The sequence below is a fragment of the Balearica regulorum genome, chromosome 1 (genome assembly GCF_011004875.1).
Source record: "Balearica regulorum gibbericeps isolate bBalReg1 chromosome 1, bBalReg1.pri, whole genome shotgun sequence".
In the NCBI taxonomy this organism is placed as follows: Eukaryota; Metazoa; Chordata; class Aves; order Gruiformes; family Gruidae; genus Balearica; species Balearica regulorum.
Genome location: NC_046184.1, coordinates 208,442,559 through 208,514,647, shown reverse-complemented (window position 1 = coordinate 208,514,647; position 72,089 = coordinate 208,442,559). Strand labels below are relative to the sequence as shown.

The 72,089-nt window shown below is 40.0% G+C and overlaps 1 long non-coding RNA gene across 1 annotated transcript; it reads right to left on the bottom strand.

Moving 5' to 3' along the window:
* Positions 1–28,958: 28,958 nt before the first annotated feature.
* Positions 28,959–70,000, bottom strand: LOC142599933 (uncharacterized). The gene is made up of 4 exons (XR_012833433.1): positions 69,863–70,000; positions 67,443–67,632; positions 45,022–45,112; positions 28,959–29,038 (listed from the first exon to the last, which is right to left on the bottom strand). It is a non-coding gene; the product is annotated as an uncharacterized LOC142599933 (long non-coding RNA).
* Between the last annotated feature and the right edge of the window lie 2,089 nt (positions 70,001–72,089).

Sequence of the window (72,089 nt, the reverse complement as noted above, 5' to 3'; positions counted from 1 at the left end):
GCCATACAAATAAGTTGTCCATAAAGCCATAAGATCATTCTCTCCTAGAGTGCATGCTTGCTGTTATTATATCAACTCTCCAAATCTCCTAGTATTTGCATATGTAAATTGTAGCCATGATGCAATTTTCTGTTGATGGACATATTCCTGCTGTTAATATCCACAGAAGTCTTGGTGTGTATCTGTTGTTTTATCTATTGCCTCCAGTCTACCATAAGTCTCCAGCCATATTCATTAGATTCAATTAGTGACATTCTGCCCTGTGAGAATCTGTCAATATAAAATAGGCAAAGTAATGCTCAGAAAATTGTCAAAATAAACACTCTTTTAAATACCATCAGATGACTGAAACCACAGTAGTCTAAGATACATCAGTTCCCATGTATTTTACAGATCATTCTACAAAATTCAATAGAAATTTATAATAATAAATAAAAATATATAATTTAAATAAACAAAACTTATAAAATAAATAGAAAATATGGAAGAAATGTGGCAGGACCTAGCAGTGTCATTTAAACCATTCCTCTGCATTAAAACAGGTCTGCTGACACTTGAACCTGTGTTTGATGGGTTTCAGCATTCATTTCCTTTTGAAAATAGACTGTTAATATTTTTGTTTGCTTTTATTTATAGCTAGCATTTCTGGATGATTATCAGAATTTTCAACCTTCCCCTTCTTTAAGCCTTTCATTTTTTCCATTCTTCTAATTTCACCTTATCCCCACTCACTATTGCAGTTGTCTTGTTCGCCATAGGTTTCAGCCTCTAGTCAGTTTTAAAAAGTGTTTTATTGTTATTAATTACTTTTGGTCAAAATTCTATTAGGAATAGGCAGAATATTTCTGCCTGTTTCCTGATTTCTTTCAGACTCTTTCTGTAATTTATTAAGATCACCTTGAATTTTAGTCTTGTCCTCTGACATACAGTTCCTATAAGCTTGATGTCATCCATGGATATAATAAGCATAGTCTTGATTTGATCATGTAATTTATGTCATTAACAAATCAGAGTGAAGGGAACTATTCTTGCAGTTGGACAAGAAAAAACTGATAACTTTACCTGGTTATGTGCCACTCTACACTGTTCTTCAACAGTAATTTCATTTTTGACATGGCTCCCCAGTTTGCTTACAAGAATTCAGTGAAAGGCAATGACAAAATGTCTTGAAAACAAGATATATATTATTGCTGCTTCTTTGTCTACATGATCCCTTATTTTTCATAAAAGAAAATTAGATTGATTTGACAAGATATTTTCTCCTTGGCAAATTAATCTTTGCTGCCACTCTCTTCCTTGTTATCTTCCAAGTGCTTGCAAGTCACTTCTGATTGTTTTAGATTTTTTGCTAGGATTTGAAGTGAAGTTGACCTGTCTATAAATTTACACTTCCTTTTTTCCTCCCCTTATACAGTTACACATTAAGTTTGCTCCTTTCCAGTCCAGCAGTACCTTATATGTCCTCCACAAGCTCTCAAAGACAGCTGCTAATATTTCTGAGATGGCTTCAGCTCATACTGAGATCAGGATCAGAAGGCCCAGACAAACTGAAAACCAAAATGCTATGAAATATTATCTGTTTCTGTTCTAGGTTGAACTGTTATCCATTGATGCTACTAATGAGTTTGCCACTTGTCTATGTACCCTTTATAATGAACAGTGAAACAAAAGCTTTCTTTATTTCTTCAGTTCTCCCTACACCATTTAGTGATAGCTATTCCTTTGCACTGAATAAATGTCTAACACTTTCCTTTGGGCCTTCTACTGCTACTTACCCAGTCAAGGAATGATTTCTTGTTACCTCTAGTTTCTCTTGCCAGCTACAGTTCATTCTCTATTGCCCATTCTGAGTTTGCTCCTACCTGCTCTTGATGTGTGCTTAATGACCTATGCTTCCCTCTCCTTTATCCACACCCAATGTTTAGAATGAATAAAGACTTAATAATTTAGCCAAAGATCTTTAATATTTTTCTAACCTTTCTCTTCACTGAAATACTGTATGATTTCTCGGGAAACTTCTCCTGGATTTTTTTTTTTTTTTAATTTGCTTTTATCAGATCTTCCTTACCATTCCTGTATATTTATCAAAATCTCCTGGGTTTAGAAGTTATTAGTGACACATAGACAGAAAGACAGAGAGAAGGAGAACAAACTGTAGGACACCACACTGGAATTATCCCTGAGGGATCCCTCTGCTCGCACTAAAGCCCATTTGCAGGTAAGAATGCCGTCCTACCCTTCCTACCCAGCTGAGTCAAGTCTACACAGTTACAGGAATTCCTGCTGCTGCACTAACCACTTTGGAGCTGCAGCTCCCCAAAGCACTTGGCATCAACAAATGAAAACAGCTACAGCCTGCTGAAAACAGCATGTTCGGTTTTGCATTCAGTGTGTAAACTGTAAGCTGGTTTCAACCATATTTTGTTACCCTTTGAAATGTTTCCTCAATAGTAGGTTGCACCATCTGTTGCACTGTTTGCCTGCATGTTTTGCTTGTTAAACTGCTCCCCCAGAAGCACACAAAAGAAGAAAAACAGCAGTAATGCCTTTCAGGAAGATGTCTCTGTCCTCCGCCTACCTCCTCCCACCCCAGTGTTGCACTGCACACAACACATGTTCCTCTAGTCCTACCTCATGCTTACCTATTTTAGGACCTAAGCCAAAGTCCACTATAAAACCTCAAAGGCTTAAAATCTGTCCATGTCTTTCCTTGTGAAGCCTATAAGTGTGTTTTATGTGCTCATGACAGAACACTACACATGCCAAAGCAAAATGTTAAGATGAATCACCTCAAGGTTCACCTGGAAGCATGAGCTTTGCCACAGCTAATCCTGACCACTCATTTAAATATGGGAGAAAGTCCAATGTTGATCAGATGTCAATAAACTTCCTTTTCTCAGTAAACCTACAGACAGAACAATACACTAACTAGTATGTACTCTGTCTCCTGGCTAAATGCTGACATATTGTCATGACAGGAAGAATACTCTGTCTTGGTAGAGGTAATGAAGCAGGGCTTTTCTTTCCTTCCCATCAGTTGCCTTCATCCTTAGTACCTAAGCAGCAGGAAAACCTCATATCAGCTTTTCTTCTTTCCTTCTTTCCTAGTATGTTTATTAAACCTGAGTGAATAACATACTATGATTTTACTTGAACTATTCTCTGAAATGTGTTGACGAAGTCTTGCTCTATACTATATAATCCCAAATTACTCACTTCATGAATTGGATGAACGATGGAAGGGGAAACCCAGTGAATAATGCATTCAAATGTGACTGGAGAATGCTCTGAGTAAATTATGCAACCCAAAGATATTCAGCCAGCTCTGCTCTGAATAACATGACATAGTTTCCTTATGGCTTTAAGCCACCTCAGCAACAGGGACCGGTGAGGAACTGAAGTCATTGAATGGGAAATGCTTTTTCAGGATGTACATTCACCTTGACACAGCAAGGCCTCTATCCAACTCCTATCAAGAACCTTCATCCTGCAGGAATACAAGACCTGAATATTCTTTACAGAGAAATAAACTTTTTTTCTTGTGCCAGCTTCTGCCCAAGGGTCATACCTATCACACATGGCCATAGGATTGATGTGATACATCAATATGACTCTCTAATTTCTCCCTACAGTTGCTATCTTAGAAAAGTAATGTCACATCCTTGTTTTTTCTTGAATTCCCAGACAAGAGATTGCCAGACGGACAACCATAAATATTAACCTGCTGAGCAGTCCTGGATAATAAATCAATTTTAAAAACTCAGCAAGGTCACCACAGCTGCAGCTTCTAAAATATTTCTTATGAAACAGGATGGTATCCAACAGATGAAGGAGAGATGTCCATATATGAACTAGTCATTCCAGGCTTTCTTTATAAGCAACAGAGAAAATCAGGTATTTCTAAAGTGAAATTAGTCTCATTCTGAGTAGACATTTGAAACAAATCAGATGAATCATATTCTAAAATGCCTATTACTCTCCATTGCCTGTAAATGGAAGCTAAGATGACTTGTTTCTGATGCAGAGACTAAATATGTGGCCACCTAACCTGGAGTGAGATGAATCCCACCCACAAACCTGGCTGCACACAGAGACAGGTGCAGGCTCCATAGCAGACCTATGTCATATACTGTGGGAACCCATACCACACCAGCTGGTACTAATGTTCCCTGAGCTTCCCTGGGAAATCTGTCCCAATATTTCTGTGTCCAATATGGTGAACCAAATACCAAGTGAAGATTTGGCCTCTTGGAGTTTATTTCCTCCTCTACAAGCTTTTCCAGGTGGCTGAGACCTGATCAAATATTTATAGAACTAAATATTTTTCTTCTCTGTGGGAGGGAAACAGTAAAAGTTCAGATCCTAATTTGTTTTTGCAGAGGGCTGGAAATAACAACAAACTGGTCATTAAAACTAAGCCTCTTTTTCTTTTTTATTTTTTTTTCTTTCATTCTTTGCAGATGCAAATAAACTTTCCAAGGACAAATCTGAACCCATAATTTTCTTTCTTGTAAGAAGGTTAGCAGGTGAGTAAGATTGTTTCAGGAAATCTACACTGCCTCTTTGACCGGAAATACTTCTTGGATTATTATCCATAGAATTTGGTAGCTCCCAGGAGTCCCTATCACTGAGCAGGACCCCACATAGTAGCATCTGCACAAACACAGACAACAAAAAGGCCCTCTTTCCAAAATGTCGATGTTCTAAGGCAAGAGACAAAACCAGACAACTTCTCTTCAGAAAGTGAGGTTAAGTGAGATCCATTGTCTGTAAAAATACATTGTATTTACAGTTATTTTAATTAATGAAATTATATTAGGAGACATTCCCAGGCAAAAGAACTCATCTTACCTACAGAGCTAATACTTTTCTGGGCATTTTTTTGTTCTGTGTCAAATGAGTTCATAAAAATAATTTCTGGACAGGGTGGACAATTGTATGTGGCCACTCTGTTTTGGAGAAGTACAGCATACACGGTACAGATGTGGGCTGATCCACATCGGTATCAAAATGCAGTCCTAGGTATATTTTGTTTACTAGAAATGACATAGCATATTTGGTCTGGCTGGGATGGAGTTAATTTCTCCCACAGCAGCCCCACAGTGCTGTGCATCGGTAGCCAGCAAGGTGTTGGTAACACACCAGTGTTTTGGCTGCTGCTGAGCAGTGCTGGCACACACCAAGGCTGTCTCTCCAACATTCCCCCTCAGCAGCAGGCTGGGGGTGGGCAAGATCTTGGGAGGGCACAGAGCCAGGACAGCTGACCCCAACTGACCAAAGGGATATTCCATGCCATATGGCATCTGCTCAGCAATAAAAGCTAAGAGCAAGGAGGAGGAAGCGGGCGGATTTGTTATTTATGACATTTGTCTTCTGAATAACCACTACACCTACCGAAGGCCTGCTTCTTGGGAAGTGGCTGGACATCGCCTGATGATATGAAGTAGATAATAAATCTTTTTTTTTTTTCCTTTGCTTTCATGTGCGACCTTTGCTTTTGCTTTATTAAACTGCCTTTATCTTGACCCATGAGTTTTTTTCAATCTTATTTTCTCCACCCCTGTCCTGCTGAGGAGGGAAGTCATAGAGCGGTTTGGTGGGTACCTGGTGTCCAGCCAAGGTCAACCCACAACACATAGCTTTATGTCAGCTTTTCCTCAAGTCATTTGCTAACTAAAATACAGAATTTTTTAGACTTTCAAGAGGTGAAGAGTCTGTCCAGGAGAACATCCGCCATGGTTAGGGTAATTTCTTTCTATTTGCGTAAGTGACTGCTTGTATTACAGAGCAACTCACAAGAATCCATAGCTTTCAAACTCACAAAGAGATGAGCCACAGACATGTCGAAGACTGTTGTGCCAACTGCAGGCCCTCCTGTTGCCTGTCATTTCCTCAGTGATACTGCTTTCCTCAAAGTGCAGTACTACAGACCTCCATCACTCAGATATTGGTCAAAAAGTCCTGTGAGGAATATTTTTTCCTGACTCAGAAACTTGCAATTCACTTTTATCTAGAAGTTCGATATAGGGGAAAAAAAGTGATTTAATAATCTTTGGAATAATTTATTTTTCCTTCTTATCTGTTTTTTTCAGGACAGACTACCATACAACTTGACATAAATCTAAAAAGTCTGCTCCTACCAGCATATGAGGACAAAGGGCTATATTGTGACTATCTTCCCTAAGAGTCCCAATTTAGTCATCCTCACTGTCATATCATCTAGGTGAATGAGTGATTCAGTTCAGTGCCACCCACCACTGCCAGACACTTTCAAAAATTCAGCGAAAAGATGTTATCACAATATGTAAATTAGATTCATAGAATTCTTTAGGTTGCAAAAGACCTTTAAGATCATCAAGTTCAACTGTTAGCCTAGCACTGCCAAGTTCACCAATAAACCATGTCCCTAAGTGCCACATCTACACATCTTTTAAATACGTCCAGGGATGGTGACTCAACCACTGCCCTGGGCAGCCTGTTCCAATGCTTGACAAACCTTTTGGTGAAGAAATTTTTACCAGTATCCAATCTAAACCTCCCCTGGCACAGCCTGAGGCCATTTCCTCTTTTCCTATCACTTGTTATTTGGGAGAAGAGACCAACACCCCCCTGGCTACAACCTCCTTTCAGGTAGTTGTAGAGAGCGATAAGGTCTCCCCTGAGCCCCCTTTTCTCCAGGCTCAACACCCCCAGTTCCCTCAGCCACCCCTCATCAGACTTGTGCTCTGGACCCTTCACCAGCTTCGTTGCCCTTCTCTGGACACACTCCAGCACCTCAATGTCTTTCTTGTAGTGAGGGGCCCAAAACTGATCACAGTGCCAGAAGTGCGGCCTCACCAGGGCCGAGTACAGGGGGACGATCACTTCGCTGCTCCTGCTGGCCACACTATTTCTGATACCAGCCAGGGTGCTGTTGGCCTTCTTGGCCGTGTGGGCACATTGCTGGCTCGTATTCAGCCCACTGTTGACCAACACCCCCAGGTCCTTTTCTGCTGGGCAGCTTTCCAGCAACTTAGCAACTGACACCTCAGGAAACCAAGACACAGCATGGAGAATTTGAGCAATGAAAAACAACCCATGTGTTGGCAAATGCAGATCTTAGTGTCTCAGGGGATTTTCAGAGAAAAAAATACTTAAAATATTGAAGGAATATTATTCCAGTTCTTAAGATTTTTAAATCAGGAGTTTGAAAAAACCACACAGCTCAACAAGCATTGGCAGGTGCCATGTCTGATTTCTGTTTAGATTTCACACTGTGCTTTAACTGTCACATAATGAAATAATGTATCTGTTAAAAGCTCATTGATTTTATTTACCTTTCTGACAAGTGGGAATTCAGTGCTACTTACCACCCTGTAGGACAGTATTTGCATACAATCTTTTGTGGAATTTCATTTATTTTGATTTATGAGACTTCTGAAATCATTGCACTCATGTTGATAGCCACAAGAACAGATCAGTCACCATAATCAGTCCAAATTTATGCTAAAGAAGAAACAACATTAATTCGATCCAAGCAGTTTTATTTCAACTTGAATCATCCTTGTCAAGGCAACCCATACAGTCTTCACAAATGTCCCAAAGATCTTGGAGTTAGTAAAACCAGCAAACATGAGGAGATGGGAATTACAGTAGCCTGCATTTTATCTCCCTCTTTTTTTTTTTTTTTTTTTTTTGTACCCAATACAACCTGAGCATATAGAAAATTTAATTTAATTAAGGAGTGGAGCATTTGTGTTGCACTGTAATTGTCAGGGAGCAGCAGGATCCAACTGTTCCCTAAGGGATAAAGACTAGGAGCTGAGTGTGATATGCATCGTGGGGAAGATGCCTAGACACCTCAAGGGGTCCCAAGGGCCGGGTGGGCAGGGCCATTAGAGCCTAGCAGAGCCCTCAAGGCCCTGAAAATAATTAAGTACAGTAATGCTACTTTTGTTTATGAATAATCAGTCAAGTCAAATGTGTCAAGTATAGATTACACCAATGTGGAAAATTGCTATAGAAAGATTTTTTCTGACAGATGTCTGAGTAGCTAATACATTATTCCTCTTCAGTACTGATTATATATTATCTAGGAGACTGGATATTCCAAACCTGCCGAGATTTAAAGGCTAATGTTTTCTAACTGAGGAGAATGGAGTAAAGTTCATTTAGCGTGATGCCATTTCTAAAATTGAGTTTTGACTGTTAAGCCTACTTAGCCAAATTCTCAGGTTAAATATAAAAAAGATTACTTTTTTTTTTCATGCTCAGCCTTAAGCTGAGAAAATCAGAAAATTTAAAGTCTGAATTGGCACTATTTTCTTAAAATATTTCTGAAGAATTATCAGTGACACTTTTTCTCTGCAAGTTTTCTTCGTTTTCTGTAACCATTCTGACACCACGGGTGCCATTCAAGCACCTAATATACAGCCATACAGGGGAGAACAGACTAAAAACACATGGATTTGGGGTTTAAGATACAAGGCCGTTGCTATTCCTCAATGCACTTACACACCAACTTCAGCAGTGGGTGAAGGTCAGGGGATCTGACCTATAAAACCTGGGCAAACAGAACATTGCTGTGACCTCACACTAATATGTTCAACCAGAAGAAATCTTTCTGCAGAAAGTCACCCTCTGTGTAGCTGTGGGGAAGAGGATGGTGTTGTTAAGGCTTGTAGCATTAATATCATAGTCTTAAGGAGTACTTAATGGTATTTCTGAGCGGTTTCTTGTTAGGTAGCTAAAATGGTCATTTACCCAGAACTTTCATTTTTTAGTAGCATACAGATCTGTTTTGCTGGCTTAAAGCCTGTAGAAGTTGCTGAAGATTCTTGCCTTCATATGATCAGCTGCAGTGGGCCTTTGATTCAATGCTTTGCTGGTTCTCCATTGAATGAGGGATTACAGCACAGCTGTGATGCGCTGCTGAACAGAAACTGCCAAACACCTGAACACAACATTGTGCCACAAACTCATCCCTAACTGATGCATGAAACACAAACATTTGTGTTCACACTAACCTCTTTATGCGTAAACCTCTCCCAGCACATGTCACCAGTTTTGAAGGCTCACAGAGGTTTGGCATAGAAGGAGATTCTCCTTTGAAATACATGGAATGACAAATTAACTCTGTCTGAAGAACCCCTTGCCACACTGAAGATTGCTGAAGCCCCACCTCTTCAGGAACCATAGGCTGTTTCTTGTCCTTCACTTGATGTGCTGATAATTATATACCTGTCACCTTACCTACTTCTTTTAGCATGCAACTTGCACATTTTCTGCAACAACCTACCACTTAGTTCTCTTCCACTTTTTAAATAGTGCTGACTGGTAGTTTTTAATTAAGGCTTGACAGTTGAAATTTGCATTCCAAAAGCCAGCTGAAGGTGCTGGAATTGGATTGTCTATTATTTTATAATGCAGAGCATTCTGCTTGCACACAACCCTATCTAGCAAGCATACCCCTACCAGGACATTCCTAGTTTCTAGAGATGCTGTGTGCAAGGATTTAAGGCTACTTCTCTGAGACCATCATGAATTGGCATTTTATGCTTTAATGTTTAGTTAATGGAGTATAAATAAGCATGCTGAGCGATTTCTGTAGCTCTAAGAGGAACATTGTTCTTTCGTGATTTATTATTCATTCATATATGTCAGCTCACAAAATTGCTTAGAGCAGATGAACAAACTGCTAAGAGTACTCTTACCAGTTTCAAGATTTAGGGGAGAAGTGACCCAAAGAATGGGTCACTGCAACTTTTAAAGAGCTACAGTATATTCCTCAGTTTTCTGTAAGAGGCTCTGAGTCCTGCTAGATGTTCTTGGCTTGACATGCATTTAGCTAGACAAATTTTCCCTTCATATCCATTGATTTCAGTAGAGTTTATGCTTGACAGTGGTATAAGTCAAGTCATTTCTGATTAGGTTCTACAAGCTAGAGCTTTAAATCCACTCCAATTAATGTTGCTTTTGAAGAAATGAGGCACATGTTGTGCTTAAAGCTAGGCCTCCGGCTTTTTAAGGATTTTCCATAAAATTCCACTGATAATTAATCACTGCAGGTATCTACAGAACCAAACACTGTGTGTTGCCTTTCTGACCGGTAATAGCACAAAATTGCAAAAAGATGGAGCTTACAATGTCACCTCTCTGTAGCATGAATGACAAAGTTAAGAAGCACATTCCTGATGAAATTCCTGGACTGACAGATATTTTGAGAAAAAGTAAATAAGAAGTTCATGCAATGTATTTGTGAAATTTCATCTTTTCACCTTATTGCCTATGAATTAACCTTCTTTTTTATGCATTCTTTCCTGTGGGTGGTATATGACATCTGAAGCACAACAGTGACAGTAGAGCTGTGAGGTTAGAGCTGAGGTCACATATCTAAACCAAGAAGAAGCTACTGGCCATCTGTAAAAGAAATACCACAGACAGCCTAGAAAAAAATTGTATCATCCATATCATCAGCCTTATTTGAATTCTTTATATTCATTGTATCTTTTGGATCACAATCCACTAGAATTTCTGCAACACTACATAATGTTGTTTAAATTTGTTTCTTTTAAAAATTAAAGGAAAAGTAGTGCATTTTATGTCTGGTCATGGCAAGAAGATTTCACAGTACATCACAAAAGTGATGTAAATACAATTATGAAAAAAAAAAAAAAGAGGCATTAATTTTAATGTTGCACCAGGTGTCAGAGCAGGGATTCCCCTGAAGCCCATGGTGAAGACAATGGTGAAGTAAGTTGTTCCCCTGAAACCCTTGGAGGATCATGGTTGGAGCATGTACCCACACTGCAGCCTGTGGAGGACCTCATGATGGAGCAGGTAGATGTATCCTGAAGGAAGCAGCAGCCTGTGGAAAGCCCACACCAGAGCAGGCTCCTGGCAGGAGCTGTGGCCAGTAGAGAGGAGCCCACGCTGGAGCAGGTTTTCTGGCAGGACCTGTGACCCCGCGGGGGACCCACGATGGAGCAGTTCGTGAAGAACTGCAGGCTGTGGGAAGGACCCAAAGCTGGAGCAGGGGAAGAGTGGGAAGAGAAAGGAGCAACAGAGATGAAGTGTTATGGACTGACCTCAACCCCCATTCCCCTGCACTGCTTGGGGGAGCACATGGAAGACTCAGCAATGAAGTTAAGCCTGGGAAAAAGGAAGAGTAGGGGGGAGGTGGTTTTAGTTTTGTTTTTATTTCTTATTGTGCTAATCTGTTATTAATTGGCAAGAAATTAATTTCCCCTAGCCAAGTCTATTTTGCCCATGCTGGTAATTGGTGAGCAATCATCCTGTCTTTATCTCATCTCACAAGCTTTTCATCTTATTTTTTCCCCTGTCCAGCTGAGCAGGGGAAGTGAGAGAGCAGCTTGATGGGTACCTGGCCAAGGTCAACCCATCAGATAGTATCTATTTTACCTGTTCATGAATTCTCTTCTTTTGTGAAGAGAATGAGTAGATCAGGTAAGACCTTCTGGAAAGAAGGAGGCTGTTCCTCCCATTGGAGAACTCAAACATACCTGAGAAAAGTTAATTTTCCTACTGCAAGTTGTGGCAGGGAGGAACAGAGAAAGATGCATGCAGCAAGGAGTGGTGAACCAGATGTGAGAAAGAGAGAAGTGTCTGAGAGGAGAGAAAAGCAGATATATATGCTAGCCTCCATGGGGACAAAAAGAACACTTCCTGGAGATCAGAGGAGACTGTGCAATATTTACTGCAACTCATAAACTCACTGAATTGCTTAAAACCCAGCTTGGAAGGAAGTTGTGGGTAATGAAGTTGTTTATATCTCCTTTTTAAACTTATTCTTCCGATTTAATAATTTTGAGCTTTACCTGTGTGAAAGATTAAGTAAGTATTCTGTAATTGAAATACATTCTTATGTTTAAAAGCCTTTTTGGTCTTCACTGGGAAGCTCACTATAAAGGAAAAACAGTCCAGATGGAGCCATCCTAGAGACCTAGCTGACTTCCCATTACAAACCCATTGTCTCATGAGGACTTAGCACTTAGACCAGATGACCGAGTGGTAATAATGTGTCCAACTTTAGTCATAACTCATCCTATGACAAGTTTGACTTCACCTTGGAAACCTGGAAGTCAGATTTAAATCTCAGATGACCCCTGCTCTGGCTGGGTAGGACTGCCTTTCAATTGCACAAGGATGAAAAAAAGCAACAGAAAATTTTCTTCCCAAGCAGAAGTAAACTCTGAAATGGAAGAAGGGGATATAAACCCAAGTGTTTAATATGCATGCAGCACAGACGGTGCAGAAGGCTGCAGTGAGCCAAGATGAATTAGCCTCCCCTGGCTTGTAAAAGAAAAAGAAACGCCACCTTTCAAACAAATCCTTCTGTGCAACAGCACCAGCCCTTGCAGTGTGAATGCTGCCAAAAGTTTTCTCTTGGAGAAGCTGGGACCTCATCAGTCCTTAAGCAGCAGCACTCCGGATTAGCTGATTCACCATATGCCCGGGTAATGGCAGAATTACTGGCAGCAATAGGGTAAGCACAGCAAGATGGTCATATGCTTTCTGAGAGGGCATGGTGAGGTCTCACACCAATGACTCAACCGTTCAGCAAAATGAGAAGGAGCTAAATACCATACAGGGAAAGAGCCTGGTTTGACTTTAGAGGAGAAGACCAGACCAGGTCTTGCCTGGTCTTCTCCTCTAAGCTTTTGACAGTCAGACACTCATTTCTTCCAGCTGAAAGGTAAGACTTGACTGATAGCTGCAGCATCCCAGCTGGATAATCTTTGTAGTTCTTTTGAAATCAAGACCCAATACATTTAAAGAAGAGATTATGAGATTAGGATGTCTTCAATAAGCTGTCTTGGTTGGAGGAAGCAAGGGCCTTTAGAATGGTAAATCCTAACGAAGATATTTCTCATCAGTCTTTTCTACACTTTATTACGTGAGACTCATCTGGGTTCATCTGTGTTTGGGTTCATGTATGATACTCATCTGTGTTTGTGCATAGCCCCTGTTATTCTTCTACTCTCTCGCTTCGTGTTTAATACATCATTGCCCATCTTGGCCACTAAGTCTAGGTGTTGTAAAGAACAATATGGGAACCACATCTGATGGGAACAGCATCAAGATCCCTCTTTGCAAATAACCTGAACTGCCAGCTGAAACTGAGCTGCCAGTTGAAATTGTTGCCTTAGATTTAAGAGGATAAAAATTAGAGATGGAGAGGCTTCTCTGGAGATATTTCTTTTTAAATAATACATGTCTGTCTGTCTGGGTGGAGAGTGAAGTTTCTAGGCTCCTGGGGTGCACCCACCATTCGGACGCGCTGAGACAAACGGTACCTCACAGCTAGGACAGGAGTGAGCTCTGCTGAAGACCTGCCAAGAAGCTTTGGTAGAAGCAAAACCTCTGAAAAACTGCATTGCTGTTGAAAGCTGAAAGAAAGTGACTAAAGAATATTTTTGAGGACAGCTGAGCTGGTGAGATTACTCTTTTGATCCCACAGGGCCTCAAAACCCTGGAAACCAAGCAGTAAAGATCATAAGGAGCTGTGTGGGTAATAAAAATAGTAAAAATATTTGGGATGAGATTAGTGAAACCAGAGAGGCTTAAATGTATTTGCCTGGAAAGGAGGAGACTAAGTGAAGGGAGGATATTCAGATTATGAAGGTCATAGGGACTAAACAGTTTCTCCTCTCAACTACATAGCACAAAGACAGCACGACACAGGATTAAATGGCAGGATAGTCCATGTAGAAGAAACAGAGGGAATAAGTACTACATGCAGCCTGCAGCCTCCTGGAATTTACTGCCCCAGGAGATCATTAAGTCAAGCACTATGTTCAGATTTTCAAGCAGGTTGGATAAAATAGTCTTTAGTAATGATATTCACTGCCATACAAGCTGTTGTAATAAGATAGGCAACAAAAGCTTCTATTTCAAGCTGTAAACAAGTCGACACATGGTGGTCAGTAAAGGAATGTCCATCTACACCTACACCTTTTGTATTAATCCATAGTAGCTCAGATATTTTACTAGAGAATCTTACTTCATAGAGCTAGGTGTTCAACTTTTTCAGAAACATGATATGGATCTAGAAGGACCAATGGCTTAATGTGGCATGACAGTTTTTAGGAACCAGTGCATGATCTCTGTGGATGTAAGAAAAGCAGACAGTAGGAAGGCTTAGAGCTGAGAGACTTCTTCTATAAAACCTATAGTATAGTGCAGAAAAACAGAAGCAGGTTACAAGTGGGTGTAACTTCACTGAAGTCTATTGCCAGGTGCTGAGGATCTAACTTGTTATATTTCAAATACCATCGTGCATTTTTATTCCCAGTGTATTCTTTACCTGTCGAACATACATAATGGTGGGATACTTTATTTTGTAAATGTGACAATCAATGTCTTCTCCACGTTTTGTAGAGTATTAAAAGCAGGAGTTGGAGGCACCAGCATCACTGTCAGATTTCCCAACAAGTCAGTCAGCGATGGCAGGCACTCTCTATTGACATAGCTCAGCTTTTAGATTCATCCTCCACATGCAATATTGAAAATGTTTGTAGCATTTTCAGCAGGTGTGATATCACTACTCAGTCCCAGGTTATAATTAAAGCTCATTATTTATCTGCGAAAGGTGAAAGCAAAAATTAAAAATGATAGAAAAAAACCCCACCTATGCAAAACTCATCTTCTGAACTTCTAGTAAACTGGAAAACTTTTGGTAGACTCTCTTCACTAACAGGAGAATGCCTTTCCCATCAGAAAAGTTGCTTTTGGTTATTTTAGCAAGAGCCTAAGTGCTAACACAGTTAAAATGAGAGAATTAAGTTAATGGAAGAGCTTTGCTTCTCAAAGTTAGCTGATGAAAAATATTATAGTCTTTCTTGGAAAATACTATATAGATATTGGTCTAAGACAGAAATACAAATGCTGGGGTGCCTTGAAGAAGATTAATTGGAAAACCAGATATTTGAGTTTCATAGGAAAAAAATATGCTTCATGAAAGATACTTTTAAACTTTCCTAAAAACAAAAAAACCATTCACTTAGCTTTGCTATGGTTTATTTCTTTTTAAGGGAGCCACTGGCATATTTCTTTCAGACATCTTTTTATAGCTTTTTCTCCTTTCTCTCTGATTTGATTTTATTCTCAGGAAGGCAAATAAGAATTAGAAATCTGTTTTTAACAACTTGACAATTTTTTCTTTTTCTTTTGTTTTTCAATGTGAAATTAAGGAAAAATCAAAATTCTTTGTTACAATTCAAAGGATTAAAAAGTGAGTATGAAAATTTCAATCACTTTTGCAAAGCCTTTTTTTTTTGTGTGGGAGAAATATTTGTATGGGGATTTGCATGTCAGTTCTCCACAACACTTTCTGAGAAACATACCATCTTTCTCAGAAGCTGGAGTATCTGAAAATTAAGGATAATTCCAATCATTAGTTGTTTTGAGCAAGACACAATAAGCATACTCCCTAAATCACAATGTAGGAACTGCCAGCTCAGAATCAAAAGGAGATGTGAGCTACAATGCAGATGAGAACAATTTACCAATGTACTGATCTCACTAGAATTATTCTGAAGTAAAACAGCAATAAGGAATGAGTATTCTCTCTTTCTTCGAGTGAAGCTATTACCAGTAATGAGAGGTATAGCTTGGGGTCTTGTAGTCTAGTCTGACCATCTTGCAATTTAAGCAAACAACAGTTACAGCTGCTTTGATCAAGTTTCTTGAGAGGACCGAGTAATCAGCCAGAAGTAAAATCCGTTCACCCAGGGAAAACCACAGGCTCTTGTCCACTACTCCAGACCTAGGGAAGGAAGCATTTCACTCATAGAGGACTCTTCCTCTATTTTCTCATAGACTAAATCAAGAGAAACCTGCTTCGAATCCTCAGCAAAAGCTGAGATCTCCTTAAGTACATGAGCTGTGGATAGTAACCTTTGGATGATTCCCAGGACACACATCTTGCTTTCCTGCAGGATGGTCACAACTGCACCTCATTTAAACCTTTATATTCTCTGGCAGGAATTCCCAGGCAGGCATGGTAAAGGCTGCCAGGAGAATCTCAAATTCATTGCCAGTTTACACATTGACTTTATGAGTTCCCCAATGCTTTCTCATCACCCACAAACAAGTCAAAACTGAAATCAATTTAAGAAGTGAAAGCAAGGTGTAGTGCCCAGATCCATAACAGTATATTTCACTGTTAACTTTCAAAATGCTTCTACAGAGGGTCAGAATTATCAGCACCATTTTGCATATTGAGAAATTGAGGTATGAGGACATCAAGTAATTTGCCCAAAGTCATCTCATACAGAGAGCAATCTATCTCACATGTCCTGAGTCCTAGCCCAGTTCTAGTGAAATTAATACAGAAGGTCTCAGAGGTGGAGAAACATTCAGACGTGGAGTCCCAAGCTGTGAGTTAATAACAGGTGAGGGGGAAAGGAAGAAATAAAGGAAGGAAGGAAGGAAGGAAGGAAGGAAGGAAGGAAGGAAGGAAGGAAGGAAGGAAGGAAGGAAGGAAGGAAGGAAGGAAGGAAGGAAGGAAGGAAGGAAGGAAAGAAGGAAGGAAGGGAAAGAAAGAGAAAGAAAGAAAGAAAGAAAGAAAGAAAGAAAGAAAGAAAGAAAGAAAGAAAGAAAGAAAGAAAGAAAGAAAGAAAGAAAGAAAGAAAGAAAGAAAGAAAGAAAGAAAGAAAGAAAGAAAGAAAGAAAGAAAGAAAGAAAGAAAGAAAGAAAGAAAGAAAGAAAGAAAGAAAGAAAGAAAGAAAGAAAGAAAGAAAGAAAGAAAGAAAGAAAGAAAGAAAGACAGGCAAGACAGTAGCACTGAAGGAAACTTCCTAATATGCCAGGTACCTAATTTGTTAGCAACAAAAGGTCAAGATGCTTCCTCAGCCACTGAATTGAGACATTAGGCTCATCTCAGTATACTGATGCCATTGGCTACGAGCAACGTTTGACAGCAAATCAGCCAAGCTCCACTGATTTATAGCATAAACAAGGTTATACACCCATTCAGTGGTGATGTCCATTCACCTCCAGGCACACCCGCAAAATGGGTGTGTTGACAAGAGCAGCCAGCCATGGAGAGGCCATGGAAGGAGAGGAGGGAACTGCATCTGAATATTCAGATTTGATCCACTCTGCCAGTTAATCACCTGCAGTGACAAGCAAGAGTCCAAATCATTCAGAAAATGCCAGAAAGGATTAGTGGATACGGACACTGGCTTAGTCCAGTCATTGGCTTTACTAGTCTGGACCTTCTTCTCCACCATGGAGCAAATTATAGGACTGGTTTTCTGCCTCCCATCATTGCTTATGTATCCAGCTGGTGAATACTGTCTTCCCTTCCAAAACAGAAATAGAGAGACACCTGAGCAATGCTCAAACAGGCTGCTGCCCAGAACATCTGAGCCTTTCTCATGGTAAGCCCAAGGTAATAAACCCTTCTGGGTGATGGGACATACTCACAGCACCTTAAAACAACCCACTATTCTTCTTGCGCGGTTTTGCTGCAAATTCATTGCTGTGCTGTAAGGATGGGTCTCTGTGCTCTCAGGAGTCACTGAAGCATGGTACCATCACTTTTAAATGACAGTCAGTCGCCAAGGACAGCAGCTCCGGTGCTGGCACAATCTGCAGCGGAGCACTCTAGCACAGCATGCAGTGGGGGTTCTGGAACCGGGGAACCTTATGGAGAGCTGAGATGGCAGCCAGGAGCACCTGGGAGGGATCAGGAGCAATGGCGGCCAAGCCCCCCCCATGTATAAAAGAAGCCCTTATGGAGCGTGAGTGACCAGGAGCGCTGCCAACAGGGTGGGCAAACAGGGCATGGTGTACCAGCAAGGGCAAAGGAGTCCAGGAAGGCTAGACATTCTTCAGGAAGGAGATCTTAAAGGCGCAGGAGTAAGCTGTCCTCATGTGCCGAAAGACAGGCCAGCAGGGAAGAAGACTGACCTGGCTGAACAGAGAGCTTTGGCTGGAACTCAAAAAAAAAGGAGTGTTTATGACCTTTGGGAGAAGGGACAGGCAACTCAGGAGTACTACAAAGATGTCTTGAGGTTATGCAGGGAGAAAATTAGAAAGACCAAAGCCCAGCTGGAACTTACTTAATGTGGCTACTGCCGTAAAAGACAATAAAAAATGTTTCTATAAATACGTTAGCAACAAAAGGAGGGCTAAGGAGAATCTCCATCCTTTATTGGATGTGGGAGGAAAAATAGGGACAAAGGATGAGGAAAAGGCTGAGGTACTTAATGCCTTCTTTGCCTCAGTCCAGTCCTCAGTAAGACCAGCTGTTCTGAGGGTACCCAGCCCCCTGAGCTGGAAGACAGGGACGGGGAGCAGAATGAAGCCCCCATAATCCAAGGGGAAATGGTTAGTGACCTGCTCCACCACTGAGACACACACAAGTCTATGGGGCCAGGTGGGATCCACCCAAGGGTACTGAGGGAGCTGGTGGAGGTGCTCACCAAACCACTTTCCATCATTTATCAGCAGTCCTGACTAATCGGGGAGGTCCCGGTTGACTGGTGGTTAACAAATGCAACGCCCATCCACAAGAAGGGCTGGAAGGAGGATCCGGGGAACTACAGACTTGTCATTCTGACCTCAGTGCTGGGGAAGGTTATGGAGCAGATCATCTTGAGTGGCATCATGTGGCACGTACAGGACAACCAGGTTGGTCTCTTCTCCCAAGTAACAAGGGACAGTACAAGAGAAAATGGCCTCAAGTTGTACCAGGGGAGGTTTAGATTGGATATTAGGAAAAATTTCTTCACTGAAAGGGTTGTAAGTCACTGGAACAGGCTGCCCAGGGAAGTGGTTGAGTCATCATCCCTGGAGGTATTTAACAGATGTGTAGATGTGGCACTTAGGGACAGGGTTTACTGTGGACTTGGCAGTGCTAGGTTAATGGTTGGACTTGATGATCTTAAAGGTCTTTTCCAACCAAAATGATTCTATAATTCTATGATTGAGGACTAGGTAGCAGTTGTGCCAAAAATGATACTTCAGTCCTGATGGACACTAGGTTAAACATGAGTCAGGAGCATGACCTGGTAGCTGTGAAAGGTAGTAACACACTGGACTGTATTAATATTAGTGTTGTCAGTAGACTGAGGGAAGTAATGATTCTTCTTTTTTTCAGTACTCTCTACGCTGCATCCAGAATACTCCATCCATTTTTCAGCTCTCCAGTACAAGAAAGATGTTTCCAAACTGGAGGGAGTTCAGGGGAGGCCCCTAAGATGGTGGTGCTGGAGCACTTGTCCTGTGAGGACAAACTGGGGGAGCTGGGCTTGGTCAGCCTAGAGCTGAGAAGGCTTTGAGAGAACCTATCATTGGAAGAGGTTGCCCAGAGATGTTCCATCTTTGCAGGTTTTCAGGACCTGGCTGAACAAGGCCCTGAGCAGCCCACTACGTATTGAGAATAAGCTTGACCTAGAGACCTTCTAAAGTCTCTTCCAACCTGAATCAATTGTATGATTCTATTGAAAACAGTCACAAAATGATGGCCTAATGGGTGAGGCACTATGTGTATGATGACTGGGCTCAGCGGTCAGTTCTGCCATGCTTTCTTGTGTAACCACAGACAAGTTATCTAACAAAAGATCCTGAATGGCATTTGAGAATCTAACTCTTCTTGCCTTCCTCCCTTCAGGAGGAGTTAGGTGCCTATGTAAGAGTTAGAAACCTATGCACATTTGTGGAACTATTTGTTCCTTTCTCTAAAACTAACTTTGAAAGACAAAATACTCCAGAAGATCATTGTGATGATAAATTAATTGGTACTTTTATAACAGTGACAGAAAAAGTCAAAGGATTTTGATAATAACAGTAAAGTTCAATTAAGTGTTGCTATCCTGCAGGGTTCCTGAAGGATGAATAAATCATACATCCTATAATTAAAATGTAAAGAAAAGCCCCAGACCTTCCTTGTGTCTACATCACAGGTCACAGAGCATCAAGAAAATCAAAACACCCACTAGATTTTCCCTATTTTGAGTCAATCCCACCCACACCCAACCCTCTGTTTCAAGATACAGAAAAATTAGCAGTTTGTTGCTTGTTATCAGGAAGGCCTGATAATAATGACTCCAGGGCAAAAGAAAATAATCCCTGAATTACAGTTAAGACAGGCCAGCCAGCCCTTGAAAGCTGAGAAGATGACACATCAACCTCATGCTTGTTTGATAGGAAGAGAGAAAAACAGGTGATAAAGGGATGAAGCTGAGACCAGAAATGTGAAGTATACTCAGCATTTTGAACTTTAGGTTGAACCCAAGTTCCCAGTAGACACTGTTACAATTGTTGTATGTAGTTCTGAACCTTACTACCCTGGCTTAGCAATGTGTGCCTCTCATTTCACCACCAACAGCTAAGCCTTGGCACCTTGGGACAGAGCAGGCAGAAGAGAGTACTTAAGACATCATCTTCTCTGCAGACCCCAAAATGCCCCAAACCCTGCTGCTCTTCCCTGGCATCTCATGTGATTTCACAGTGAACATAAAAACTCTATGTGCTTTCTCGTTGCCAAGGGAACTTGATGTCTGAGTTATTTGTACCTAACACACTGGATTCTCCCTGAATATTTATAGACCTTAAAGAGGATCAATTTTTTTACACCGGAAATATGTTTCAGACAAGACAATTCTGGGCATGAGTCACATAGCTGATGTTCTACATCTATGTTTATTTATGTATTTGTTTTAAAACAAATCCTACAATTGCAGTCCCTTCAGTAAAAGGATTAACAGGTTTGGCAAAACGACAAGCCTTCACAGCAATTACAGAGAGGACTGGAGTTGCTAAAAGACCGAGAAAGTGTCCCAGTGTATCTTCTCCTTTTTAAATTAGGGCAAAGTTGCCCTAAATTAATCTTTAAAGTTCCTTGGCACAGATTAAGTTGTCCACCTCATTTATATGATTTTTCTAGCTGGATATTACTGGCATTGGTTCCTAAAGACAGGTCTCTGTATCTTTTATTTCTAGCTTTATCTGTTAGTAACACCTTTCCTACAGTGTTAGGTCCTTCCCTGACTCTTCACCAATGCTACTGTGATCCTTTCCATACATGGAAAAGCATTTACTAAGGAAGAGTCAGTAGCACATTCTCATTTTATGTCTTTTCTGCATTCCTTCAGATAAACCAAAGTTTGTTTTCAAATGCCTTGAGTTAAAAGCTTAAACATCCTCATCTCTTGTTAACAGCAAGCTGTAAGTGGTAGGTATTTCTGACTGAGACCAGATGTTTTTGAACACATCTGTGAAGAATCAGCATTTGTCTGAATTCTGCATGCACAACAATTTATTCCACAAAGCCATCTCAGCTGAATTTCCTAGAAGAGTAGCCTGTAAAACAGATGAACTCATATATCTTCTTAGGTGTGATGTCTTTTTTGGCAGGAGGAGCAGACTCTTCTCTAACAGCAAGGTAAGATACTGCTGGAACTCAAGGCTGGCTATTTTTCATTCCAATTCCAGTTACAGTAGTAAAAGCCTTCATTTTCTTAAGAGCCATGATAAAATAAAGGGGACCGTATTTTTATTTAGATCAATTTGTGCAATCTTAATTATGTTTAATTTTCTCATTTGATTTACTGCTTGTTCTTATATATTAACTTCAACATAAAAAATGCAAGACATAGGACAAAAAGAACAAAACATGGGAGCGTGTGGCTGAAATTTGATCAGGAAACTATATGTTAAAATGGGTTATCTTTCATACTACGTGGCAAAATGAAAAATATAAAGGCAGGACCATCAGCAGAGTTTTAGACAGCGAGTCATTCCGCAGACTGTATCACTTCATGTCTCTGTGCTTTATGATTGCAGAAGAAAGCTGGATATTAAGCAGCACAGGCAACTATGTCTAGAATTAAACTTCTTTCACACTTTCCATCATGAGACTGTTTCACTGTCTTCTAATTGCCAAATTTTAACACTACAGGCTTAAATCTCCATATTGAGGTTCTGCCACAGGTTAAATAATTTTGAATTTTTAACTAGAACGGTCAAGCTATATCCAAGTATATTTTCCCCATCCTTAAAAGAAAAAGAAAAGCATTTATCCTGTGACCACTTTGCTAAATTCTAGAACTTTTACTTAACGCATCAAGAACCTGAAATTTTGCAGGGAGGGGAGGGGAAAAGTCCCAATATCAGAGATACACCTTTTTCTTCTTCTACTTAAAATGAAAAGCAGGAAACAAACAAGCAAACTGCTCAAGAGCTTCTACCTCTGAAAAATTTCCAAATTGGATTTTATTTCACTTTGGCATTCTCCACAGATTGTGATTCCCCTGTTCCCACTGCTTCCAGCTTCTTCTTGCCATGAGATGTTCCACATGCTGGGCATGGCCCTCCTGCGGGAGCTCAGCAAGAGCTTTTCAAGCACTCATTTGTCTCCTCAGCAGCATGCCATTGTAACGTGATGTTTTCTAAGGGAAATTGAGGAACTGTGTATATATGTGTATATATATATTAAAAATGTTGGGACTGTGAATTCAAACACTTAAAAGTAAGGAGGTTGTAGAATTAGTGCTGCTTTTGCAAATCTTCATTCAACCACAATGTGTAACTGTATCATGGTAAGAAGGATTATTCAATCACGGTTTCCTGGGATATTATTTATCTCACTTCATGTTAACTGCCTAAAATATAGGTGTCAAGTTGAAACATATTGCTTTAATGGACAGCAAGAGACTGGCACCACCATGGGCAACTCATCCCTTACCATAACAAATGTCTAAGATATTTGAGTAAATAGGGAATTTAGACACTTCTGAAGAGCATTGAGTCTACCTAAGTCAGGGATCCTTCTCTTCTGCTGTAAAGATAGGAAATAATGGGAATCTACTCCCATTCTGCCAAGTCCTTTTCTATAACAGCCGGATGGTTAGAAGAGAAACAAGAGGTCCAGTAATTTCAGCTCCATTCAACCTGATGGGACTGAACTCATATTGCTCAATAGATCATAGTGTCTTCTAATGTCAAGGGATACCCAGATTAAAGTGTTCCTGGTCATCCTGTAGAATTTGGCCTACCTGCCAGGCCCCAGTGAACTCAGTAAATCAGCAAACAGCAAAACTTTTGGATGCTTATAGAAGGGATATAAACCCTCGGCTTTCTCCCCAGGGCACTTTTGCATTTCAGTGGGCAACTGAAGTTAGACATTTCAGAATAAGTAGGGAGAATCTTTATAAATGTAGTTGCTTATAGGATTAACTAAAGTGAGGTAGATTGCTTTTTGAGACCTCAGGTCAGTTCAGGGCCTAACCCTGCTATACATGGGGAGCATTTAGGCATACTGTAAGCTACCTGCAGTCATTACTGGTTATGCATACTGACTTCCTGATAGGTACCTCAGGGAATTTCATCTTTTTCTACATCTCTGTTCTTAAACTCTTCTTCCTGTATTTCTCATAGAGATATGATAAGTGGAAATGCTTTCTGAAAGATTTTTTAGAATTTCATTGCAATCTCCTCCTACTGTTGAGGGAGCAATGCCTCAAGCTTTGCTGGAATATGCAGAAAATGCTAATCCAGATGCAAATGTTCGCATACCTCAATAGAAATTCATCCCAAAGTTCCAGCACCAAACACATGCAAACTTTAGTGAATCTGATTTCAAATGTGGTTTATATTGAAACCTTGATCCTAGCATGCAGCACTGAAATAGCTAGTGAAAGAGTGCAGACTCTGGAGAGTCTGAGATGTCTGTACCAGCCAGCTGGTAGAGGATGGAAAATAAAGTATATTGAACCTGACCTTGACAGGCAAGTTAAAGTACTCTGCTATTTTTCTAATGACCTCTGAACATCCCAAATCCCTTTTCTGGAGTCTGTGTCTTGTAGTGCTCTTTACAGCTACACTAAGAATCTTTTCCCTGGGATAAATAAAATGGAGCAGACAAAAGGAGCATTTCAAAAGCTGTTTTTTAATGTGTGCAGGATGAAATGATCAGGTCAAATCTTAGCTATGTCTATGAATTTTAAGATGTTAATATACAATTCTTACTGCAATCCTCTCTACTTCTCACACCAAGTTGTAGAAAGACTGTTTTGTGTCTTCTCCCTCTATTGCATGGAAGCAAAGCATATGTTCATCAGTTTAAATATATGGATTTCACAAGTTATAGATATGCATTTCTGGCAGTTCTGAAAAGAGGCTTCCCATTTCTCTACATTTTGTTTGTTTCTTCTTCTTTTCTGCTCTGAAGACAAAAATAAAATAAACTTTTTCTTTGGGAAGGAGAATTTTTAAAAAGTGTCTGTTACTACGTAAACAAATCCCAATGTTGTGTAACCATTCCATGGAAACTAAACAAAGTCATTTATATCCTCGCTGTGTTAAATGCAAATAAACTCACATTTTAGCAGTGTTGCCTGCCTTTCACACAAACATTCTTGCACAGTAGGATAAGATGATGTCTGAGTCTATATCCATATTAATAAACTAAGTAGGACTCATGCATAAACTCAAGCCTTTGCACATGATTATCCACAGATAATCTAGGTCCAAAGATAAATTGTTAGCACAGTCCTTTGTGTGGTTTTGGCCAGTATCAAATAAGCGCTTTCCCAAATAATGGCCTAACTCTTTCCGACGCACCTTCCTATCAGCCAGTCTAGCAGTACAACAGGTAGAATATCTACTTTAAATCTCAGCAGCTTTTCTGTCTAATGAGCCTGGCAATTAGGAGGTAATGTAGAAATCCCATTTTTAGTCCCAAGTGTACCACGTTGTCAGTGAATGTCAAAAAGCCATTGGAAGGATGCCGTGAAGGGTGCCTGATTACTTGCTGAAGGAGGTGAAGATGTCATTTACTATGATAAGAAATGGACAGTAAGCCAATATCTTGCCCTGGGACTCACTGTGGCTTTGGGACTTTATACCCTACACACTGGGGTTAATTTCATTCAATCAGCAGACCTGACTTCATGACTTCACCCTCCAGAGCATTTGGGGTGCTGTGTACCCAAGCATATCATGGGCTGGCACTCCGGCAGGGACACTGGAGCAGGCAGCCCTGTCCTTTGGAGGGCTGAAGCCACCTTTGTGGCTAGGAGCCACGGCTTTCAAAGCTTGGACGTAGGCTGGAAACTGCTTTTTCAGTGTGGCAGGGTCTTTGGACCAGGTTTTTCTCAGCAGTAAAGAACTACCAGGCTTAAGTATTTAAATTTGTCATTTTGAAGTAAAAGTATGCACCTTACTGCTATGAGGCTTAATTTACCTGGAACTTTGATTGCTTTGAGGGGAAAATTCAACAAAGGAAAATTGTATTCCAAGCATATGAAACACTGAGGGACTAATGTATTAACAGGGAGCTTTAGTTCTCTATAGCTTTGGCAACGTGACATATAAAGAGCTGAGGCTGAAAAGGAGCTGAGAAATATTCTTAAGGGGAAATGTTTTTCACAGACCCCTGTCTCTCTTGGCACAAAAACAATATGTTCTAATTACTGAAAGTATGTAAGAACAGTCACACTTTAATGCTAGGACTGAAAGAGGCTAAAGAAACTCCAGCGGAAAGTGCACTGGGTTTCTCCCAGGCACTGCAGAGCAAAATGTTCCATTTTTTTTCCAGATTTAATTCATGACATTGCTTTTGGTTTTCACTCTGAATCTGTGAAAAACCCAATCTCTGCTCAGCTCTGACAGTCAAAAATATCCCATACAGCAAACACTCCAGGAGAATGTATTCGTCTCGCTGATGGATGTATTCATCTGTTTTTCATGCATCTTGATGTATTTATTTTCCCTTCTATTTTTCCTAGTTGTATTCTCCCTCAAACTAGCTTTAGAATTTCAATTGTAGAAATCATATAAGATTTTAACGATGCTTGATGAGGTGCTGAGAATTGCCACGGGGCACAAGCGAAGGGGCACTGTCCTTTTAGAATGAACATGCTGATCAGAAGTGCTTCAGTAGTAACTTTTTCAGAACTAGTTGGGGCTTTTTAAAGTATTCCACCTGTTAAATGCTTTTTATTGAAATGAAAATAAGTACCTTTAACAAATAAGCCCATAAAAATGTAAAGGAGGGGAAATATTGAGGTTGCGTATATTCACCACATTTAGCCATTTTATTCACATGCCAGTCGGCAGACTTTTCACTTGAACTCCCCACTGGAAAGGTGACATTGAGAATTGCTGAATGAACTCAGAATTTTTCCTGTGTAGCCCAATTACAGAACACCTGTGCTAAATCACTGTGTGCTGATTCACTGCGATCATTCATAAAGCTCAAGAGCCCTCAAAATGTCTCTTTCCTCATCTGTAGTGAGGTGGTGATGGTGGGCAAGTGGCTTCAGTATGAAACATGAAAGGTTGCTCGTTCAGATCCTCCTGAAAAGGGCTTTTATTTTATTTAGTTTTCATAGCAGCATTTGCCAAGAGCACCTGGGCTACTCTACTTGTCTCTCATATATAATTTATTTTTGCGTCAATTTTTAACACCCTTGAAAGGGGACAAGAGCTGCTACTGGCATAATTGTACGTCATAGTTCCAAGTCAGTCTGAATGTTGATGGTGCTCCCACACCAGAACAAATTCACCTTTTTCCAGTGCTGCTTCCTAGAGAAACTTCCTCTGGATTTGCACTCATACTATGGAGCTCTGAGTCACCATGTACAGGGGCTAATGTCTTTTTTCAGCCAGCTGATCTGTAAAGGCCTGTTTGCAAACTGAGAATGTGAATTCTGGTGAATCACTTATGCCTCACAACACACCTGTACCACATCCATCCTAGAACAAAGAGACTTTTATATACCTCATGATGGAAAGAACATGGCCTCACACTTCTGACTGACAGAGCAGTGTTTTTCAACCCATTTTTTCCCACTTTGTAAAACCCTCAGAATTTTCCAATATAGCAAATTTGTGCTGTCTGACAGTTTCTTCAACTTTTTTTCATAGCTCTCTTGGAATTAGTCCACACTTTCTGCAAATCAGAAACTGAAAAACATCATTTCATTGTACTCCAAAATATTTTTTCTTCACTCCAGAAGGAATCTTAATTTTCCTGCAGGAAATATCCCCAGTGAAACTGGATTCAGCTTTGAAGAGTGCCATGGTCCATGCTGTCCTAGTCATTCATAGAGATTAAAAAGTAAAATAGGGTGATGAGAGAGCCTCCAGTTGAAGGTTCTCACAATGAGGAAAGAACAATGTCACAACCTGATGGACTGGTGTATTTACAGCATGAAATCAAGGATTATTATATGCTTGGAGGAGACTGTGGAAGTGCTTGAGAACACAAGGCTTCCTCAAATAATATCAGAAGACGCTACAGGGCACAGAGCCGACACACAACACAGTTTCAGCCATGTGAATATCAACCTCTGAGGAACACCACCTATCATTGGTCTCCACTTGGACATCAAGCCATTGACCACAACTCTTTGAGCATGACCATCCAGCCAATTCATGATCCACCGAGTGGTCCATCCGCCAAATCCATGTCTCCCCAATTAGAGACAAGGATGTTGTGTAGGACAGTGTCAAATGCTTTGCACGAGTCCAGGTAGATGACATCAGTTGCTCTTCCCTTATCCACCAATGCTGTAACTCCAAGACCACCACATTTATTTATTTATGTTTGGTCTCAGATCTGACACTTTGTCAGAAATAAAGACATCTAGGATTAGAAATCCTGGTCCCACTGAAAGCTATGTTGAAATTCCTGGTAAATTCTGCAATTCAATGTCAGGCCATCCCACTGCATTAAAGGAATTATTTTTTACTGCTCTACTTCTATTGTTATACTGCACCCATCACTGTGGAATCTCAAATCCCTGACCTGAGTATGGATAAATTAATTCTGAAGCTGTTTTTGAGAGCAGTGAACTGAAAACAAAAGGCCCGAGAGTTTTTGGAGGCAGACAGCAGAAACAGAATTTCTTTCTTGTGCCTTCAGGGAAAGAAGAATTTGAAATTCCATGGCATGCTGTGAAAATGCAATATTTAGGGTAAGATATGTATTACTTGAATTTAGCCATCAAAAAATCAGTGATGTAACTCAAGTTAGTAACTGGTGATCAGACTACTGTCAATGGAAAGTGACAGACATGTTTATAGGAAATTTCAACAGATAAGCATGGAAAATTTGTGGGATTAATAACTATGTGGAGATACCTCTCTCTCCTTTGAATATAGCAATAAGGTATACAAAGTAGCTTAGACCAGACACATTTTAGAAAGCTAAAGGGAGATGAACGTGATTTTGAACATAGTCCCATATATTTTGTTTTCAATACATCTTCAAACAAAGCAATCCTGGTCAATAATTGAATGGGTGACCACTGTGGATCACAGGAGTTGGAGCAAACAGAATTATTATTAAAAACACTCTTCATGAATCATCACTGAAACACCATACTGAGTTGTTAGATGCTAGGTACTCTGTTTAAGATGACACATAAAACACAGCCATTGATCTGTTACACACAATAGAAATCCCATGTCCTCTTCACAACAGGAGCAGCAAAGTTGGCCCCAGTGGCTTGATTTTCTTCCAGCTGTATAATTGCATACTACCTGCCACCTTTTCCTGCACTGGAGAAGACACTGCTTGCATAACGTTGCTGTGCTTCGCTTGCAGACTGCTACGCCTCAAGGTTAGGCTTCTTCACTGCATATGTCCTGCAGTAAAATCTGTGATCCAAGAGAAGACAGAAAATTACAGACTCAACAAGAGATGTTTCTTTTTTTATATTCTACTAGAGTAAGAAGTATTGAACGGTTCCTTTGGGAAACCATCTCCCAAATACACTGGTCTCTGGGGTCTATATCACTGAAGGCTTGACTAATCACATTTGTAAGATCTTTATTTCCTTCCCAAGCTCCTCCAGAAGCAGAGCTGTTGTTGGATACATTCCCATCACAGGCCCCAGTGACATCTGCATCAATTAGTAGTGCTTTCACAAGTATTAACTCCAGCATGAACTTTGAAATTTTTGAAATCTGGTGTGCCTACAGGGAAATAAAAGACCAGCCTTCTCTAACAAAATGTCTGTTCATCTCCTCCATCAAAATCCTGTTGCCTCTTGACTGTCTCAGACAGGAAGGGGAGTATCTGGAAAGTGAGAGGAATATCATGAAGACTGTCAAGAAAACCTTTGTACTTGAATTTCTTTTTTCTCCCTCCTTGAGCTGGTTAATGGTGAGGAGTGGATTTTGCAAGGTTTGTTCCAGGATCTATGGCTGAAAGGAGTTCTCCCAGAAATGTCACTGAGTCATTAATGCTTGCAATTCCCCCTTGTCTAAAATGATATAAAATTAATATAGGCTTTAGCAATTTCCAAAATGTGTTCATCCAATATTTAAGCTTTCAAAGTGATTATAAGGTTGGACAGGGTTGTTCTTTGGCTTCTGGCTCTAGAAACCTGAAATACCGCTGTATAATTTGAGAAAGAAAATCAGTTGTTCTGATACATAAACCCCAGGCACATGTCTGTCTTTGAATAATATATCAAGGATCTCAGAATAAAATCTCTTAATAATTTAACCATCAACCCAGAATCTTTCATTGTGGATATCTTCCAAAAAGAGATGAGGGCAAGATGGATGTTCAGATACACCTTTGTACCCGCTGATGTTAAAGCTACCTAAACGGATGTAAACTGTGTCTAGCGAGACTCCAGCACTGGACTGGTGGCAGTTTATCACAGAGGAGTTTGGGAGGAAAAAACGACACAGATTAGTAAGCAAATCACTGATCTGGGAATTTGAAAATTTGGACTATATTCCCAAATGTGGGCTGTCACTGGCCTATTGTCCAACCTTCACCAATTCCTACTTTCCTTCTTTCTCCTTACACAATTTCTCTATTTAGGTGGCAGAACAGAATCGAAGAGAACACTTCCGTGCCTATGGGCACAGACAGCTCCCTCAGGTGATTCTACTTTGTCTAACGTAAAATGAACGTGCAGTCTTGGAGAAAGGGCCCAGGCAGTTGCACTGATTGCTGGAGTACAGGATCCTTCTTCAGATCCATCTCCTGCTCTGTGCCCATGAGTTTTATATTGCTGGCTACGTGGTCATTCAGCTTCAACAGAGGAGTGAAGAAAAAAGGTTATCTCCTATTCCAGCCCCCTGCTAGATCCACTTCATGCACAGTTAGCTCACTGCAAGGTTATTACATGGCTGTGTGCAGCAGCAAGCTACCAGCCACTCAGCAGTTACAGAAGACAGATCTTCAGCTATCTATTACCAAATACATGAGTTAGGCTCCTAAGCCAAGGAGCAATTTCAGGCTTTGCAACTCAACTACATATAGCAACATGTAAAACGTTTTATGTTTCACTTTAAAAAACAAACAACAAAAAAACCCCAAAACCCAATTTCTTTGGGGTATTTCCTATTGGATCATGGAGTGAAAGTACCCAGCATGCTGGCTTTGGTGTTCCCCTTCCACTGTCCTTCATCACCATAAGTCTGTTGAAAGGACAGGCGGTAAACAAATCAGGCGTATGGCACTATCCCACCAACAACTATAGCAGCACCATTAAGATAGCAGTGAACTGGATCATGATGTAACAAGAAGCAAGAGAGAAACTTCTTATGACAGCTTACTGCCAAAGCAAACAAATCTTATGATCACCCTTTAAGTCACACAGGTAACTGTGAGCACAGCTTTTGGAAACATCAGCACCGAGAAGCCAGAGAGGGCAGGGGAATAAGCTGACCCACATACCTTCATAAACGGGAAGAATTTCTGTCTATAAAGAAGCCCATTGTCCTGCTGTATGCAAATCATTGTCTGTTGCCAAATATATATTTATATTTCTATAATTTATTTATATAAATATATTTATATCTATATTCTTATCTCTCTGAATTTCATTTTTTTAAAAACTCAGAAACTCATTCAATCCTGAAGTGAAATGTTTCATTTGAGATTCAAGCTTCTTTTGGAATGAAAGTAGAAGTCAAAGTGATTTAGCATTCCCTGAATGGCTTTTGCTGCTTTTTACCTCTGAAGCTGCTAAAACTGAGACAATTGAGAAAAATATTTTACCCTTGTCAAAGTTTCATAATTTTTTCCTGAAAAGTGGATTCAATTAGTAGATACTGGATAGTTTTATTAGGATTGCACACAGCTATCAATGTTTATCCACAGATACCTTAGAAAAATTGATTCTCATTGCTCCGCTGTATATCTGGTATTGTGGCTAATGTGGACGCAGCAAAAAATTACTTGAGAACTTTCCCTCAGCAGGTACAGAGACCCTTCTGTATGTTCAGATATTGTTAACTTGTTTCTCATAAGATGTATAACAGCAATTCAACCATCTCCAGAATAAGCCTTCTTTCTTTAGGGACCGCTCTATCTTCTCAGCTTGACACGATCTCAGTTTTATCCAACAAGAACAAGGCTAAAGAGGCAACTGCTCCTTAAACCCACTCTGTCCTGTTCCAGCACAGAGACCACTGACTGTTTAGGTCCCAGTGCTGTTTCCCACCATTATCTAGGTTGCTCTAACCCAGCTCAGCAAGGTCTGACAGGACCACTGCAACGTCTGGTAGCAAAACAGAAAACAATAAGTAATTTCTAGGTGGGATTGCTCCCAAAAGATGTAAAGAGTTACAGGAGTCTTTCTAACAGTAGTCAGTAGCATCATCGGTTTTCCCCCATATGAAATAGCTGTTTTCTTCTCTTTAATAACCTGGCTTGCTTGTTTTCTCCTATTTATCAAAATCAGTGGTTACAGGTAGGTTCTGGAAAGGGAATAACGGAACGGTTTTTGAAATAAAGGTAGAACCCCCTAAGTCCCTCAAGAAATGGCTCCACTGTAACAAATTTTCCAGCACTGGAACTGTAGAGAGATGCTGCCTTCATTTGTACTTGAATAAATCTATCCAAAAGTAAAATGAAAAGAGCAAATAATGGTTGATGCAGAACAAATGCCTTAGACAAACTGTCTCCCACAACTTCACATGTAAGTACCTTTGGAGACCAGAGGGATTAATCTGCAGATGGTAAATTATCTGACGTGTATGCAAGCTGACAAGAGTTTTCAACCTTCAATTATTGTACTAAATAATTCTCTATATAATGCAAGATTTCTGTCCCTGAACTTTGTTTTATATTATTATTTGTTAGAAGGCTACTGTCAGCTTCAGGGCTAAAGTACTTCTGAGACTGAAAAGTGCCATTTACAGCTACTGTTGAAATAGAGAAGATAAAATTAGAATCTGAGATGACTTCACTTGTTCAGGTGAAGTCACAAATTGGCCCTAGAGGCAGATACTCTGGAATAAAATCGACCAACAGAAAATGTTACTGAGCTGCTCTTCGATCATAATTTTGCCGCAGTCAGTACTGTAAACACCAAGCACACAGATGGCAAAGCATCAGTGTCAGCTGTGAACGCTGCCTGTAAGCTATTGGAAACACTCATTTTCTAATTCCTCCTTCCACCCTGGTGTAAAGCTGGCACAGGCCTGCAGAAGGGGAACCAAATTCACAACGAAAAGCCTAGGGAGCTTTAGTCTCTAACCACAGAGCGGGAGAGGGCTTGCTGCATCCTAAAATCCGGGTCGAGATGGAATTATTTCTGGTTTTCACTGGTAAAGAGGCTAGGTCTCTTGGGAAAGGCAGATTGGACAAACACTTTGTAAGACACAGCCGCAGTGAACCATCAGACAGTGAGTTCCCAGGGGCACTGGATGCAGATATGTACGGGAGCCTCAGAGGGGAAAAGACAGCCTTGGGAGACTACTGCTGCTAAGAGCTGCTGTAAATATGAACCACGACCTTATGCCTTTTATGAGGCCCTTCTGTTGTCCAGATAGCTGGTGAGATGCCTTGGTGTTGTGTATGTTCTGCCCCTTAGGAAGCAGGAGAAATGCTCCCTAGCTCTTTTCAATTTAAAGTCACTTTGACCTCAAAATGGTCAAAGCACCCTTCAAAAGCCAAGCTCATCACTCATGTCAGCAATGTTCTTTCCTTTCATCCTACATGGAAAAAAGAGCATGGACTGTGTGTCCTGAAGCTTTAAAAAAATAAGCAATGATGGCATCACAGCAGCCCTTGCTTGGTTAACTAAAAGACTTCATAGCACAACATGCAACCAGTAACAGGTCTTAATCTTACTCAGCATAGAAAGTGTGAATAATGTCAGCCAAACATTTCTGAATCCAATCAAAATTAGCCTGGAGACAGCAGTCTGTTATCCACTTGCCAGTAAATCTACTCTTTGAACGGGAAATAAATTGCTGTGGTAATGGTACCATATTTTTTGCCATTTTTTCTTAAATCTTTCCCTTCCACAAAGGAATAGTTTGACTGTTAGAGATAAAACAAGTTTGCAGCAGGTGTTGCAAAATATATAGTGTGAGCTGACAGCCAAAGCTGCCTCTGCAGACAGATAAATGCACCTTAACACAAGCAGCAATGCTAAAGTTCACTTAAGGACCCAACAAAATAACTGACCAGAGACAGAGAGCAAATTTTGAAAGGTAGAATCCTGTGAACTGTCCTTTCACACCATCGCACAAGCTGCTCAGAGGAAAATAAACAGATCGTCAGGATACTTCCTATACAGTTTTCTTCGCTTGGCAATATGTAGGAATGGCATCGGAGGGATGACAGCTATAACCAAGCTTATGTCCCATTATTTGGCTGCCATTGACTGGCTTGAACTAATCAGCCATTGAAATATAAAAATGTGTTTGGCCTCTGCACAAAAATAATTAAAAATGTTGGTATATGCTCAGGTGAGAGCTCTGCTATGGCATGTTGAAGTAAAAAAGGACAAGATTAATTCTGATGCAACCCTACCCGGTCTTCACTGCTGTCACCTCTTGTCGCTCTTGTCTAGCAACTTCTTATCCAGCATCTCTCCAAAGGGTCTGTGTTTAAGGTATGTGGCTTCCTTTTAAAGCCAGCATTTTTCTTCACTGAGGTGTTTTCAGGCATGAAAGAAAGGAGATGGAGCAAAGGGAGTTCCTTGCCAGTACTAAACAGGATCTATTAACTTTGGCTCGGGGTTTTTTTTTGTTTTGTTTTGTTTTGGTTTTGTTTTAGTGAGATTATTCTTCTCAACAATGCAGCCATAAATGAAACAGCTATACAAATAGGACAACACATTGCACTTCTGAGACCAAAATGAGCAGCAGAAGGGGAGTTATCTCAGCCTGGAGAAGCTTTGTTGCTGGGGGGCGGGGAACCACACGTTTCAGTCTCTAGATGTTATGTGAGGATTTTTTTGCAAAATGTTCTTCCACATGCTCCAGCTCCACTCATCCTTTACTGCAGTGTGCTAGCAACAAAGCTTACTGCTTTCAGCGAGAGTGAAGCTTATGCTGATGCAAACTTTTCAGATCCACTCATTAATCTAGCATCTGGAAGCCTGTTAATCAGAGCTACAAGATTACTTTAACACTCCCAGTGGCTTACACTCCTCGCAAGACTTTCCATTTCGTGAAACGATTAGTTACTGACTGTGTTACACAGGGAAAGAAGCTGAAATTTGTTACTGATTGCACTCTCAGCAGTCATCCAGTTATAAAGCAATGCACCTGGAAATCACTTCTCTGAAGTGCAACGCGATGAAGGTGCTAAGTTGCCTATTACAAATGCTCCCTTCAGTCCCAGCTTGCGCTTAATTTTTAAGGTTATTGAACAGGCCATTTGAGACAAACAATGTTAGCACTAATTTTAAAAATCTTTAGTCTTCATCTTGAATGCCAGCATGCTCATTTGAGCCTGAGAAAGTACTGAGATCGCTCATAATCTCCTGAGGATGGACAAAACCCCATGCATTTATGTTCATTTTTCCAAAGCTGCATTTGGTATCAGCCTTTGTTATCATTTAACTACAAGGCTAATCAAACCCAAAAAGACAGACTAAAGGCTGTTTCTGGATGTTACTCTAGTATGATATATAAGACTGTTGAAAGAAACAATGAAAAAATGTAGGCTGATTTTTCTGGAGCCAAACTGAAATTAGGATTTGTGGGCTAATCTAAACAAGACAGAGAGGTTGAGTGCTGCAGAAGGGAAATTTCCCCTGAAGACATTTCTCTGATGCACTTGGGCTTTGTTAAATAAAGAGATTTTTTTTTCTTTTGACTTAGTAGACATTCACTCATGTCGTGATCCAATGATTTCAGGGGTACCTTCAGACACCTTGCTGCCTTAGGACACAAATGGTCTCAGAAACTGCCAGCATTTCTTCACCTTTACATCTGATTACAGACATGTATTTTAGGCAATGGAGAAAGCATGGTCCTAAATCTAACAAATTAATACCACAAGAATTGGTTATTCTGAGAAAACTCCAGCACTGCCAAGGAAAAAAAAAAAAAAAACCAAAAAACACAACACAAAAAAACCAAACTCAAAAGTGTAATCATGAAACATATTCTTGTAAATCTTCCCTAATCCAAAAGAAAAAAATATCTTCGGCCCAACCCACAGCCGTTCCTAAAGCAATGTAAGTATCTCCTGAGACAAATGGTTATGTGTGTACAGTTGCCCCAAAGCTATTGTCTCCAGCTTTTCAGCAGTTCAGGCACTTTAAGCAAGGCACATTATTCCAAAAACAGCTTTGAACAAGTTCTGGACACATACCTCTGTGTCATCACTCTGCACTTTCCTTCTCTGACTGCTTGTGCCCGGTCCTGAGAGAAAATCCTTTGCCATACAGCATTGCAGCTTGAGAAACGTTTTGGAGGGTAAGGCAAGACTCAGGGACAATTATGGCATCTTTAAGAAGCAGAAAATTTTATAATTTTTTTAATAAAAATGAGAGAATTTTAAATGCAAAAAATGGATTTTTATTAGATGAGCAAATCCTGCCTTTACTCTAGCACTCTTCTTTTTGAGGAGAAAAACTCCCAAACCTCTTCCTCATCAGAAATCTCAAAAATTACTTGTCTTTTTGTGAATTTTCTATCAAAACTTCAGGATTTTCTCTGTGGTTTGTCAGCTTTTGGGGAATGCACCACAATAATTTTTAAAAAGTGCTTTGTATTACAGATAAAGGCATAGTGCTATATTTTTGTCAAAGTCACTCCTAGTGTGTACAGAGTAGGTATCCCAGCCAAAATGGAGAAGGGAAGGTGCATCAAGGAGCCATCTACACAGAAAGAAAAAAAAAAAATCAGAGGGAAAACACACACACAAAAATTTCTCATTCCTGTATGTTAATATTAAGCCATTTATATTTGACTTTGACCTGATGAACAAATATTATTTATTTATTTATTTTTCTGTTTTAGAAAATCAAATATGGCCATTTTCCCCGTTAAGAAGGATCATCTGTAAATCACCAGTACTCAATCTTCTAGGGCACATTTCAGTTCCTTTCCATTAACAGTACTAAATATGAGTTGGAGGATTTTTTAAGTACTATGTTGTTACTAAAGGCCTCATAGTTATTGACAGAAAAACTATAGTCTTCTTACCCATCCTGAGACATTTATAATACAGTCATGAACATGTGAGCCAGTCACCTCAAACTAACTCCTGTTATAGTCACCGAGAAGTAGTAGATGTCAGACGGATCTGACTGGTTTTAGGACAAAATGAATCACATCCTATAATTTGTAGTTACTCTGCACTGAATGCAAAGGAAGCCAAGACAACTAGCTTAGATGTATATGTCCACATCTGGTCAAATGAACCCTTATAAAATTGTCCAATGAGATCAGCAGACAGAAATTACTCCCAAATATATACTGAGATTAATGAAGAATGGTAATATTTCTACTGTTGTGTAAGAAGCATATAAGGGGAGCATTAGATTATAAATATGGTCAAAAATTACAGGAAGGGTACTGGTTTTTATTAAAATCTAGAGGACAATAATCCATTTTGCAGTCACCAGTCTCTCCCTCCATTTGCTTCATATACATTTGCTACCCAAACCCACTTAATGTAATCCCAGGTACAGTCTTTCCTGCGTCTTTCATCTCCCTGTGGTGTTGTTCTTCCTTTGTTAATATCTGTTACGGACGAATGGTGGTTAGAGAGGTCTTCATAGCTAACCAGAAACATATACAGAGACTGGAGTGGGCCCTGGGAAAGTTGTCTTGCGCATAATTAACAACAGAGCAGGGCTGCCATCCTCCCTGTCTGACAGTTTAGATTGAGGAATTTAGCTCTTTGTCTGAATGCATGCCAAAGACACGGGATTTGCCAAGCCCCATACAGGATACAGGGAAAAATACACAGAAGGGAAATTTTCCTACCACTTCAGATATCTTCTTGATAGGCAGTTCAACTGAGAGTTGGTACTTCATTTGGATGAAGCACACACGTACCTTTGGGTGGCAAAATCAGCTCATCTAAAAAGTGCTGAGTCACAGAGAAGAAACATGACTTTCCTATAGCTCCACACACTTCCTCTAGTTATTTACTCAGTGCAGATTATGGAGTAAGGTACTGGATGCGATCCTCCATGAGAGCATCTGGATGCTGAAACCCAGGTAGTCCCAGGTCATGTAGTTTTATGTCCTGTAATTTCTTGTTTACAACCTCATCATGCACTGCCTCTACAGAAGTGTAATTAAAAGTAATTTATTCTACAGGTATGCCACACAGAGCAAAAACATGAGGCTAATGCTATGCCCTGCATCAGCTTTTCCCACAGAGTTTTGGTGGAAGAACACCACCTGGCCTAGGTCTATTGCAGTAGGTGAGTCTTATTTTTTGAAAGCGTATTTGGCACAATTTTTATATACATTCTAAGCCATGTTCTTGAGTGTACTGAGCCATTAATGTCTTTGTCTTTTGGTTTTAGTACTTTATAGTCATAGCAGATGTTTAGAAAATTGTGTTCATAGGATTGGATCCATTGCATCTGCTTCTTCTGATACATGCTGCTTTTCTAGCTCATTGCACTCTCTTTAAATTAAAAGAAAAGCCAAGAAATCTGATCTCATGCTTGACATTAATCAGAAAAAAATTACATGTAGTTATAGGAACTTGTTCATAAACCAGAATAAGAATCAAAATTAAACAGTTGCCCAGGTTCTCTAAATGATTATTGTTCATCTCTGTCAGTTGACTAAAACTACCTTCTAAATACGGAGAAAACATATTACCAAATGGTGGTTGGGATTAATGTCCTGACACAACAATTATCACAGGAGGCAGAGTAGCCAAGTCAGCAGCAGCAGCAGTGCACTGCTGGCTGCCTTCAGCCTCTTCTATGGCTTTGAACGCTGGGCCTCATTTTAGCTAGCTGTAGAAAGGAGAGCAGTACAACTCTTCTTAATCCTGCTGTTAAAACACTTTGATATCACTTGGCAATAATGATTTATAAAAGAACTAGCTGTCATTACTGCTTTGTATCCTGCAATAACATTCTGGACGTGTCCATTTCCCAGCTCTCCATTTACCATTTCAGGAAATATTTGCCTTGAAGATCTTGGTATCTTGACTTGTATTATTTGCTCTGGTCAAATTATATATAGTATAGCCACTTCTTGTGCAGCTAAAAGCATACCTATAGTCAGTCACAATTCTCTGATCATGTGGGAACCACATATTGGAGAAACTTTGACTTCTCCCTGTACAGGATTTAGCCAGGGTTCAGCTGGGCCAGGACACATCACTTGGTAAGCTATTTCCAAGCTACTCGCCTTGGATCTTTAATCCATGCCCTTTTGGTTTCAATTTATCCCATGTAATGTGGGACATCTAAGATGCTGACATTCTGACTTGCCATTTGAAGGTATCCATCTCTCCCCATTGGCTATGCTCCAAGGCACTTTTTACTTTTCTTTGTGTTTTATCTATATATTGGAAAAGAAGATCACTGGGAGGGTATAGTCATTGATCTGTAGGTAAAACCAAACACGATGGGGTTTAGACTGGAAATATCAAGCACCCCAGTCCAAGTTAGTATATACAACAGATGCCTGTCAAGAAATATTAATGGATGATTTTTTGGTTCCAGAGATTCCAGGTTGTTTCAGATTCATTTCATCTAGATTCTAAAAGTTAGGTACCTATTATAAAACATTTATGTGTACTTTTTCTATATCACTGGAGAATCAGAGGCCACTTTTTGGAACAGTTCATTCTACCATCTCAGAAACCTTACTTAAAATGAGATGAATAGTTCTCTGGAGCTCAATTTATCTTTTTTTTCTCTCTCTTGTCTACAAAGGAAGCCTAACAAAGATGCTCAGTTGCCCACACATATGTATTTTATCCCATTTCAGAAACCCCAGAGTATCTAAGATATCCATAAGGGGCTGGCAGATATGGCACAGGATCTACAGGTCTTCTTCCAGCACAGGAGAGACAAGGTGGAATATCTTCAACCATCTCAAATGACAGAAGACACTTTGTATGTGGACAGCTCAGAGAACCCTACATGATTAGCTTGGACTAGACTTCTACCTTTACACAGCTAAATTTGAGTGAGGTTATTCCTGGCTCCAGTTTGGGTGTCTTGGGCTGGACTTGGGTGCTCACACAGTCATCACAGTATCATTTGAGATGCTCCAGAGTGTCCTGCCTGGACACCAACTACCACCCCAGGACAGACATCTTACGTCCTGCATCGTATCTACCAACCAACGTATCCAATTATACTAGACACCTATGTGTTGGCAACTAACTCAAGTCAATGTCTATATTGTCTCAGTTCAAGAGATACAGTCCTCTGTAATTCAGGCCTAACAAATTTGGCTCTGTTTCAAAAAGTAGCCAGGCATAAAAACTAGACATCTACTCTGCTTACAACCAGACAACATTTCCTGTAGTATTCCCTCTTTTCAACACTGGGAGTAACTGTGTAGCTTACAATTTCTGCCAAAACCTATAAGGAGCTATGTTTTTACATTTTCTTGCTGAAATTCAAAATGGTTTTGTGATGCATTATGCTTCCCAATATGTGATTCATCATGGAATATAAGGACACAAGTATATTCAGATCAAAATGTCAGGAAGTGGTCCCAAGTACCTCAGCAAAGAGAACCTCCATTACGCTTAATGTATATAGGAATGTAAGTAGAGAGACACAAACACAGACATCCCAACAATGATTAGGAAGAGAAAAGGAGTGCTGGTTACAAGAGCCATGGTGTGGCTTAGGACACAGAAAAGAAGACCCAAGCAAGGAACAAAGAGCAAAATGTTGAATGACAGACAAAACTTAAAAGTATAACTAACTGGGTGATAGAAAGTATCAATGTAAACATCCCCTGTAGCAAAGAAGGTGTGTGCGCTTCTAGGATGTCGTGGTTTAACCCGACAGGCAACTAACCACACAGCTGTTCACTCACTCTCCCCTACCTCCAGTGAGATAGGGAAGACAATCAAGAAGAAAAAGGTAAAACTCATGGGTTGAGATAAAGACAGTTTAATAGGACAGAAAATGAAAGTGAAAATGAAAATGAAAATGAAAATGAAAATAATAATAGAATATACAAAACAAATTATGCACAGTACAATTGCTCACCACCCAGAGCCAATGCTCAGCTAGCTCCTGAGCCAAACTGCCTTCCTGCCAAACCCCCCAGTTATATACAGAGCATGACATCGTATGGTATGGAATATCCCTTTGGCCACTTTGGGTCAGCTTTCCTGGCTGTGTCCCCTTCCCAACTTCTTGGATACTCCCCACCTTCTCATTGGTAGGGCAGTATGAGAAGCTGAGAAGTCCTTGGCTGCTTGGGAACAACTAAAACATCAGTGTGCTATCAAAGTTGTTCCCATACTAAATCCAAAACACAGCATTATACCAGCTATTAGGTGGAAAATTAACTCTGTCCCAGCTGAAACCTGGACACAGGGAGAGGAAGAACCGTACACTGTAAATTATGTAAAAGGCAGGAAGAATTGTTGACATCAATCTGGCATGTTACTGTTGAGTCCGGTTGAGACTTAAGCGAATAACAGGCTTGGATTATGCACTTTTCTTTTGATCAGCATTTTGGAAATACCACTGGAACACATATATAGTTATTGGAAGTTAAATGCAAAAAAAGCGTTAGTTTGGAAAGTGCTGTTTAAAATGTCATGCACGTGCTTACTATTGATAATCACATAAAGTTCATAGCTAAAAGTACAAGGTCATAGCTAAGAGTACACTTTTTCTCAATGCCTGGCATTCAGATGTTGTAGTCTGTGAGCACTGGAATTATACGGAAGAAATTAAGAAAGTTTATCCCCAGAAATAATTCATATATCTGTCTCTGAAAGGTTAGTCCATAGATTGAATTAAGGTTATTCAAAACTGTGAGGTTTATTAAGAAAGACAGAAATCCAAAAAAAAAGGAAAATATTCCAAATAACTTCCCATTTGGAAGCCCATCAAGCTTAACATTGCTTCCCTCAACAAAATATCCCAATATTTTTTTTCTGATGCCTAGTCACAAGTTACATAGACCTGATTCAACGTGTGATCAGTGCCCTAGTCCCATGAACTCAAATTTTTGCAATAACTTCAAGATCATGGTTGCAAATGTCTTGGTTCTCAGAGATCCTAAAATCTAAGGACAGATCTTTCAAAGTCACTTAGGAGCTTCTATATCCAACCATACCACTGTGCTAATATCTATGGAATGCTACTGGACTTGGACAGGAAAATAATTTCTTATGCTGTCAATGCTTTTAAGATTTCACCATTTGGGGGTTTTTCCCCCTCTGCTTCCAACTGGTACGTCAACAAATTTTTTCCCAATGGTAAAGGGGGAATAGAGAGAAGACAAAGAAAATGCTACGAAGCCTGATGATCAGCTGCTACTTACCCTACTGCTACTGCTCTTGAATGCTATGTCCTCTGAATCTGCCCTGAGGTTGCTGTATCCTGAGCTGATTTATGAACAGCGAATCTACTTTACTCAGTCCATTGCACACTCTCAGACCCTTCAGATCCCTTGCAAAAGCCAAGCCCCATTTCAAAATTGGAGGCAATATAGCAGGTGTGAGAACTGACTACCTATTTCCCAGATGGAAATTTAGTAGAGAAGGACACTTGACAAATTAGTACATTAGCTTTTTGCCTTTGGTAATAAGAGGAGTTTGTGACTATCATGAGATAAAGATGAAGAGTGGTCTTTTTAAGTGAGAATTATTTATTAGAGAAAAGAGCAATGAACTATGGCACTATGGCACAAAGAGACAGTCTCCACTATGGTTGACTTCCAACTTTGTTTTTCTCATTTACCAGGGTCCAAAGGTCTTTTTTTTTTTTTTTTTTTTTTTTTTCTTTTCTCTGCAGCATTAGAGACATCTGGTGGCTGAAAAGTGCAAAAGAAGGACGTATCCTGACAGGCCCTACTCCTCCCTGAAATCCATGGAAAAGATGGGCCAGTCACCCAATCCAATAGGGCTCAGGGAAAGGAAACCACTTAGAAACCAATATGGAGCTGGGAAAAGAGAATAGATGTGGGTGAATGATGGCACAAGATACCTGTGCTCATGGGAATGAGACAGAGTACTGAGGAATATTGGTATCTTACCATGGAGTATAAAGCAACTCAAACGAACCCTGTGAATGTAAGCCTAAATCTCACTCAGTTCCTGTCCTGAATCTTATGCAAAACAAACAGCCCTTGGAATTGCCAACATAGAACATGACTGGAAATATAACTCAGGTCATCAGCTGTTACATGGAAATCAAAGAGGTTTTGGAAAAAGCCAAGCAGATAATCTCCTGCCTACTGCTGAGAAAATCACCCTGTTGCAAACTGAAAAGACCATAACAGGCTGGAATTCAGCACTTGGCTGGACAAAATAGGACAGTTTTTTCTGTGCTGCAATTCTGCTGAAATCAGGGAGTTATACAGCAGATCAATTTGGCCCAGTGTATTTCAATAATAACACAAAGGTTCCTGCTCAAAAATATAATCAACATATAGTTCAAATCTGGACTTTTATTATCTGTAGTTAAAAATTTCTCTTAAAAATGGGCTTCCATTCCAGTGCACAGTCCTAAGGGAAATCAGAGTGCACAGAGATATGGTGCACACCTACATTTTATCCCTAAAAGAGGCACATTGAGATATACACAGTGCTCGTCAGCCATAGTGTAGGTGAAATCTACAGACTCCCCAGGTGGTTTTGCTATTTAAAGCACTAGTACATATGGAGAATGTATAAAAAATGAGATAGTTCATAAATACAAGCACATACTTCTGTACATTTTCCTTTAGGCAGTTATACCCAGTCCATTTGGGATGAGACAGAATATCTGTTCTCTTGTGTTGTGTATGATGTGCTGCACAAATGTGTATATATGGATCGTGACAGAAGGTGGATGTGTTTTGTTGGCTTGCAATGTTTTGTTGCTCAGTGTCGACTAGGTGCTCATTTTCCTGGCTGCTTCACTCTGGGCCATGTGCATCCTTTTGCGGAGAAAAGATGAGGGGACTTTCCCAAAGAGTATCTGAGGATGCTGAGCCAGGAGAAGCCTCTGGGATTCTGAGGCATCAAAGACAGAGAGGAGAGGAGAGGAGAGGAGAGGAGAGGAGAGGAGAGGAGAGGAGAGGAGAGGAGAGGAGAGGAGAGGAGAGGAGAGGAGAGGAGAGGAGAGGAGAGGAGAGGAGAGGAGAGGAGAGGAGAGGAGAGGAGAGGAGAGGAGAGGAGAGGAGAGGAGAGGAGAGGAGAGGAGAGGAGAGGAGAGGAGAGGAGAGGAGAGGAGAGGATCCAGCCATAAGGGGGCCTGCAGTACCCACAGAAGCTGGGAAACCACTGAAAAGCTTGGGGAGGAAATAGCCCTGCCAAGCCTCAGAGGAGATGGAAAGCAAGAGATTTTTCATAGGTCATCCTTACAGTTTGTTCCAAAATAAACCCTACCATTGCAGATTCAAAGCCCTCCATATGTCCTTGGTATGCTCTACTGAAGGATACAGTGAGGGTGGATGTACTTTCAGAGTATTGTACACAAGAGGACCCGGTTCTGCCCATTGTACTACAAAGCTGAGTGAGGCCATGGTGGAATGAACATGATGCAGCCCGCTTCCCCCAGCATAAACAGCCAGTTGTGCAAGGGAGGAAGTCTGAGACCCCATCTCTTTCAGTGTCTCTGATTAAGCTTTAGGCATGCACATTATCTATGCCTTCCAGAGAACAGATGATAAAATTGCCCTTGGCAGTTTTCCCTTCTTCATGCACGCCAGGGCAAGCCAAGCCTGTAAGCCCATGTATAAACTGCAGAATGATTTGATACATTGAATCTACAGATTAATAATGAGTTCTAAGTTTCTGAATTAATGAGAAATATAATGGTCTCTTTCCTTGCCCAGGTGCTTTGTTTATTATCTTTACAACCAAGGATTTTGTTTCATCTACCCAAATTATCCTCTAATTGTCTCAGTCTGGTTACATATAAGTATTTGGTCCAGGTCATCAAATGCATCATATCAGATCTCTATTCACTCTACAGACCAGCCTTCCAGTGCAAACATGCAGTGGCCCTCATTCGGAAAGTGTTAAGAGATCACTTGGCTCTGGCATCACCATGGATGTTTCAATCTGCTTCTTCCTTTTTTTTTTTTTTTTTTTTCCTAAATGCCTCTGTGTTCCTGTCAATACTATAACTGCCTCTTCATAATAACCATTATGTTCTGTCATGTCAGTTATCCAGAGCACCTGTTAAGCTGACCCATCATACAGTAACTCTGAGCCACTTACATCCTATTCTTTTGGCTGGTGACCAAGATGCTCCAATTGATTTTTTTATTTTTTTTTTTTCACTAATTCCGAGCAAGATCAATGCACAACTGAAATTCAGTGCCATGCAGCTCTCTTCATTGCTGTAATCAGATAGCTGGCTGCATCATGCAGCAGACGCAAGGGCAGCAAACAAAGCGTAGATGGAATAGGAGATAAGGTACATATCATGCTGCAAAATGTTTCCATCAGCCAAATGGCTTTGAGTTTACTACACATCGCTGCCTCCTCCAAACCAATGCTCTCACTTCCCATAAGGATTGTATCTCTGTTCATGTACCAAGCAGTTTAATTTCTGTGCTGGTCTGTAACCATGTAAGGGCTCATCTCAGTTATCTATATCTGGGGACACAATTTGACTATATATAAGTAGAAACTTGCAGAGATATGTGATACAACATAACAAGGTACCTTACCCTTTATCTTGATCTCTTGATAATAGCTCCCTGTTTTTCATCTCTCCAGTGGCTTCACTTTATCTGTTGTGCTTTGAATCTACCCAAGGTACTGCAAGAGACAGAAATTACACCTTTCTACCTGGTTTAGCTAAGTGACAAAATCGTGAGGAGATGATGATGACTCTGGTTATTCCTATATTAAAAAAATAAACAGGATGAGCACACAGCTTCAAGTATGGGTGCATGACCATCCATGCCAGCTAACTGCCAGCAAGCTCCCTGGCACATTCGTGGCCAGTGTCCACACTCCCAGACCACCCCTGGGATCCGTGAGGGATAGCACAGACCAACCCGATGACAGTTCCCACTCACTTGAATGTATGGAAAAATTCATCCCCTAGGAGAAAGAGTTAAGTCATATGGCTGTGAGTTGCTCTGTGCTGCTGAACCAGTCCTGGCTTATTTTATCTATTAAGCTCAGTGCAGATGACCAGTATCAGTCCTACTCAGCAAACAATCCCCCACTAGTCTGCCAGACCTCTTGAATAGAGAATAATGATAAGGTGGGGGGTTTTCAGCTTGAAGGCCCAAGAAGCCTTTCTGATTCATAACTTTGTTTTCCTCTTGCATTTATTCATTCAACTTTCCAAATAATGGGAGCAGCCATATAAATAGATTGATCAGTTTTGAAGATATTGGCGTGCCGCCAGTGTCTTTGGGCTATTTTCAAAATTCACCCCTGCAGGTATAGGGCTTGAAGAGAGACTGCACTATATTTGATGTCGCATTTTTGCAAGAAAGGAGGAGTTGGTATATACAAACTGTATTATATAGCTTTTAATTGCTCTGTTTTTCTTCTTAAATAAGAAGGTATGAATCATAAAATCACTCATGCCCCCCTAATGAATGTCCGGTTCCTGGAAAATAATTCATCTGAAGTCCATTGGCTACCACATGGCTCCTAGTTTCCCCCTCGGCAAAATTAGTTATAAGATCAAAGCTTATTTCAAGCAACCAATAAGTCAAGCAGGATTGTATAAAACAATTTATACCATCTCCTCTGGCACAGCAACAGCATTTTTGGCAAGCTTTCAGTACTCCAGGTATCTGCCTAAACAATCTATGCTGTACTATTTGTCACAACATTGCCCACCCTCTGTAACTGCGCTGCTCCAATTTATGTATCAGTAAAACCCTGTTGGGAATTTCCACATTTGCTTTGCTGAAATTTTCCATGTAGATTATAACACAACCGTTCTTATAAGCCTATCTGCTGGTGTTACTAGGAAAATAAATCAGATCAGGTCTATCTCAGAAATAAATCAAGTACACCAGCTGACACTTACAAACCTCGCTGCTTTCATTAAATGTCAGCAGGCTTTTCATTGCTTTTGCTTACTTTTATTTCATTTTAAATTTTCTCATAAACGCTCTATACTTAATGTCTTCCAAATCCATTACTCTTCCAGTTCTTTGATACATAGTATATCTCCTCTGCAAAATCATACATGGAACCCTCGGGTAATGCATTTTTCAGCCTATATCATAATATTCTAATTACTGTCTAATGGATCTTCCTAGAAAAAAGAAAACATAAAAAAGTGTAATTAAGCAAGCCATCCTAAGGCCATACCAATCCTAGAGGTTAACACAAAAAATATTCCCATATATAGTGGCCTCTTTAAATTATCACCCAATGAGAATTAAAATGTAGCTTTTCAGAGAACCTAAGGTCATTAATCCTTGGTTACATGTCAGTTCCCATCATGAAAAAAGAATATAAATAATCATTCCATGGTTTATATTAGATTGCATATTGCATCAATATAACCAAGATTCCTCTCTTCAAATGAAATGATAAATATGCTCATAAAGTTTCCTCTTTAGCACACCTCAGCCTACAACGCTTGCACACATCTCACAGAAACGATTTCCTGACAGATTATTTGGAGTGAAAAATATTAGCTCCAAGCTGTATTAAAGTGTACCATTAATAGCTGCAGAGCTTTTTCAGTAATCTAATGATTCCAGCATTTTAAAATTCAATTTTCTGAAACCCTATGTTTGCACATTTGGATCGCTCACTTACATAATTTATTATTTTAAAATTATGTTTATACACATCAAGTTGTCCATTCATCAAGAGAAAAATGACATATGAGGCACTGGGTGCTGGAGTGCAGATTTTTTTAAAAATAAGTGTGTTTCTCTTGTATATGGAAAGTAGTATTAAGAGTACTAAATCATCTTGTCTCTAGGAACACATATGAACTGTAAACGAATGAGGTAGGCAATTTTGCTTAATTAGAATCAATAGTATCATCCTTTAATTAAACAATATTGATTGCATTATGCAGAGGGCAGCCTTGCAGAGGATATGTTTTAATGTGATTTCTGTTTAACTTGCAAAAATATGTCAAGGGTCAAATTGAACTTGTACATGGAATATCCCATTCAAGGAGAGCAATCACTCTGAATTCATCTAGGTCCTTACCATAAGGTGTACATGAGTGGAAATCCAATGTTAAATCTTTGTAAAGAAAACAGAAGGCTTTACATGAGAAAGATGTGATCTGTTTTATATTTCTCCTCCAGAAGAACTTCCCAGAAGTACAGCATCCTATTTTTTTCCTGTTTCCAGTGTCAGGAAGATCAATAGAGGAGTGCATGGATCAGGAACCTCATTGCTTTTGCAACATCTCCCATGCACATACAACACATGATTTCATGTCAGTTCAAGGGATGGTATGAAAGGAAAACAAAGTGGTCTCATGTGTCATCTTTTTTTTTTAAGACCTGAGTGCAGTAGCTTCCAGCTATTATTGATATAAGAAAGAGACGCGGTCCCTGAAGTTCCCATTTTCCTCTACACAGTCAAAGTGAAAGCAATCTCAGAATTGCGGAGTGCTGCACACTGAAAATGTATTATGCCACCAATTAAATGCTGAAACACACACCATTTCATGTCAATAACAGTGACAAGAGGAATGCTCTTTAAACAACAGCCTATGCAACTCCCAGACGTTCATTTACAGTAACCAGCTAAGCCATACATCATCGGCAAAGTAGAATAAAAATATGTGAAAAGCTTGCTGTATGCCTATCTGTGAAGTCCCTGCAGACTGAAATTTAGCTGAGCTGTCCAAGGGGGAAAAAAGACTGTATAAGTATATATAAGTATGTTCCAGGAAATATTCAAACACCAAGGAAAATTTCATGTTTGAACATACGTGGTCACTAATCAGTAACTGCAGGTCTTTGCAGCAGCTGCTTGTTTGCACACTGTAATTCTTATCATTATTAGTCACTACTAGAATTTCAAGGCTGTAAAATTCTACTCAAGATCAAATCAACATTATTTAAAAAAACCCCACCACGACAAAGATATACAAAGAGGCAGCCCTGGTTCCCAAAGGTCTTCTGGAAAAGAACTGGAGGAGGGAGGGAAAAACTGATGCAGAAAGATGAAAAGACTCCCAGTCTCACAGTGGATCACAGATGAAAAGTCTCGGAGTCTTCAAAGTCCCAGTTTAGTGCTCTCAGACCTGCTCCCCTCCTTTTTTTTTCTGGCAGCAGGGACTAATACCTCAGATTTTACTCTGAAAGCACGGGTAGTTACGCGACCAGTTAAATGTGAACATGTACTAGCTTCTCTCATTATAAAGTCCATGTCCTATAACGGACACACATACATGCACAGACCTCCCCTCTTGGAGCACAATAAGAGTGGGGATCATGGACACGCAGAGCACAGAGACACATAGACCGTTGCGTCTATGGAGCACGTATGGAGGATCTCCATGTGTCGTGGTTTTGCCCCAGCCAGCAGCTCAGCCCACTCAGCCAGTCGCTCATTCCCTCCCAGTGGGATGGGGGAGAGAATCGGAAGAGTGAAAGTGAGAAAACTCGTGGGGTGAGATAAAGACAGTTTAATAGGTAAAGCAAAAGCTATGTGAGCAAGCAAAGCAAACCAAGGAATTCATTCCCCACTTCCCACGGGCAGGCAGGTGTTCAGCCATCTCCAGGAAAGCAGGGCTCCATCACGTGTAATGGTTACTTGGGAAGACAAACATGATCACTCCGAACATTATCCCTTTCCTTCTTCTTCCCCCAGCTTTATATGCTGAGCATGACGTCATATGGTATGGCATATCCCTTTGGTCAGTTGGGGTCAGCTGTCCCAGCTGTGTCCCCTCCCAACTCCTTGTGCACCCCCAGCCTACTCACTGGCGGGGTGGGGTGAGAAGCAGAAAAGGCCTTGGCTCTGTCTAAGCACTGCTCAACAGTAACTAAAACAACCCTGTGTCATCAGCACTGTTTTCAGCACAAATCCAAAACATAGTCCTATACCAGCTGCTATGAAGAAAATTAACTCTATCCCAGCCAAAACCAGCACAGTCAGCATGCACAACATTACGTAGGACAGCGTGTCTGTGCAAGCCCCCACCGCCTTTCCCAGTCCATCAGCAGAAATGATAACACACGTACTCTCTGCATGGCTGGAACGTGGCTATGTATTCACAGACTGTAAGAATGGACACCTGCTGATGGAAAACATAAAAGTCAGTAGTTACTTCTGTCAATAAATGGGACAACAGTGCAACAACCTCTCCATCAACAAAACAAAAAGATGCTATGGGCATGATCATCATTCCATCAGGACAGCAGCAAGGGCAGCACTGAACAAAGATACCTCCATTCATTTCAATGTATTATATTGATTGGGACTAACATTTGGGTCAATTTTTCCTCCAGTCTTTTAAATGAAATTATATATTTATTTGATTGATCACATTCTAAGTAGTCTCCATTTCAAAGCTTTCCTTTCTGGGTTATTTTCCCCCAGCTATCATTAATACAATGCCAAGGCTAATGAAGCACTCAATAGAATATAAATACTAATGAGGTGTGCTGGACTCGCTAGTTAGCAGACCTGTAGGGGGAAAAGAATTGAACAGGTGAGTGAAACCATGTAAATGCATAGCTGTTATGCATAGGACAGTCTGGAGGATATTTAGGGTTGGTTTTTATTAACCCCTAAGTCCTTCATATTCCTTGTTCTTTAGCTTCAGTCTGTCCACATGAGCATTTAGGTTATGTGCTGGTTTTGGCTGGGATAGAGTTAATTTTCTTCATAGCAGCTGGTATAGGACTATGTTTTGGATTTGTGCTGAAAACAGTGTTGATGACACAGGGTTGTTTTAGTTACTGCTGAGCGGTGCTTACACAGAGCCAAGGCCTTTTCTGCTCCTCACCCCACCCCGCCAGTGAGTAGGCTGAGGGTGCACAAGGAGTTGGGAGGGGACACAGCTGGGACAGCTGACCCCAATGACCAAAAGGATATGCCATACCATATGACGTCATGCTCAGCATATAAGGGACTGGGGGAAGAGGAAGGAGAGGGGGAGACTCATTCGGAGTGATGGCGTTTGTCTTCCCAAGTAACCATTACATGTGATGGAGCCCTGCTTTCCTGGAGATGGCTGAACACCTGCCTGCCCATGGGAAGTGGGGAATGAATTCCTGGTTTTGCTTTGCTTGCTCACATGGCTTTTGCTTTACCTATTAAACTGTCTTTATCTCACCCCACGAGTTTTCTCACTTTCACTCTTCCGATTCTCTCCCCCATCCTGCCGGGGGTGGGGAATGAGCGACTGGCTGCATGGGCTGAGCTGCCAGCTGGGGTTAAACCACAGTAAGTTTATAGGAGTTGAGAAGATTTCTAAGTAGAAAAGCTGTTGATGAGTTAGTTGCACAGGAAAATAGATGTTTCTCTTTTCATGTAGATAAGTCTTTACCACAATGACATGAGCTATTTAAGCAGAATTCTCTCTTACTGCAGAAAAGTAAGTGTATAGAGAGCTAGCTGACACAATTATGCCCATTAGAGACCAATATTTTCATGCCTCTTCCTGTCAGACAGGCAAAGCCTTGCAGACAACGTCTGATATTTTTGGGAAGCCATCCCTCATGTACTCCTGCCTAATATCTGCTTGCTTTTCTTCAGCGAGGAATGATGCTGTGGCTCTGCAAAACCCAAACACGAAGAAGTGCCCTGGCAGGGGTTCAAAATGGCTTCTAGTTCCCTGTGTGGCAGTGGTCAGGAAAAAAATCAATCCCTGCATGCACCTCTCACTGGTTACAAAAAGAAAAACTAACTACCAAAAGCAATCTGAAAAAGTCCGATTAGGCACATACCGTAGCACGTTATCTCTGTAATGACTGTGGTTTAAGTTAACCTATTTCCCTTGGGCTCTTACCTTGCTAGTGTTCTACAAATGACTAGTAATCTCCTCTCAGCAGGAGAGGTGTTAACTAACAGCTGAGTAGCAGCACCTTGTGAAGACAGTAGGATAATCGTGATTGACTGCCGATATCGTAGATGTACCAATTTCCCAATGCATCTATTAACCTAGTAATGAGGAACATATCTCAGTGATTAGACTAAAGTATGACATATTAGTTTTTCTTTTCTTTGACACAGATTTAGGCCAGGGTCCAAGAGAATTATGTCTCTGTACCACAGTTTCTCAACTGTTATTTTAATAACCCTGCCTTTTTTCTCACTAGTTATCAGGCTGGATTAGCATACTAGGTGTACCTGTACAAAATCTGACATAAGGAGGTTGAAGTTTCAACCTAGAACTGAAGATAGTACTGTAAAATTGGACTTCTAAATGGCCATGGAGAACATGCAAATAAATCTATGGGTTGGATGATAATGTGGGGCTCCCCTCTACCCCTTTTCTGTGTTGGTCCTGTTCTACTCATGGGAAAGAGATTAGAGAGATGTGCAGCCTTCTCATGAATGGTTTCCCAGCAGAGGAAACTCTCAAGCAAAGCATGAATAAGGGATTCTCAATGCTTTCAGCCAGCACTGATGTAATGACCCTATCATATAACACAAATCAGTGAATTAATCCCCCTCTTTGCCTGTTAAAAACATTTGTTCTCTCTTAGGTTCTTTGGCAAGAACCATGAACTAGTCCCCCCAAAAAAATCCTACCCCCCCAAAAAAAAAAAAAAAGGCCCACAAAGGTTGTCAGTCTCAGTCACCGTACCATCTCCTTTTATTAATAAAGCCTTGACATGGAAGAGTTTTCTGGCCAGGCATTTTTCACACCCCAATAGGCTCAAATAAAAAATTATTGCCAGCACAATGATTTAAATGTAAGATGTAACACTACAGCACTTGCTTAGCTTGATTTTTTAATGTCAGCTCCAATGTGTCTGACACATGCAAGACATAAATGAATATCCATATTTCTTTGAAATTAAAGGTTCCATGACAGCTCACGGTATGGAGCATACGGCACTCCCGATGGGTCGTTACTGTGGACTGGCATTATTTTCACCTCCTTCGTTCTTCCCCAGCCAGCTTTACTAGTGGGAGCCAAAAGACTCTCCCTGCTAACCTCAAGGGCAATTGTCTCAAAATATTTGATATAAACCAGTCTATGCTATATTTGCTAATTGGATTTGTCAATTTCCCTTGCCAAAATTTTCTCAAGTAACAGAACCATTGGCAATGAACATGGAGATCTATGTATTTGGGTAGAGGGAATGTTTTTTACTGTTCATGAGCTAAGGGTTATAAATGAGAAATGATTCCTTGTTTCATAGACTTGGTCCATATAGCTGCCTCGGCCCACATAGTGTCAAAATTGGCACCTTTCTCCTTTTTAAAATAACTTTTTCTGATGTATTTCTGCTCAGCTTCTTTCTCCGCCTCCTGATCTCTTTGTTCAGTATTTCCTCACAACACAGAGTCATCACACCATTCATCTGCATCAATCTGTCTGCCGCTCACAGACTTTGCTGGGTCTGCCTCATCAAGTGCAGTCACTAAATCCATATCTTTTTTCAAGTCAGTAATTGCCTTCAGCTTCATGCTGTTGTTTTTGCTTGTGCTGATGTCTATTAGATTTTGGTCTACTGTTTCAGAAGTCTGTACCGGGTTTCCTGAGTCACGTAAACTCCAGTTCTGCCAGTGATTTACTGGCCCACCTTGTCTGAAGCTGTTGAAATTATGTTTATGCACATACAATTTGCTGTTCATCATGAGAAAGGTGACATATCTAGCACCTGTAGCCATGTGCCCAGATTTCAAGCACAGGATTTATCTCCTCCAGCTTCAGGATGTGATTCAGTTTGAGATAAAACTAGCACTAACTTAATATGCCTGCATGTAGGTGTCTACATGTGAGGCAGTGTCCGAACTCCTATTATAGCAGCATAGACTAACTCAATTCATTTATTCTCACATAAGCCTCTAGTGCTATCTGAGATGCCCTTAAGCTTTCTCCCTGGCTTCCAGCCACAGGCCTTGAGTCCCTTGTCAATATGGGAAGTAGAGTCTAGAGCAATTCAATTTGTCCTAAGCCTGGCTAAAGCCAGTGGGTCAGCTGAATTGCTTTTCAAGCTCCAGTGTAGTGATTAAATTTTCATTGACTAAAGCAGGAGCGTAGGCACTTAACTCACATGTAGACACCTACATGCAGGCCTATGAATTTAAATGTCTTAATCTGGAGCTGACTTCCACCCTACAGGCTCTGTTCAGTTGCCCAAACATATGGTGAAATTTGCAACGCTTTGGAGTGTCCAAATCATCCACAAAAGGCTGACAGATATGACACGAGCTACAGGAGCACTACTCAGAGCCACATGGAATACCCTGGGGCATCTCAGATGGCACTAGAAACCTACGTCTAGGCTACTGAATGACTACATGTCTGCAATATAGATGTCTAAACAGAGCTTGTTGGCTTAAGCTCTGCATCTGATAAGGAAGGTGGGATGAGTTTTGAATTGTGCCTAGGAAAATTCAGTGTGAAGAAGGCATATTCAGAAAAATTAAAAGAAGCTTTGGCCAGAAACCCTTGTATATATTTGTCGTCTAAAAATTAGCTACCAAGCTTAAACTAATTACCTAGGCTCACTACAGTTAATATAAATATAGGTTCCTACAGATGACAATTTATACCACAGTAAGAGAGATATCTAAATTAGAGAGGACAAATTGTCCTCTAGAGAGGTCTACCACTCTCTACAGACTATGGAAGGAACCCAAGTAAGTATCTTAGATACCTAATATTTCACAGGCTAATGCTGAACAAGATTACATTCTCCCTTTCCCCTTATGATTTGATATTAATTGCCTAATTCCCTAAGTGTTAAATATATGAAAATGCTTTTCAGTAGGTGCAAATTTTAAGTGTTTGCATAAAGAATGATTTTCTATCAATTGCTTGTATAACATCCATCATTGTAAGCTAGGTGGCCAACATCATGACTTCCACTTATAAATCCACTCTGAGTATCTATATCTGCAACCATTATTGCTGTTTTTGCAAACATTAGGGCTACTCAGTCATGGAATTCTTTATCATACGCTAAAGATTTCCCTCTACAGAAGCACTGAGCTGTGAGGATTTGTGTTCACCTAACTGGCCAAAAAGCCACAGACCTATACACAGAACATAGCAGATAGGGTAGCATCCTGATAAAGACAAATCTTTTCAGAAGAGTGATGGGTCTTCCTCTTCTGTTGTAAATCACAGCCAAAGCTGCCCACCTTTCTCTAAACAGAAAAGGGAAAGATGAAGGACCTGACAGGCTAGTAAAGCCAGCATGAGTCACCTGCTGTCCGATAAGATATCCTGAATGTGTTACCAATCCTGACCATAAATCTACCATCTGCATAAAGATAACAAAGAACAACATCCACTTGAGTGCAAGCTCCCAAGAAATGAAGTAGAATTCAGTCTCTTTGTGTGTGATGACAATTGCCTTCATCTTTTATTTTTTCCTTATTATTTTTTCAATTATATTATATGCGTGTGTCAGCATATGCATAAACAATGCCTTAAATAATTTTCTTAAAGTAAACAGCACAGAATTAATAGATTTTTCAGGTTAAAAATGGTGTTATTCAAAAGCAGTTAATGTGTATGATTTATCCATCACCTCTGTGTGAAGTCTTTGAAAAGGTTCTTTTGTTCTAAAGTTAGGGGGTGGAATAAGAACAACCACAATAATGCGCAGCAGTGAGATTTAAGGAGGAGACATTCAAATGGCATTCATCTAGTCACACTCTACTAAGATGAACAAAGGGACTTCATCACTTGTATTTTCTGAATTGTGTTGTAAATGGGCTAAGCCTAGAACAAATGCTCAGGCCCAGATCATTTTTACCTAACATTAAATACCAAATAAGTTTAGATGTCTAAAGCAGGATTTTTTATACCTTAAATAGGTGTCTAGTCCAAGCTAATCCTGTACATACTCTTTGCACAAATTGGGGAGAATGAGAGATTTCTAAAGGGCAATTCACCTTGCCCTAAACTGAATGTTTAGGATTAGAAAAGCAGAATAGATTTCTGGTTTTTGCCTCTCTTTGTCACTTCCACAAGGACTACACAACTACTTTTAACTTGATGTCTAATGTTCGGATAAGTAAAGTTGAGAGAGAGAGAAGCTGCACTCAGATTAAGGACAGTTCCATCTCGTGGGAATCTTTTTCCTTCCCCAGAGATATTCGTACATGTAGCTAAGATCATAAATGAAAAACATCTAACTCCTCCTTAAATTTTTTCAAGGCAAAACTAACTTTAACTCATTCAAATAGTGTCAAACTCATAATTTGATTTGATTACCCACACTATTAGTTTGAAAGTTTAATCACTTGAATTCATTGATTCATTCTTGGTTGTGACCTCAATTTGGTCATCGCTTTGTGCCACTTTTGATTAGCTTAGTGAAATTGCAATACATTTGGCTTAGCAACATGTGTAATTGTATATTTGCTTATTCATACTGATTTACAAATTTTTAAAAAATATTCACAATAGGCTTATCCATGTAAAATACTATACGGGTAACAAATGCTGAGGGAATGCATTCCTTTGAGAAATTTGCAAACCACTTTGTCCTGTACCTCAATGAATGAATGATTTTGTTCAAAAATTTAGCATTTTATGGATTACAGATGATATGTGCCAAAAACCAGCAGTGGATTATGGTCATTTCCACATCCAAATCTTCAGGGAGATAATCCACTGAGAAAAGGATCAAGAGAAATAGTGAAAAAGAAAACAAAAAACCCCACCACCACTACAAAAAATTCTGCAAGGCAAAAAAGACTGAACGGATTACAAAAACAATTCTCATCAATTTGGAAATGAACCTTAGGAATAAAATGATTTTTAAAACCTTTTCAAAAAGAAAGTTGTCATTCTCATTTGTTTCATGTTAATGGTATATTACAGAACCAATTGCAACTCTAACACACATTGGAGGTGGGGTTACCAGTATCCATCACACTGAAGTGTCATGAGAGACTATGCCATACTGGCCACAGGTAACTGCAGGGAAAGAAATCCCTTTAATCCTTATCTCCTACCAATGCTCGTGAAGAATAAGCTCCATTTATGGGACATCATCAAATTTCTTTGGAAACAAGGGTGCTTTTCAGCATGCTAAGGCAGAGAAAAGAAAACAGGTACAGCAAAAAGCAACTTTGCTGAGGCTCACTGAGCCAGGAAAAGCAGCAGCAAAGAAATAAGTTGACTGTCACTCTCTGATACACAAAGTTTCATTTCACCTCTGGAAAGCTGGAGTGGCATTGCTGTAGTCATAAACGTCTAAAGAAATGATAGAGAAAATGAGGTGGTGCTTTTGATTCAGCCAATGCTCCTGGATAGAACAAGTAAGTTTTGTGGGGCGCAGTACAGAGAATACTCATTATTCCTGTTCCAAATAAATAGGAGTGTAGTAGTGAGGATTTAGGTCAGAGGATGTTTGAGACAGTGCCTCTTTGGGGCAGATCAGACATGTGGTTCTCCACCTTTCCAGATTTTCCTTCTATTTCTTTCTTATTTTTTTTCTTTTTCTCTTTTTCTTTTTCTTTTTCTTTTTCTTTTTCTTTTTCTTTTTCTTTTTCTTTTTCTTTTTCTTTTTCTTTTTCTTTTTCTTTTTCTTTTTCTTTTTCTTTTTCTTTTTCTTTTTTCCTTTTTTTCCCCTTGGCACTAGTGCCTACTGCTGTTCTATCCAGTGAAGATGGAATTAACTTTTTTATATTTTGCTTGAGTCCTTGTCCAGCTAAAAAGTGTGATGGGCGGTACAACCAGCATCCCTCACAGGTTTCTTCCTTCTCTCTTTTGCCTGTTGGTGATCAGGTGCTCAAACTATTCCCTCAGCTATGACTTTCCCTGCCCTGCCATCAAACATGTCTGTTCCCTGGCAGTCTTTGTTCTCTCTCTTTTTCACTAACCCATAGGAAAAACCAGTGACGCCCTAAAACTGGGAGATCTATGATTGCTGCGCACATGCGATTTTTCTTAGCTCTGGCAGGTTACTCCATTACTGCACCTGAAATCAGTGATATCTAGGCCTGAGAGTTTATACTTTTCAATTCTTTGGTCTTAAAAGGAAGATTTTTTGTTACTGCCTAATGCACATTTATTTGGGGAACAAGCAAGAGCAAGAATCACTGGGACTCTGCTAATGGCATATCACGTTCTGTTATTGTGCTGCACTTGCTTCTTCTGCCTCATGTTAAGAACATTCAATTCCAGCTCCTGAGGATATTGGTTCCATACCAATGAAGCTAAAAATATTTTCAAAATGCCCAGGGGGTGAATATTTTTATGTCCTTCCTCTTAGATGAAGCTGTTTTAGGATGATGCTGACTCACACACAATATCTCTTGCATACTAATCAACGGAGCTATAATTCAGGTCATTTGATTTCAAAGCATGTTCTCTAATGCGTTAACCTTTCACTGTTAACCTGCAGTATCCTCCTTCAAGCGGCACAAAGGGATTGAACCAAGAAACGGGAGGATGGGGGAAGACAAACCTAAATTGAAACTAAAGGATGAGGCTTAGGTATTTGCATGACAATACATTTAGGTGCAGGAATTGAACTCTGATATCCTGAGTCACAGTCCACTAATTTAATCACAAGGTTATCCTTCCCTTCTGGTCCTTTTGTGCCAACAACGAAAGTTTGATGACAGTGAAAGTCCCTCCAAGACTTTGAATATTTACACCACAGGCAACCCAATTAAGCCTTTGTCCTACTTATACACGTTTCACAGAGCAATATAAAGAAGAGAAACACCAACATTTCACTTGGATAACTAATAACATTGGTCGAAAAAAACATGTTCAAAACCTGCAGCACAAAAAACCCAGTTTGAAACTAATTCATCAACTGAAAGCCATCTATGTGAAATATGTGGGGAATCACTTCAGACATATATCTATATTCCCAACTGTATTCACAGATCATTTGCACTCAAAAAATGGGGAAAACAGTTTAATGACTTCTGTGTTACAACTAGACTGCTCTGCTCTACTTACATGTGTTTATGGTCACTGCCTTTAAAGCTTTTAAATGTAAATGCAAAGGCTCTCAGTGTTCAAAATAATGATTTGGATGGTGATTCTTGTTTATTTTTGCATGGGTCAAATACATTAATTGCAAAATCAGATCAGAGTGAAAACCCTTTAATTCCCAAAGCAGGAAAAATTACAACTTGGTGTAGAGAAGTTGACATCATGTAAAATTTGTGACATTTTCTTCTCAGCTTTGTTAAGCAAAGAGGCTGAGCTTATACTAAAGAGTTTCTATCAAGACCATTTTTACTTTGATGGAATGAATAGTCCCTTTTTTTAAAAAAAAAAAAAAAAGTTAAATTCAGTGTATTAAGTTAGTGGTATTCAACACAGAGGGCTCAGAAAATTATTCTCTGTGTCAAACATCCAACGAATGAGTCTATCTCAGTTTTATCATGTCTTGCTGAGCAGATGGGGCCACTGAGCCAATTTTTTACATATGATTTTAGTTTAGTATTTTCTGTGGAATGCATTTAGGGCATATCAAGAGATGACTCAAATCTTAACAGTGTATAAATCTGTTTCCTTTCTAATTTTTTTTTTAGTAACTGATACTTCCTAGGGTTTGTGTTAGCCAGCTTTCCCTAAATGGAAACACCTAAGTTTTAGGGAGAGTCCTGTCTAGTGTTAAAAAAATATGTGTTAAAAGAGATAGCTGCTCACTATCAATTGCTTGGTTAGGAAAAAAAATTACTGAAACACCTTTAAGAATTCATATTTGTAGCATGAAATTAATTGAGATGATCCTAACCAAAGACAGCAGTGACAGAAAAAAATTATTTCTGGTTCCATTTCCAGCTCAGAGCCCAGTTCAACCCAGCGTAGAACAGAATTGCCACCTTCATTTTTTTCCTATGGCTTAAATAGGGATGCTAAAATTACTATGCTCCTAACTTAGATACTTCAGTTTTGTGTCAAAAATTATGTGGGTAAATCCAAATTTTTGTGGTTCAACACACATTGAGCCACAGAATCATAGGAAAGTGAGCCCAAGATGCCTCCTAGTCCAATACTTGCAGCAAAGCAGGATCCAGTATATCTAAGCACTGTGACAGATGCTCATTAATTGGGTCATGATGACCTCAGGTTATGGAGATTCTACAGCCATGGAGCCGGTGAGGGGCTGGACTTTACCTTTTTCCCAAGTAATAGCCCTCCTACTCAATTCTTTGTGTTACAAAAGGGAAAATTTTTTGTAAAATTTCCCAGAAAATTAAATGCAACTAAATTAATTCCAGGGTGATGTAAATGTTCCATGAGAACAAAAAATCAAAGTTTCCATTCCAACTTCACCTCTTGCATTATGGGCATACATTACACTTAGACATAATATAGGCATATGGACATATGTCATTTTGTGTACATACATCTAAAATAACATTTTTAAAATGGAAACAAAACCATTTGGAGGCAGACAATCAAAATGTCCTTTATTGAGATAATTTTTATCCTGTTTTCAAAATGAAATTAAAATATATTTGTTACTATGAAGTATGTGCCTTTGCCAAATTCTGACAAGAAAAATAAATGTTTCCACTCTGAAGACATTTTACAGCACAGATTTGATCTATCCATGATCATTTCTAAGTTCACGTTTATGGCTGTCTCACAGAGTGCATGGTATTGCTTACAGCACCCAGAGTCACTTGTCAGGATATGAGATTCATTGTGCTAGACACTGTGTAACGTGTAAAACAGTGTAAAATTGTCTGGGCGGGATTCTGCTACCTTTTTACTGGTTCCTAGTGCAATCTGGGACACCCGAGAGTGTCCTAAACATGTCTGGGAAGACCCACAGCCTTCGGGAGCAGCAGCTGGAAGCCTGAAAGGATACCCCTCTGTGCTTCAAATGATGCTAACCACCTATTTGTAGGCAACAAAATCTTACTCTCCCTATTGTGAAAGTCTGCAAGAAACAAGGATTACGGGATTACAAAGTACGTATTTAGAAGAAGGCAACGACAATAAAACAAATACAGGAACTATGGGAACATAAAAGAAGCAGTAGAGCATCAAACCTAAGATCCAATTAGCCCATTATCCCGCCCCTGGCAGTGGTCAATAGTAAGTATTACAGAAAAGCAGAAAAAAACAGGGTAAATTTACAGAGGCACTTCTCTGCAGTATAAGGCTGTAAATGAAGACCTTCTTAATATAAACAGATTAAATTGCAATCAAAACCTGAAAATCATTTACTCATTCTTTTATGAACAGGAAACTTTGACTAGATTAACTGCCAGTAGTTTCTCTTGAAAAGAAACAAAAGTTTGGCTTTGCTAACTAGTTCCAGGCATAAAATCCACTGTTAACCTGACACCTCTGTGCACTGGAGCAGCACTGTGGCAGAGGACTCCAGCATTGTGCTAACAGTGACTGAATTAACAGCTATTAAAACCTCGGTTGAGAAGGACACAGCTAAGAACCTTTCTTAAGCACATAACATTAAGTAAATTTAAATGGTACCATGCCATCCAGACACAATTTTCACAAAAGTGTTAGGAAACACCATGTCATTCAAAGCATCTGACATTTTTATTAATAGTAGAGCAGGCCAAAAAATTTTTCTTATTCACACAAATATTTTCTTTTAACTTAGGTTAAATATTTCCATTTTATCTAACCGTGTCCTTTGGAAGCTCTGAAACTTTTAAAAAAAAAACCTCTACACTGAAAGTGTTTCACTTTGGTGATCCAATTTGGGAAGAATTTTGTTTGGTAAGTTTTCTCTCCAGTTGCTGAAAACTCAGTGTTTTGAAGTATGTTTATAATCTAAAAAAACCCACCCCCTCCAAACCCCCCTTAGGATTCTAGTTATAATTCTAATGTTTAAAATAAATAATTCTTGTGACTTCTCAACTGGTAAGCTCAGGACTGCAAATCTCAAAATAGTTGTGGTTTTCAGGATTTACGTGGCCTTCTGATGATGACATATCATATTCTAAAGACATAGTGTTGTTATTCTGCTCATACATTTTAAGAGCAAAATATTGATCTTGGAACAAACCAGTGATTTTTGGATGAAAGATGATGCAATGTTCCAGTTTTCAAATGTTTTCAAAAAACCGATATCCTGCTTACCTGATGTTGCTGCTGCTAAATGCCATTCCATCAATCCTTTTTTCGCTGCTCTGACTCGTCGGTGCGACACTTCCAACTTTGATAGTGTTCTGGTTGAACTGGATTCCCAGGGTCACCAGGGGTTTCATTCTTGCTCTATATAAAATTTAATTAATTCACAGATCTTAACTCCAGCATACACCTGGATGTCTTGGAAAACGAACAGCACAGCTCTGAGGAATGCAAGGCTACTAACTGACTTCTAAAATCTGATCCACTGATGTGCTCGCTGGGCAAGCAGCTCCTCATCAGTGAGCAGTGTACAGCTAAGGAGCACCTGAGCTGTCCCAGCTTCAGATGGGTGACAAGCTGGTAAAGACAATATCAAGCACGGGTACGTGTAGGTAATTTCACAGCTTTCAGCCACTTTGTGGGAAGAGCAGCCCACGTCCTGCCTTTGAAAGAGGTTAAATATTGATAGACAGGGTTCCTTGAATTGTGCCATCATTAATATGCAGTCAAAGCTATTGTACATGGTTGTATGCTTACAGAATGACTCCAAAGACCAAAGTTTTTGACTTCTCATCATTTGCAGTTTGTTGTGTAGCAAGTATGTGAGGTTCCTTGGTTTAATTGCATCCCCAGTACAAGAAAGACACAGATTTGTTGGAGAGACTCCAGGGGAGGGCCATGAAGCTGATGAGACGGCTGGAGCACCTCTCCTATGAGGACTGAGAGAGTTGGGGTTGTTCAGCCTGAGAAGAGAAGGCTCCGGGGAGACCTCATTGCAGCTTTCCCGTACCTAAAGAGGCCTGCAAGAAAGCTGGAGAGGGACTGTTTACAAGGGCATGGAGTGATAGGACAAGGGGTAATGGGTTTAAGCTGAAGAAGGGGAGATTTAGATTAGATATAAAGAAGAAATTCTTCCCTGTGAGGGTGGTGAGGCACTGGAACAGGTTGCCCAGAGAAGCTGTGGATGCCCCATCCCTGGAAGTGTTCAAGGCCAGGTTGGATGAGGCTTTGGGCAACGTGGTCTAGTGGAGGGTGTCCCTGCCCATGGCAGAGGGATTTGAACGAGATGATCTTTAAGGTCCCTTCCAATTTAAACCATTCTATGATTCTATCATTCTGTCATTCTATGAAATGACCAATTAAGGAAAGAAAGAGTTATATGAGGAGAGAGTAGTGAGAGAAAAAAAAGGAAAGCTGGCAGAAGAGATAATTGGAGATTCAGCTTAAGATACAGAGGCTGCGGTAGTTGCAAGCAGGTCAACAACAGCTGTTCAGATGCTCCATGTTGAGACCACTATGTCTGCTCTCTACTGGTTCAGCTGGTCCTGTAGCTGTTCTTCCAGGCTTGAGCCTCTGGCTGACTTTTCAATGAAGTTTCTTTCTCCAAAATCATGAGTTATGTGGGGCTATGGGGCTCATAGGTTTGCTTCTGTGATGGCAATGTAACAGGGGAAAATGTATGTACAATGGGGGGTTGGCAGTCTGTCTCTGAAAGCAGAAAGTATTAATTGAAGGTAGACAGTATTAATTTAAAAAGCTGAAGTTTACGTCAGCAGAGCTTATAACAACCATGTATTCTTAAGTACTACGTGTACTTACAATAATTGCTACCCCTTACAATCAACTGAATATAAAATCTCAGCTAAAGTTTTCCATTGGTTTACCAGCAAAATAAATAAATAAATAAATAAATAAATAAATAAATAAATAAATAATATTAGAGTCAAATAAGAGGAGAAGGGAGGGACAGGGATTAATCTGTGGGAAATCAGAAGCAAGGAGACTATTAGGGAAGAAAAATTTTCTGAATGCTCCTTTTACTTCTTGCACTTGAACGTAATCCACACTGCTGCTGAAGCACCAGCCTTCTTTACAGATAACCTACAGGTTATATGCATGCAAATTGGTAACACAGAAGAAAGCATGTATTAGAAATTATCATAGCCAGAAGCTCTGAGTCTTTGGACACTGGAATTGATGTAGAATGAACAGTGCAGAGCTTTTTAATACATTAACTTCTTTTGTAAGCTTATAAGACGCCCTGAGAAAGTGAAGAGATGGCTCTAGGGTGACATCTGTTTCGGAAATGGATGGGATATACACATCATGGAGTGATTCTCACCCTCTATGCAGCAATGATCGTACATGCTTACAAAAGAAGCTGATGTTTGTATGCATGAATGGCTGCACTATCTACAGAGGAGTCGCCTCACTTTTCATTTCTCAGTACAGATAGGAGTCCATGGAAGCTATTAAATGTACAGTAGAGCCAGAAATACTTGGTAGAGATCCTTTTTTTATTATACTGACATCTGTGAAAAAAATCAGCTATGGAAAACTAAAATAAGAAAAAAAAAAAGAAATATTTCAAAGTAGGTTTATTCTCCAACAAATTTGCTTTAAAGAAAATTATTTCTGCAGGTGAAATCATCTGCATTCAGTTTCATATAACAAGCTTTACTACATAGCTTTTCCCCAAGACAATCAATATATTATCTTTGTTCTGCTTCTTGTACGTCCAAGAACAAGATCTCTGGCTTTCTCACACTGACTCCTTGTTGGGAGTCAAGGCCCCAGCAGTTTTTCAAAGCAGAGTACCTGCTCCAAATCCTGGTCTGGCTCACCTGAAAGTAGTCTGGAGAACAGTATGGATGCGACTGAAGTTAAAAAGGGATCTTACCTTCCCATTAACTATAATAAATGAAGTCTCTTGTTTTTCAGAAGGTTATTCTGAAAAGAGCTTTGTGGAAGATTTGAATAGGAAGTGAGATTTCAGCAAGCCTGTAGTAACATGCCAAGGAGTCGGCACGCTGGGAACAGTCTCTAGTTGAGACTATGTGAGACTGACAAGGGGAATTAACTCCAGGTTTGGGGCTGCAGTTTGAGTGAGGGATCCAAGAAGTTCATAAAATATGGAGCAGGATCAGCACATAAGCTGCTTTGTATATGTGCAACAGTGGAAATTTAGGCATTTAACCCTCTTAAGTTAATCAGCAGTTGAGCAGTGGGGTTTGAGAGCTTTAGGTAGCTTAAGATACACATACTCATCTTGGTTCATCAATTAAAAAAAAAAAATCACAGCCTGTAATAAAGGAAATAAAATCCCATGTGCTTCTTATGTCCAGGCTGTCTCAATGGCTTGGAGTTTTATTCAATCTCCCCTGGCAGAACTTATCAAAACAACAGATCGTTTTGGCTAATTAGCCAATATTAGTTAGAGAACTGTGACTTCTACATTCTTCAAATAGGCATGTTAGTTGTGGCTGCCTGTTAAAGAAAATGTCATTACTCTGAAAGGCTGTAATTCTCAACGTGCCAAAAATCAGCAAACATATATATTTATTTGCCTTTAGAAGGAGAAGACGCTGTGCTGCAGCCCGTGGGTCCATACAGCAGGGCTCTAAGTGGGGCAGGAAACTCTGACCTGCGACACACATTACCGTTTCGTCATGGTGAGGAGCAAGGACATCTGAGGTGGATGTGGCAGGATGGTGCTGGACTCAGCATGGAAGCTGTTTCAGGAGCCAGCTCACACATACCCGCCGGCTCAGTTCCTCCGTGTGACGGCACCACCCTGAAATCCCCATGCCAGTATGGTCCTGTAACCAGACACGTGAAGGAAACCTGCCGTAACACCTGCACTTGGCTCACTTGTGTCTCAGAGGCTACAAAAATGGTCCCCATAAAGCTTACTGTTCATGTATCGGAAAAGTCCATAGAAGTCAGTTAAGGATTTTAATAGTGTTTCCCTTTCATTTCTGGTTATATGGGAATTTCATTGCATCTAGTTTTGTCTCAGAGCAAAAGTGAGAAAAAAGCCCCATTCAAAGAAAAGGAAGTTTACACAGTAACACAAGATCCAGAACTACAATAATTACCCCAGTACAGGTCTCTGAAGAGTAAAAAATGAGACATCACAGAGGAATAGATTATGCCATGTCTGCGTATGCTGGGGTTCCTGTGTCTTCCTCCGAGGCAGCCTGTCCTGGTTGTTGTTAGAAGCAGGATGCTGGGCTGGACAGACCTGGAGCGTGATCCAGTCTGACAATTTCTGTATTCCTAAGACTATCAGATAGAGAAAACATACTTTATTTATTTAAAAGACCTTAATTTTCCCCTTTCTTCCACGCAGATTCAATTTCCTTCTGGAAAGCAGTTACCCAGCTGTGGCTATGAAACTGGTAATAAGTGCACAGCTTCGGTTCAAAGGTGATCAAGCACTGCTCCTATGTTTAACGTAATAGGAGATGGGAAAGACAGGAATGGGGGTAGGTAATGAAGGCACTTTGTGGTGTTTGGACCAAGCATCCAGGGAGTACATTGTAGTTGTCAGAATGAAACAGCAAGTTCTGTTGTTCTTCAGATGGAGCCTTTTCAAAACAGACACAGAAAGCATGGCCTTTCTGCGAAAAGAAAGCCAGGGGGAGGGGATCTAAGTAGCTACATGCAAAATCATTTCAAAGCTAATTTCACCCTCTCCTGTGCAACACTTTCACCTTCCTTAATAACAGCAGAATGGATTCACATAAAACTTTATGTTTTTAAAATTATCGCTCTTGGCTTTGAAACTGAAGGCCAGGTCTTCTGTTGAGGAAAATTGAAACAGATACATTGATTAATTGCAGTTAATCCAGCTTGTACGGACTGAAGTTCTGGCACTGGTTCACTTTGCAAGAAAATGCATATGGGAAACCTGGAGAAGCTCAATGGCTGAAAATTTCCTCCTTACAAGTCTTTCCATTGAATTTAGAAGAGCAAAGATCTCTTGTGTATTCTCCTTTCCTTTCATTCCTTCTCCAAAACAAGTTATAAACAAATATTAAAAAAAAAAAAAAAAAAAAAAAAAAAGCTTCACATCTACCAGAAAAACAAGGCCAAGCATAAAGTTCTTTTATTTTTTTGGAATACATTTTTTGTTTCCCTTCCATCCCCAGCAAACTATTTTGTAGTTGCAACCAGAAATCCAAACTTCATGTCTGAGCATGATGCGTACAAAGGGGCAGAGATCCGGACTGGTCACCAGAGGAACACGGGGGTCCAGGACAACTGCGTCACAGACTGTAGGGTCTGGGGGCTTGATTGACACCTGTCTGCATGTGTGTGTGTGAGAGGGGGGTACAGTCTGAGTACCAGCAGCTGGAGTGTCGTGGTTTAACCCGGCAGGCAGCTAAAACAACCACACAGCCGTTCGCTCACTCCCCATATCCCAGTGGGATGGGGGAGGGAATTGAAAATGGAAAAAAAGGTAAAACTTGTAGATTGAGTTAAAAAGACAGTTTAAAACGACAGAAAAGGAAGATAATAGTAATAGTAATAGTAATAGTAATAGTAATAGTAATAGTAATAATATGTAATAGTGTGGGGTTTTATAGCACATTTTAAAAATCCTGATTTTCATTCTTAGTGAAAACAATTTCACTCACAAGTCATGAAACAATATAAAAACTACATAGAATGGAAAGGATGGAACAGCCTATACAGAATTATTGATTACTCTGTTCTGAACAGAGTCAGGGACTCGGATAAAGGCATGCCACTGCCCATGCTAACTAGCATGCTCCCAGACAATATGCAGGCACAATTCAAGGACAGCACGAATGAGGGACTATTCCCAAAACCCATTAGGATCAGGGCCAGCCTGCTCTAAACACAAGTTTAACCATATGGACATAAACCGTGACGTGCTACCTATCCCACTGGCAAAGAAGAGGTTTTGGCTATTTTTATTGCAAGTGTACAGGTAGCCATAGATACTTTCTAACAGATGGGGAGCAAGAGTCAATGTACGTTTGCAAAGAAAAGCAAACTCACTACCCCAGAAACTCACAAATTAAAAAGATCAAACTAAGGAAATGATTGCCCATTTCTAATTAATCAGTGATACTAATAATAAAATGTATATATTACAAATGCATTACACATGCATCTATCCGTGTGTGTATAAGTAGCGTCCCCCAACCTCCCACTCACCTCAGTCCTTCAGATTAATGTTTTTCCTGAATTTCACCATCTCTGCTGTGGGTACTTGACAAAACCTCCTCAGGCCAAAACACTCTGCTCAGTCTCTCAAACAACAGCAAACACAGTCGCAGTATTTGAGCACTAGCAATACTTCTTCCACCGCTACCTTGGTAATAAGCTTTGAAGGCAAGCCTAGGATCTCGAACAATAAAAGAGAAAATAAGATGTCAGTTATGAGTATTCTACAATATTAATACATTTCTGTGCACTTAGGATTAATGCATGGTACACAAACTATGGGTTTCATCACTACTTATAAAAACACGCACAGATTAAGAGACAAAGTTCCACTTTCCTCAGAATTTGCACATTAAGTATCTTACCTTTCTTTGTGAGCTGTTTAACAGTCTGAATTACTAGTGTATTACTAGATCAATCAATTATAAACATTTATGTAATGTCAAAGATTCACGTGAGTCTAGGTAACTATGCCTCACAAATATCCTTAAGAGCATCTCTACTGCAACTGACATACATAGACACAAATCAAAATGGAGTCCATGTCTTGAAGGATTTAGTCTCAAATCCCTTTCTAATCAAGCAAAATTTCAGCTGAAAGTGCCCAATCCTTCAATACATCTCATCTCTGCTACTCTGCAGCTTCCACCATCACTATTCCATAAGGCAGCAGCTGAGAATTATATATCTGATTTTCTCCGATTAAGTGTGACTTCAGAATCACTGAGAAGGAATCCATTTTCTGCTCAGCACTCTGTGAGATTTATCAGTGAATGCATCATGTCCCAAAGCACACTGCTATTGGGCTATAAAATATTCCAATGTCTTATTAATAAGTTAATTGAATCCATTGTAATTTTCCTTGTATTCATGCAGCTCACTTTGTCATTGATTGACAGAGATGAATTTGAAGATATTTAAGAGTTTCGCAAGCAGATGAACAGCTATATGTGAATTATCATGAAAGAGGAATAGTTAATAAGGGACTGTAATAATCTTTCATTAGAAGATTTGATGTAGTAACCACTGCGAACCTAATCCTGTTCCTGCTGACAGCAAAAGGAATTCTGCCTACAGATTCAATGCCATTTTGAGTTAAAAATGACTGCATTTTTTCCCAGAAGTCAGGCAAATTGCATTGAAATGAGATAAATATCAGAGAAAAGTCCGTCAAAGCCAGCTACATCCACATCAAGTGGTTGCTAGGTGACTCATGCATTTAATCTCAAAGTAGATTATTTATAATCCAGAATTTTAGTGTTTCAGGGCTTGAGTAGTATCATAGACACATCAAAGCTTCCAAAACTTGTGTGGGGATCAGTCCTATTCACCATCTCCCCACTTAACATCCAGCAACAGGATGCAGTCACATCAATGCGTTATATCTTTGCTTCTGTCCTGGGGCAGACAAGACCCATTGCACTCCCCAAAACATGACAAATTCCCATCTGAATGCTCTGAAAACTCTTTTTGACTGAAAACAAAACCACCACTCTGTATCAGAGAAGACATTTCTCTTCTTACAAGGAATTTCCTCACCTTAGCCTTGTCTGGCCTCATGAATTTGATTTCCGAAATTTTGGTCACCTTTTGAAACAGTTTTGTTTACATGAGAGGGGTGTGGCACCAAGAACCTGCCAGATGCATCCAGGACAGCTCACTAATAGATGATGTTTCATGTTTAAGGATTGGATTTGATGATTTTAAAGGTCTTTTCCAACCAAAACGATTCTATGATTCTACATATGGTGCATAATTGCCCTTGAACATCTTGAAGATACAGATGTCCTAAAGATCTTCTCAAGATGTACCCTGCATTCAGAGGCCACCAACCTAGTAAAACATGTCAATTTTAGCTCAAATACAAACACTATACATCAGTGTCATGATCTCCATATAGGAGTTAGTGATGGTTTATATCTGGTTTTATATTGCATGTGACAGAAAACCATGTGAGAAGCTAACAAAATCACAGGCAGCGCCATGAGGGATGACGGTATTTCACTGGTGGGTAAGGGACAGTTATGTAAGAGACAGCCAAACCCCACCAAAACTGGCCAGGAGCACTGGGGACCTTCAGAGAGGGGAGCTGGCAAGGCCTGGGGAACCACCTCAGCAAACCAGGCTACGCTGAGATGACCACAATAACAGTGTTGGAAATACCCCATTAGGGTACAGATGTATCAAAATTGGGACCAGTTGAAGCAAAGTGATTGGGATTTTGAGCTGCCTATTTGGGAAGAGGCCTGGAGGTACAAGGGCAGCAAAAAGGAGGGTCAAGTAAGAATAAATGGGATAATAAGCAAATCATGGAGTACCTGTCTGACAGCTCTGCACCCAGTCACCACAGCCTGAATCAGGGTGATAACCCAAAGGCACTGTTCTGACCATACCATGCATGCCAAACCTACCTCTACCACCAGGAGGTTGGGTGGGAGCAGAGTGTTTCCTCTGCTGTGTTGGTACACATTGGTTTTCAGTCTTTGTCTTACACTCTGTGGTGGGTTGACCCTGGCTGGGGGCCAGGTGCCCACCAAAACCGCTCTATCACTCCCCTCCTTCATTAGACAGGGGAGAAAAAGTGCAATGAAAAGCTTGTGGGTCGAGATAAGGACAGGGAGAGATCACTCACTAATTATTGTCACGAGCGAAACAGACCAAACTTAGAGAGGGAATTCATTATTGTTAGGGACTGAGTGACATGAGACGAACATTGTGGAGCGGCTCTCAAACAGCCAATTCTGGCTAGCAGAGAGGCTGGGAAGAAAGAGCTGAGCAGCAGAGCAGGATGGCGTTAAGCGGTTCAGGGCATCCCTAGTGAGATTCTTTTCCCAGGGTGTAGGGTATGGATTCACAGTTCATGCCTGGAGGAACGTGAGTTCAAGATGCACTGTGTGCTATTTCAAGCAGAAAGAAAACAAGATTCCCCAAATACACACACATGCACAGCACCCTGAGGTGGATTGGTTTTTTCGGCAATGCTGATTTAAGCAGCTAAAATAAACTGTCTTCTTCATATCTTCCAGCCTGTTGTCCAAACAGCATAAAAGATCAGCTAACAAAACAACCCTTCTGATTCCCCACTTTCCCCCAGCCTCAATATTAGTCACAGAGTGTCTCTTAATAAAGGCAGTGAGACTTATTCAGCTTCCATCCTAAGCAAGTACAATTCTAGTCAACCCTGAATCCTACTGTAAAATTTAATTAAATCTACCTTTTGTTTGTTTGTTTGTTTGCATAAGGATAAGGCAGGCTTGGTGCATTTGTAGTGTGACGATCTTCTGTCTATAAGTTTGGGTCTCCAGCAAAGTCCTCAAACTTCACCTGCAGTGAAGAAAAGGTTTAGAAATTAAAACGGATGCCTAATGTACAGGAAAGACTAATTTAACTCAGGAGAGTTACTGTGTAGTGTCTGCAGAGGCTGGCAAATATTATGTTAGAGAATACAAAAAACTCTCACCCTATTCACATCATCAGGATGTCCATTTTCTGCTTATAATATATTACACTGTAGTTCATTATTTTCAAATTACAGGAAGAAAGCTGCCAGTCCCCTGCTGTGTAGCTAATGAACTTACTAAAAATCGTTACAGTTCTGATCAGATAACATCAACAGTCTAAACAGCTAACTTGTTACTGAGTATGATTTGTTTATCTTTTGAGGGCAGTTCTTCTGAAGCTATAAATTTAAGACATTAGAAATATTTCAAGATCCAGAATTGCTAGTTCTATAAAATTGAGGAGCTGCTTCTCCATTTTCACAGGTAATTGTCAGTAATTTCTACAGAAAATAAGTGCTTGGAAATTCTGGACACACAGACACAAATTCCCTGTTTGGGTAAGAAGCACCATTTGGGATTTTGTCTCCTCAAATGCTTAGAAATGTCATTCTGTACTAATTTAGTCCCTCTTCAAGAGATACCAATTTCAAAAAAGAGGGAACCATCCGAGAATGCCTAAATAGTACCTGATCCAACCGGGCAGATTTTCTATTATTTTCACTACATTTTCTCTTCATTTTTCTTCTCGCATTCACCCCTGGGACTTTGGTTCTCTAACCTGAAAAGCCAGTGGTCAAAATTGAGTCATGCTTGTGGAAACTGTAAGTGATTTATGTCCTTGTACAACAATACCCTGGGCAGGTTCCTTGTATGACACAAACCAGTGCTGATTTAATTTCTGAGATCTACTCCTTTCATGAGTAAATCTTATGAAGAAACTTGCATTCAGCACTTCCTCAGAAGAGTGAGTTAGATAAAAATTATTTTTTTTTAAAGAGAAACAACTTCTTTCTGACGTAAAACTTAGTGTCCCATAAGGAATTAAAATTTAATTAGAGTTATGATGACACTCTGTCTGTGGGAATATATTTCAGTGCATATTTTAAGGTGTACAATAGGGTATACCTGAAGGAAAAAAATTTTTCTATTTAATTTAATTTGAGTGTGCATACCTTTCACTGTCGGTTTAGAGGAAGGATATGGGGCTCTTTGTATTCTTTTCAAAGGTAATGTTTCTTTCCTTTAGAGTTCAAATTCTTGATCCGAACTCTCAGTCTCTGAACTGTATATTTTCCACACTTAAAGTGGTTCACAACATTTCTATTAAGATGGTAAACATAACTGCCAGATGCTATGT